Below are 61,439 nucleotides of genomic sequence, written 5' to 3'. Positions count from 1 at the left end.
TCAAAACTAGTTTTCATTTAAAGAAAATACATCGGTCATATTCCATGGCTGGAAGGGTCCACCGTGTACCCTCATCAACTTCATAATGATTTGATGTCCCATTATACCTCCATTTACGAATTAAGTCTTTATAAAAATCAGACAGAAGGTGATTTATGCATGTTAAAAACCCAACGAATTCAGACTTATTTCTAGTTTAGAAACAGGTACTGATCACAAAACTAGTCTTAGTTTTTCATTAGTTTGTTGCGCTTTTGAGATAAAAATCATATAGATTGTACATGAAATTTGCACTTTGGAAGAGTTATCGTTCTTGATCTGGCTTCATTTGGTTGATTTCTGTGGAAGATGAATATATAATTTTCTTAAAAGTGCAGATTTGAATGCAGAAAAGATTGTTGTTATGTGAAAGTATAGTATATGTAGAATAAAAAGCATCGTTTGTTTGTTGGGTTTTTCTGAACCATGAATCACTATACTATTGGCAGTGTCTGAATTTTATGTTGACTGGTACTTAATATGTCGCCACAGAATATTCTTGTATTCTTTTTCAGGATAAGCCTATATTTGCACCCCACTAGATAAAAAAGTCAAAATTTTTCTTATTCAATTGTCCGAGCATGGAAGTAATTCTTTCTATTTTATTTCTTTTTGAGTGTAGTCAGGCTTTTACAAGGACTCATACATCACCACCCAACTAAGGTGTAACTAAGTCTTTGCATGAAATCAAATTTATACAAAGAGACTACAAAATGTTATTTAAGGAATGACTGTTATATTTTTTCTGTCTATGAAGAAATAATCTCAATCACGTGGTGCACACTAAATAACTTGCGACTCGAACTGTCTAATACCTTTTAACATCAGAAGGTACGGAGTTAAAGAAAAATATTTAACAAAGTTCTGCAATGCAAAGATAACTAACAATGTTGTTCATCTTTTATTCATTTAATTGTTTCAACGAGCATATCAAGTTTATATACTTGGCAACATTAAAAAGCCAAACCCAAACACACCCCTCAAAAAATGGACACGGTTATGAATCCTTTATTAGTATTTTTTTATGAATACTTCTGACATTTATCAAGTCAAACTTTTTAATAGGAGATATTGAAATGTTGAACTGTGCTTGCATTTTTTTTTTCAAAAGATGATGATTAGCTGTATTATGGCCACCAAAATACCTTTCTGCAATACTGTTTATGAGCAACTCGGTGGGTGTTTCCAGAAAAGCAGAGGACGCTTACCCTACCGGTGCACCTGGTCCCTGCTCCCAGTTTTTAGTGGAGTCCGAGTTGCTCATTTACTTTCGTTACTTTGTATGTATGATTTTAGTTACCTTATGTTCTTTGTTGTGTATGTCTGTTTTCCATGTCTGGTCTTTGTCCCTGAATTGCGTTCTTTTGATACCGCTATAACCTTGGTTCCCTTGATTACTCATTGATTACCGCTATAACCTTGGTTCCCTTGATTACTCTTCCAAAACAAAACACGAAAGCCTCTGAATAGATTATGATTTAATCGATACAACTTGTTCATTTTTTTATTGAGTGATATAAGAAATTTTAAATAAAACCCTTAACATTATTATATTTAAGGTACCGTTCTAATTGTATCAAAACCTCCCTAAAAGTTTCTTTTTCGGAATTTGCTATGCTTGACTTAAGGCTAGAAACCACTAATTCCACTTCCCATAAGCTTCAATGCTAATTTTACAACATTCAATGGCTTCTCTGGACTTTACCTTAACTTAAACCTGCAAAGGAATATATATTATCAGCATGATTCTACATATGTCAGCTCACAATCCTCAGAATGGCATGTGGGTTAGCGGACTTGTAGTGCAGGACTTGTCAACGGAAGCGAACGGTCTATAAATAGCACAAGAAGAAAAAAATACACTCATGAAATGTACAGAGATGTTTTCCTTTCAGAATCAGTTTTAATTTTTGAAATAAATGAGAACTTTTTATCACAGCGCTATGGGGAACTGGAGAGAATTTCTGCGTAGGACTTTTTTGGCGTTCAAATGCTCATTGCTTGAATTGTTGGTGTATAACCTTAATACAAAAATATCGATTTTACATGAAATTTGGTATATTGATCGTCGTGTTTTTTTGCAAAGAAAAGATACCCTTTACTGGCAAGTATGACGTCACTTATTTTCGCTTCGAAAAAGAAATTTCATACCCGTGGGAATTACGGGAATACAAAGCAATTATGGCTCCACTTATGCTATTTATTGTAGCTTTGATATTCGTAAGATAAGTATACAAGGCAAACCAGAATTAGAATCTTTGGAACATAACAATCATTAGTTACTTTTATTTAATTGTTCATACAGGACGGAGCTTCAGCAACTGGATGCTACGAGGGGCATGATGGGTTATTTTCGTTCTTCGTGATCGGCGCATTTTCATTATCGTGATCCGTTTTTCTACAGACTTATTTTTCGTGATTCGTGATGAAAGCATTGTTCGTGAATCGTTTTCATTGGAGTTTTATGTTCATTCGTGATTGAGACATATATTTCGTTTTCGTGATTTTTTTTCCATTACGAAAATGAAGAGTTCCATTGAGTTGTCTTTCTTGGCTAAAAAGTTGAAGTGGCGCAATAGTTTTAAAAGTACAATTAGAGCCTGGGAGAATTCAACACGTAAACGAGTAATGAGCCAGTAATGTATTTGATTGTAGCATAATTGAACCAATCTTCAACACAAACAACCAGCTTGTGAATCTCATTGTGATACTCATTTTATATTTTCGTGATCTGTGATCATGGAAATTTATTTTCTGTGAATCGTGATTGACAAAAAATAAATCAACTCGTGAATCCTGATGAGACCCCCACACCCCATCAGGCCTCTCTGCTATAAATCGTTCCTGTTGGAATTGACGTATTTTGAAAGTGACGTCAGCATGCAGTTAATAAGTGTATATTAATTTTTTTAACGCAGACGCACAACGTGTTATATGAAGTCAGGCTTATATCCGTTGGTTGAGATATCAGCGATAAAACAAAATAGCCAGTGCATTATCGACGAGATCATATTTGTTTAGAATAAATAGCTCCGTTACTTATAGTAAAAGCCTAAAATCATATTAGAAAGAAACACCCATAACTACAATAACCGCTAATTTAATTGCTTCCCTTGAGTTAGACACATATTTTACATTAAATTTTGTTGAATGGTCATGAGGGAAATAGTAAATTCATCACCTCGAGGTATAAGTCCGTATGAGTTTCATAAATCTTCGAAAAAAATTCGTGTAAAATCATTTTTCGAAATAATACCACTGTGCACACGGGCTCTGAAAAAATATTTTAAGAATTTTATCTTCACAGACCCGAAATTCCTGTTAGGTTTATTTTAATTTTAGATATATTTTTTTAATATTTGATGTAAATATACACACAAATCCATGTACTCAGGCTACATAAAAAAGCTAGGTCACTTCAAGTAATTTGAATATTTATAGGTGTCAATACAGGATTAGAGAGCATATTTTGTTATATCTCTTCAGATATTTAAACGAGTTGATGTCATTGGCGTTGTTTTTTACCTGAATATTCAAAAAGCTCTTGCCGTACTAAGGTATACAAAAATAATAGAAATTTATAAAATGGAAATTACATTAGGAAAGATTTTTGTTTATAGAGATATGAATCTGCAGAAATGCAGTAGAAAAGTTAAAATATTTTTAAAACATGATTTTTTTTTTAAAGATTTATATAACTCAAATGGACTAAACCGACTATTTACCGAGGTAACGTCATAGGTAATAGCTTGTATCGAGGTGTAATAAATTTTCTTTTCCAAGAATGAACAATATTGGAAACTCTTGATTGGATAACCAGAACAATAAAAGCCTTTTGGAGTAATTAGATAAAATGTTACACCTGACTTACCATAGATAATAAAGTTTAAAGTATATCTAAAACATTATCATCCTATTAACAATGCGTTTACTTGTCAGTCAGATGATACACTCGACCCTTCACACAAACTTTTGGTATTTTCAAAGTTTATTCTACGATTCAACTGAAGACAATATCTAGGACATTCCTTAATGATATGTTTTCATATGTAAACAACAAAAATGTAAACAACATATTGTAGAATAAATCTACAGTTGTCAAAAAACAAGATTTGAAGGTAAGTAACATGCAAATATGTAGAATATTGTATAAAGATGTAATGAACAAGGTTTTCAGGAATATAATGAATGCATTCTTAACTTCTTGTCCAAAAACGATTCGAACCGTTGAGTTTGTAAACCGCAACTTTTATGAGAGAAGTTAAAATATTTTATTTTTTTTTCTCTATTTTTATTAGGCTTGATTCAGCATTGACTGACACAGGTGTAAAAGCTTTAATACATTGTAAATATACTGTCTGTATAATAGATTGATTTGATTGATTATTTTTATTAACATATTTTAAACGGAAGAAGGAAACGTGCCGTAAATTCTTTAGAGAAGTTTTCCGTTTTTTTTTTGTTTTTTTTTTTTTTTCATATGCGTCACTTCGGTATATAATTATTCTATTGTCCGGGCTGTCGCTTTATTGTCTTTTAATAGATGATAATTATAAAGTAAGACTGTGTTTGACTATATCCATATTCCGTATTTATGGTCTCAATAAATAGCAGTCAAATCTTTTAACGGCTACAAAATGCTTTTTAATTCAAAACAATGTTCCATATTTTTTTATTTTCTAAACAATCGTATAAAAAACTTAAAAGAAATTGCCGAGGCCAGCGGGTAGTTTCTAATCTTCATTCATTCGATAAAATTAAGACAAGTGCGCATAAAAATAATGCATTATACAGCCCTTCCATAGGGTTAACTTTCCATACTCCCCATTCCCAATGCCCCGTACACCATTGCCCAATACCCCATTGCCGTAATCGCCGTGTCTCATTACTCAAACATATTCAACATTGCCCCATAAATAATTTACACGGATTTTGCATGTTATTGAAATCAATTTTAAGCAATATTTAAGTAGCAGTCCACCTAAGAATCATGCAATTTTCACTGAAAGTGATTTATTGATGTCAGATATTTTAATCAAATTGACTTTAAATCAGTTGGATATATAAGAAAAACAATGAATAAAATGAAAGAAATGAAAACTTTTTTTCACCGTTACCATAGCAACAACCACTCCTTAGCAACCACCAATTCAAGGCCTAATAATCATAAAAAATGTCAGAATTTGAATGTATCTAATGGTGGAAATTTACCAAACTAAATAATTATATTAATGAAGTGGGTCTTATGGAAAACAACTTACAATAAAGTACAAAGCAATCTGGTTGGTTTAGATCTGATTACCATAGCAACCAAAATTCTTAATTTTTTACAATTTGAAATATACAAAAATAGGCTATGTTCAGACCTGTTTTGCTAACAAGAGCAAGAAGATATTAATTAAATGTATGCATGGATGTGTAGTAGATTCTCTCCACTAAAACATATCAAAAATAAAAATATGTAGCATATCTTTGTTTTTTTGCTCATTTGGACCTTAAATCACCCCCATAAAGACTTTTCTTCTTCTTAATGCTTTTCATACAAACTTTGTCCAGACCATAACTTTTTTGTCTTTTGACCTAGACTTCTAATATTTGGTATGTTGGTATATCTTCTCGGGGCAGAGTGTCACGTACCAGAGTGGGTGATCTTTGACCTTGACCTTTAACTTCAAGGTCAAATAACATACACATTTTGGCAAAATATGACACACAATTTTGTCTGTGCCATTACTTTTTGTTTTTTTTTACTCAGATATCTGACCTGTTTGACATTTAATTAAATCACATCAAGGTAGAGTGTAATGTTCTAGATTGGATGACTTTTGACCTTGGCCATTGACTCCAAGGTCAAATGACATACAAAATTTTGTCCGGGCTATGATTTTCTTTTGTCTTTTTACTTAGACATCTGATATTTGTATGGGGTTATGTTTTCTCAAGGCGAGGCGCCTCGTACTAGATTGGTTGACATTTGAACTTGACCTTTGACGTCATGGTCAAATAACATATCAACTTTTGACTTGATGAGTGTTAATGAGGACAGATGTCATACGACTGGTAGTAAATTGTTTTTTTTTTTTTATTAATTTCTGTATTTTGAGAGAATTCAATAAGACCCAAGAAAAATATTTCTTGTTTTTGTTGATCAACTCTTGACATTATATCCCATTTCCATTTTTGAACTCCTGTTTTACTGAAATGCACATCTTCTAATCAAAATGTTCCAGGATTACATTATTTTGACTTCCGCTAGAATCTTGGTTCCCATGATTATTCTTGTAAGCATGAACATGTAGGTTCTTGATTACAGAATATTTCAAAATGTTTTATAATTTTGTTGTTTTAAGATAATGTCACAATACTGTGACTTACTCAACATGGAACTTTGTGCCAGAAATTTAGATAAGAACAATTGGAAAATCAACATTAAATTTTGTAATGTATTATAGAAACATTATAAATGGATAACTAGAGGCTTTAGAGAGCCTGAATCATTCACCTGGTTAACCAGTTTACCATTTCCTTATTAGAAAAAAATGGCAATGAGACAGGCTAAGTTAAAATTAACTGAATAGTCAAATGCAGGAAATGCTTTTAATAGCATTTTATGACCTGAACCAGAATTTTGATGAAGGCAACAGTTTTTGAATTATTTTTAAAGAAACTCTTCTGATCCCTATGTTCCATTTTTAGTATAGGCAGCCATATACATTTTTGATGGATTAAAAAACAAGTCATTTCGAGCACAATACACTAAAAAATTAATATGCTTTACTGATTTTCAAAATTGCACATGTACATGTGGAACAATTAAGAATTGTTTCAGGAGCCATAACTCCAACATTAGTAGACGAATCGTTTCGAAAATGTCGGTATTGGTCAATCTTACGACGCTAAACTATATAACCCTCCAAAAAGCGCAACAACTTTTGAGTTTGTTTGCAAAAAATTGTCTTCTGACCCCTATGTCCTATTTTTAGTAACAGGGGTTATGTTTTTATCATGGATCAAGAATCCCATCATTTATTGTTTTGTGGAATACCATACAGAACAATTGTTTTTGAGGAGAATATTTTTAAAGTTGCACATACGAGGAATGCCAAAAAAACTTTTATGGGGGTCATAACTCCTACATCAGTTGTAAATATCGTTTGCAGAATATCGGCATAGGTCTTCTCTAAATCCCGAACAATATTTTCCCCTGCCAGAATTACGCTAAAGGCAACAGTTTGTTGAGTTATTTTTTTTTAAAATGCCTTTAGACACCTATGTTCTATTTCTTGTAACGGCGGCTATGTTTTTCTCACGGGTCATAAATCCCAACAATCATTTTGAACAAAATTATGTAGAGGAGGAAAATTTCGAAAATTTGTCGATGAGGAGGGACGCCAAGTGATGGCATAAGCTTACTTGGCCTTTGGCAAGAAGAGCTAAAAATAACGAATGTTTGTTTACTGTCCTGTTACCCTACATTTATTACCTGTAGCTGTCTAGAAACTATATGAGAACCAAACCTTGGTAACCTAAAATTATACATTTCATCTTGTCGTGGCATTTAAGAATAAATTGCGTAATTGTAAAATGCGAACTACTTTAATTTATAGTCAACAAGTTTACATGATCTTTCTACTTTTTATTGTCCATACATGAGATCAGAAGTAAACTTTAATACAGTCAACGAAAATGTAAAATATAGGTTGCAGACTTCGTTTGGATGCTGATTCAATATCCTAATGTATCCGTATATGACTTCAGTTATATAATCCTGCCTTTTATATTTAATGAGGTATGATACCAAAAGTACTAAATCATGATGTTTTTACAAAACAATATGTTTCTTGTCTTCTTTGGCATATTCCTTTATATATTTTCCCCTATATTCAACTATGCTGGAACACAGACATAAACATGTAGGTAGATTTATAAGAGAAATACATTTACAAGGACCTAGACAAAAAAAGGAATTAGAGTGTTAAATCAGGTATAGAAAAGATTGCAACAAAAATGAAATTTAAAAAAAAAATTTGAAAATGATTTTTATAGGCATTAGAAAAAATTGCAACAAAATAAAATTTAAAAAAAGATTTTTGAAAAAGTCAACTATGACAACAGACAACTACAACGAACACAAAGTGATGACAATAGGTCACACTGACCTTTGTCCCAGATGAGCTTAAATATATGACGAGAAAACCAACCTCTTCTAACTAAATTCTGTTACTCAGAATGTTAGTTTAAAACGTCAGACTTTGATTAATTTAAGTTTTAATTAATCTAAATTAAATATCATCTATTGGAACAAAATGTCATCTTGACCTGTAACATATCATTGTGAACTTATTATGGCATTATCTGCAAGCGTTTAGGAAAAAAGTCCTTAAAACGATTATTTCTGTATATTTTGCAAAGTTCAAGGCCCGTAATTTCGGTAAAATCATCGGAGTGAAACCAAACACGAACTTGTATTGTAACTTATCACGGTTAATTTATAATAAAAATCATGTCAATAACTGCAAATATTCAGAAAACAATGTCAGGAAAACGGTTATTTCTGTGAATTTTGATAAGTACAAAGCCTGCAATTTCGGTAAAAATTATCGAAAAGTAAACTTGACCTTTAACTTATCATGGTGAACTTATTAACCAAAAAATATTTCAATACCTGCAAGTGTTTAAAAAAAAAGTCCGGAAAACTTAAGATTGACTGATGGACTGACGGTCAGACGGACGGGTCAAACACATTATACCCTGCGCAGCTGCATTGCGTGGGGTATAATTATTTAAGCTTAGAGTTCTTCTCCTTTGAAACTAAGAGAACACATATTCCATAACAGATGTAAAAGATTGGTACTGCTACTAGAGTTACGCAAAATCAGGTGACAAAGGGCAAGTGATTCTTTACATTTACGACATACTGTCAAATGAAATATTGCATGAAATCAGTCATTAACTTAAGCCAAAATTGTGTATGTCATTTGACCATAAGATCAAAGGTCATGTTCAAAAGTCATGCACACACCTTGGTTCATGACACTCAACCATACCGTGAAATACCAACATACCAAATGTCAGATATCTTAGTAAAAAAGCAAAAAAGTTAAGGCAAAACTTTGGGTGGTATTTTGCCAAAATGTGTATCTTATTTGACCATGAGGTTGACAGGTTAAATTCAGGTAAAATTTCATCTATTCTGGTACACAACACTCCACCTTGAGAGGATATACTAACATATACCAACTAAATATTAGAAGTCTAGGTCAAAAGACAAAAAGCATTATGGTATGAATAAATTTTGTATGAATGGCGTCAAACTTTGGTATGTTATTTGATCATGAGGTCTAAAGTCAAGTTCAAATGTCAACCACCCAAGTATGTGATGCCTGGCCTTCAGGTTTTATAATCCCAAACCAAATATCAGATGTCTAAGTGAAAAGAGAACACAATTTTAGCCCAGACAAAATTTTGTATGGCATTTGGCCAAAATTTTGTATGTCATTTGACCTTGGAGTCAAAGGTCAAGGTCAAAAGTTATCCTATCTTGAACATTACACTCTACATTAATGTGATTTACTTACATACCAAAAATCAGATATCTTGGTAAAAAGATAAAAACAATATGGCCAAGACAAAGTTTTTTTATGGTGTTTTGCCATAACTGTTATGTTATTTGTCCTCGGGGCCAAATGTCAAGGTCAAAGGTCAACTACCTAAATTATTACTCTCTGCCTTGGTGTGATATATTTAAATGCCAAAGATCATATATCTAAGTAAAAAGACCAAACATAAAGGCACAGACAAAATTATGTATCGTATTTTGCCAAATTTTGTATGTTATTTGACCTTGAGGTTAAAGGTCAAGGTCAAAAGTCTCCCACTCTGGTATGCAACAATCTACCCTGAGAGGATATACCAACATACCAAATATTAGGTTTAAAGACAAAAAAAGTTATGGTCTGGACAAAGTTTGTATGAAAAATGTTAAAAAGAAGAAAAGTTCTTACAGGGGGTGATTTGGGTCCAGATGAGCAAAAAACAAAGATATGCTTCATATTTTTATTTTTGATATGTTTCAGTGGAGAGCACCTACTACACATCCATGCATACTTTTAATTAATATCTTCTTGCTCTTGTTAGCAAAACGGGTCTGAACATAGCCTATTTTTGTACATTTCAAACTGTCAAAAATCAAGAATTTTGGTTGCTATGGTAACCAGATCTAAACCAATCAGATTGCTTTGTAAATTGTTTTTCTTAAGACATAATTCATCAATGTAATTATGTAGTTTGACAAATTTCCACCATTAGATATAAAAAAACACATTCAAATTGTGATGTTTTTGTGTTTTTTAAGCCCAAAATTGGTGGTTGCTAAGGAATGGTCGTTGCTATGGTTACGGTGAAAACACTTTAAATTTTTTTATATTAATTCTTGTTTTCCCATTAAATCTTACAGATTGCGATGTCTGACATCGATAAATCACCCACTGCATGATTCTTAGGTGGACTGCTACTTAATATTTATAATAAAAAACTTTTAAATATCAATACAGATCCTCCCTTGCCTCATGCCCTATTCTCTATTGCACTATTATCAATCAAATGATGGAGTTTACTTCAAGGCAGGCACTGTAATAAATGTTCTTTATTTTTATATTTGAAAACGGATTGCAATGCTAAAAGATGTATGTCGGCCATTAACGTACATATTGATTTCACTCCTTACATATAATCATGTCCGGCCGATGTAAATCTTGTAAATCAAAAAACACATAAAAGTACCATTCTGTGTAAGAATCAGGCAATAGGTGGCATATCATTTGTCCCCATTTTGTTATTTTTGCCTAAAATGTATTGAGTAAATCTATGCGGGAAAATTTTGCTGTCATTTTTCAACTGAATTTGACCAATTAATATCTTAAAAAGGTCAACTTTGCAATCACTTTGATGGTCATTTCTGAAGGTTATGACGTATAAATACTTGGATAATACAGTAAATCATCTGCGTGCCACACCTCTTACACATTTTGCCTGATTCGTAGACATAGAATTACTTAACTCTTTACAATTGCAATCAAGGGTAATTGACATTTAATTGATTATTAATTTCTTAATACTTTTTTGCTTGGAATGACATTTTCATCCTGTTGGGGTTATTGTCTCATTAACATATTCACCACAACTATTATCGTTATAATCAAACAAAATAGATTCTAACAACAAAGACTTATCAAGGGACCCATGATTCAAGCAGAAATCAAAAGAATACAGTCCAAAAATAAAGACCAGATAGGGAAAACAGACACAGAACAAATAACATGAAATAACCGAAATAGCATGTACAAAGAAAAAATCCCCAAATTATTCAACTCGGGCTCCACCTAAGACAGGGCATATGGACTAGGTGCAGAGGTAGGGAAGCACGTTCTGCTTTTTTAGACACACCCGCCGAGTTGCTCATAGATGAAAGAGGTAAGAACAACTATGACACGGTGGACAAATCGGTTCTCATGGTGAAGATGGATACGCTATAACGATCCTCGAGTTCGTGACGACGACCATAAAACTTCAGTGGTAGCAAGCTCTATACCAGAAGCCTTATTGTATAAAGTTGAGACCGGTACAAAAAGTCCGCGTACTGACGGCAAGCTCTTGCATAGCATATGAGTTGTGGTATGAAAAGTCCATGCGCAGGTGCCTAATGGATGTTACAACAGATGAAAGGAAGTTGACAATACGGAAGAAGTCATCGCGTTTGTCGTTATGACATGCGTTTTCCTTTACAATAAATCTGTAAGTGTAGGTCAAGATATCAGGATGACTTCTTACACTACTATACAAAATAATGACTGACGAGACTATCCACACTCGTTTTTTGACTGAATAAAAACCACAAAATGTCTCAACGCATGACGTCTTTGAGAAACACATTTTGTCTACTACAACGGTAAAACATTGCATCAGTCAGTTTTTGTCTATCTGAACAAGATAAAAAATGTTAAAAACGTTTTGGCTGTATCAACACTTTTTAAGTTGAGTTAGTAAAACAAATTCGCCGCGACGCATTTTTGGTTGTATTTGACAAAAAATGCCTACGTCAACACTTTTTGCATTGACAAAATGTGTCCACCTCAAGCAATTAGGCATTTTATGTCCTACTCAACACTTGATTTGCTTTGATGTTTCAAGACAACGTATTTTTGTGTTATGTTAAACAAATTGTGTTGTAATGAACATTTTAAGTGTGATATGATGGAAATATGACTGAGTGAAACAAAAAAACCAACATAGCCTGTTTTCCTCAGTTATATTTTGACTGTGCATGGTCTCTACAGTCATTATTTTAGCCAGCAGTGTTAGTATCTGTAGTGTCCTTTATCTCAAGTTCTTTGAGGTAGATGCGATGTATAAAATGGCTGAAACTAAGATTATTTAAAGAAAAAGTCATGATCTTGTTTTTGGATTTTGGATCAGATCCGTATGTATTTTGGTGTACCGTTTTTTCTGGGGTAACAACGTGTTCCATGATTAATGTTTTTGAGTCGGGATTTGAACTGAGTATTGGGGTAGTATAAAGAGTTTAATGTTATAGGTCTTGATTCTATTGTATTTTGTTAACATTCTAGCATTGATGTTTTCGGATGATCTTTCGAATTTTTAAGGATCCAAATTGAATTTGAATTGATACCATTACGGGAGTAACAAGAACGTCAAATGACCACATTAACATATACAAAGACATAAAAGTACTTGAGCAATCTGGAACATTAAAAACTGGGAGCATGGGCTAGATGGACCTGTCGGATAAGTGTCCTCCGCTTTTCTAGAAGTAATCAACAAGCTGTTCATGAAATGTCAGGAAATGGATTAAATGGATTCTCATAGTGCAGATGGAGACACCATCACGATCCACGAGTTAATTATGATTATGACCATACAACGTTTGCTAGGATGACTCTACCCGTGTAGTAACACAATCCTGTTCCAGGCACCTTACTGTAAGAGGTGCAAAAAGCCACTGTATTTTTGGCAACATATGATTTATGATAAAACTAAATATTAATCAATTACGATTATAATTTCTTGCTCAAAGGCCTTGTAGTACTTTAATTTTATACGTTTTTGTGGGGTAAACAAACATTTGGACAACATAAACATTCTTCAAGGTGTACAATATAACGATAATAGATATGGTGTATATATCAAAGAGACGACAACCCCACCGGGATAAAAATGTCAGCCCAATTCCACCCACTGGTTTTCAATGAACGACGTGGAAATCCTCATACCACAGGACAAGTGCAACTGAACCCAAAACATCATTATGCACAGGTACAGCAAAGGAGTTGTCCATATATATTCAAGTAACACAATGTAGTTCACTTCAGGATGTATTGGCCTCACATTTCATCTTGTTTCTTTTCCAAAATTTAGATTAAATAAAGAAATACTTTATTTAAGATGTATAATAAGAGATTTCATTACACATGATGAATTCTACTGCATAGATATGTTTTTACTGAAATACATCTATGGAAGAGTAATCAAGGAAACCACGATTATTGCGGTAATCAAAACAATGTAATCCAGGTACAAAGACCAGACATGGAAAACAAGCATACACAATAAAGAACATAAAGTAACTAAAATCATACATACAAACTAACAAAAGGACATGAGCAATTCGGACTCCACTAAAAACTGCGAACATGGACCAGGTGCACCGGTAGGTTAAGCGTTCTCTGCTGTTATGAGCAACCCGCCGAGTTGCTCATAAAAAGTCAAGTATGTGGTAGTCTAAAGAGGAAATGAAAAGTATGGAATTCGTGAAAATAGTTTTATTTGACGATTGCATATCAGATATTGTATGGCTGTTTAAGGCTTTTCACAAATAAACCAGTATAATGTATCGCAGTTATCCGATCCGCGCCACTGGTTAGTATTAATAAAATGTCCACATATGGCACTACTATTAGGAGTAGTTTCCCAATTAGTATAATCAGATAATGAAATGAATATACTTGTGGTCAACCACATCCATGAGCTAGTTTTATAAAGACCGATCCACCAATTTCCTTCTGTAAAGAAAACAAAACGAAAACGACGTATGAGGAATATTGAATTCGCCTGTGAGTTTTTAAATACTTATAAAAAGTAAAAGTTACAACTTTCTATGAAAAAATGTTTTAAAATTTTTTTTGCAAGGTCATAAATCATCATCCTCTCATGTACCATGAACATTTTAGTCACTTTTATCACAAAGCCTATCCTAAAACAAAATAGAGAGTATCATCAAATAGCAAGCCTGTGGATAAAATGGATTGTCTGTGATTTTTTGTTGCTTTCAGGAGGACAATTGTGGAGCACAGTTCAACTGTCACGTCGGTAAACGTATGTGAAACTATATGACATCTGAAAAAAATGTCTTTTACGTTTGTCGTATCTTTACCACCGTTTCATCAAGGCTGTTGTCTACAGACATTTGCAGCACGTCATGTTTGAATTAATTATAATTTTACACCAATTGTGTTTTATTATGTTTAGTTACAGTGCATTTCAATAATAACACAATGTTCATCATCGAAACTGTCAAATAAACATGCAACTTATTGCCTCCAAAATATAAAATCATATCAAAACCAGAGATTTATGTTAGTAATGCAACAAATTTTGATAAAAGAAGTAGTCAGAGTAAACTTGCAGTAATTCTTTAATGGAGGACGAAGGAGAGTCGTCAGATTTCAGTCTAACAGAATTTCGAGTAACGATCTTTACTAAATCTGTATCTTTAACGATACAAAATGATGGTCTGTCAATAGCTGACAAATTTTAAAGAAGTCTGTTAAATAAGGAAGAAAAATAAATGCCAGTTGATGTAAAACTGTTACAGGCATAACTATTTATAAAAAGTACTGTGAAAGTTCTTTAATTCGTGGATACCAATTTTCATGGATTTTTGAATTCGTGTTTTTGTGGTTTTCAGTATACACATCAATGGAGATCTCTTTTTCTTTGGGTGCTAAATTTCGTGGTTTGGCTAACCCACGAAAACAACGAAAATTGGTACCTCACGAACAATAGTACTTTCACAGTATCAATGGAAATATCAATACGTTCAAGTTCGTCCTCCTACAGGTTACACTAGCTTCAAACTTACGGGTTGGTATTACTGTAGCAATGTCATTCTGTTCTTGTTCTGAATTAATTTCAACAAGATTCATCCCCATCTTTTGACAGCAATTCTATAATTTTTACAAATTATGTTACTTAGTTGAATAGAGTGATATAGCCTAAGTGTTAATTGTTCTTAATGGATCTCGGGAAATTGCATTATTGTTGCTAGACTATAGCCGGATTACTCACTTGCGGTATGACGGTTGACGATGGCGGATCAGGACATGCTTATCTTTCCAGAGCACCTGATGTCACTCTCGATTTTTTGTTAGAGTTCATATTGCTACTACATTTTATTATAAAAGTTTTAGAATGACCAGCATATAAAATTGAAAGTATATTTCATTAGGATAAACAAACCATACCTGTGCGCCAAAGAAGCCTTTTGAAAAATTACTGAATGCATAATCTGTTCCATTTATAGTTTTCACCACCCTTTTTCCGGGATCAAGACCTACAGAAAAGAACATATATTAACATATTTCAAACAAAATTTATGGCAAATTGTATAAACAATGGTTTCCGATAGTACAAACTTTGAAGCGGAATATTTCTATATGCTAAAGTAAGTTGGAAAATAAAACATACAATACGTTTGTCTGATAACATGTGCTTAATTAGGGTGCATAACAATATATATAAATTGACTGTTTATTCTATCAAAAATTTTGGCGTTTTGTTTTCTTGATATAGGATTGAGACAGGCTTTGTGCAAGGTGCCGTAGCAAAATTAAGTATCACGAAAAATATAATTATTAGAGTCTTTTCGATTTTCAACATTTTAGAGCACTCTTCTTTTACTTTCTTTTTAAATTTTCAACACTCTTTCCCGCTATTTAAGACTGTTGAGGTTTTCAATAATTTATCCCAATTATAGTTTAGCATCTCATAAGACGATTTTTCGGTCATGACTTTAGATACAATTATTTAATATAGTCACTAAAAAAGCTTAAAGTAACTAAACTGTCTTAACAATAATTTTTGCAAAAATATTCTTATAAATAAAACAATGAAAGCTAATTTTCATAAAAAGATATGGAACATTTTTTTACTTTCGTCCGAATAAATAACATATTTTGAATATTGTATTGTGTTAGATGAACAAGTACTGTTTCTTGAAAAACCTTAGCCATATCACCAGTGCATTGTACGAATAACACTTACATGGATCGATCGCACTGGTAGTTGTCGTTGGAGTAGTAGTTGTTGTCGTTGGAGTAGTGGTTGTTGTCGTTGGAGTAGTGGTTGTTGTCGTTTGAGTAGTGGTTGTTGTCGGAGTAGTTGTTGTTGTTGTCGTTGGAGTAGTGGTTGTTGTCGTTTGAGTAGTGGTTGTTGTCGGAGTAGTTGTTGTTGTCGTTGGAGTAGAGGTTGTTGTTGTTAGAGTAGTAGTTGTTGTCGTTGGAGTAGTGGTTGTCATTGGAGTAGTGATAGTTGTTGTTGGAGTAATGGTTGTTGTCGTTTGAGTAGTGGAAGTTGGCGTTGGAGTAGTGGAAGTTGTTGTTGGAGTAGTGGACGTTGTCGTTGGAGTGGTGGTAGTAGTTTTCGTTGTAAGACACTTTCGATAGTTTTGGTGACCCCAATTCCCCCAAGACCACCGTCGGTAACCAATACTACTACCCCATCCCCATCTTCCCCATCCCAATCCCCAACCTCCCCAATGTCCTAAAACGATAAAAGTTTATTTCATTACTAGATTTGAGAATATAAGCTTTAATATAAAGTCAGTACTTTTATTTCTCGATTAAATCAAAATGAAACAGTTTATTTCTTTTTAATTATTTTGGGCTTTGCTAATGAGGAAAGAGCTATTCGATCTAAAATAATATTTTACTCTGTTGATTATGTTGTTATATTATTGATGTTTCGAATTCCTAAAATATACACTGTGAGACTGCGTTCATTATTCAAATCACCTACTCCTTGCATACATTATTTTCAAAAAATTCCGACGGAACTGTTTTGAACGGTTTTACGCGATTCATGGTTCAGAGCATTTACACGGAACGACTTCGCTGACACTCCGTCCCTATGTTAAAAACGGAAGACATATCAGATGAAATGAACGGTTAGTTTATATCCGTTAAGTAGACAATGTATCTAAATTTCAATACATTAATACACCATATCGCCAAAAACAACGGCGCCAATTTACAAAGAATACGTTTAGACTGATTGTATAGCGAAATTGAAATCGGTAATATATCAGGATTCTTTGAAAGATCTGCCATGATAGAACAATTGTAAGAAATAAATGTAGATAGGTCGTAGTGCCCGTCTTTGAGATATAAGCATCTGAAATTTTGGCCGTAAGAGGATTTCTCTAGATTTTTCAAAAATGTTGTCATTGTAGGTTTTACTTTATTAAAACCACTTGAGAAATAAAAAAGGATTTCATAAAAAACTTCCGCATTTACATTTTAGCAGAGTTTATAAAATTATGAAAAGAAAAGTGGGGGGGGGGAGTCATTGGGCAAAAACAAATAATGTATGAAATGGATAAAAACCGAGGAGTCTGAAAAGCTGACAAAATGGCTGAACATGGCCGTCGAACATACTTTAGAACGACAACCCACTAAACTCACATTACCGGAAGAGGATATTTGACTTAAGAATGACAAACAATTTGCAACCACATAAATTACATGTACGAACACTCGTTAAAATTCATGTTTTTTTTCTCACAGAAAATGATTTTAAAATGAAGAACAATCCTTTCAAATTATACTACGATTAATGAATTAATTAATTAATGTTAAGATATTTGTTTTTGCATTTATTTATTTCTATTATTCTACACTATTGACTTTAAAATATAACAGAATATCATTTGTTTAAGTAATCGCATAGGCAATTATATAACCAACCCTTACCTGTTGCATTCTGAATAAGCAAAACACTTAGCAGAACTAGAAGTAGTCGTTTTATCATCCTCAGAGGCTTGGATGAGTGGTGAGATGAGTCGAGCAATTTATACAATATTGTTAAGGTAGGTCTGTTACATGTGTTACAGGTGATATATTTTTTTTATTATTTGCACAAATAAATCAACAGCCTAAGCTATTTTTGAATTTCCTCTTTCTTCCTGTGACATATTATGTATTATTGGTTTTTCACATTTTCATACGGTACTATTAAAAAACCTTAGGATTATGCGATCGAAATATCTATATTCAAGCAACATTTATTTTGTTAAAATAAAAGAGATTAAATAATTTGATTGCTTGATTTTTTTTCGAATTTTTACATACATTTTGGTTCACATGGTCACACTGAATATTAAGAAGGTATTATGACATACTAGAAAAGATTATTTGTCTTGTAAAAAGTATGTACACTGTCAGTGAATGTGCAGATAGAACAGAAATTTCAGAATGGTTCACCTTGAGAAATTGAGTGAAACAAATCAGTTATATTTCTGGTTTTCTGTACCTTTTATTGACTAGATTATGAGAAAACAGTTTCCAGTAACGATCCTGGTATAAGATGAAACATCACCTCAAAGCTAGATGATTTAGATTACGCAGACGACCCAGGCCTCTTATCCAGCACAAAAGATCATATGCGTAGAAAAAAAACGACACCTTGAACACCTATTCAAGAACAACTGGGCTGACGATAAACGCTTTAAGTAGGAGTCTTTGTAAGAATCATGCAAAATCTGAAAAATGTGATACACTCCAAAAAAGGCTACATATTTTTATTCTTGATATTAGGTTGATTTATGGGTCTATATTATGAAATGAGTAATTATTCATTTACGTCTACCTGCTCCTAGGAGATAATCAACATTGAAAATTCAATAGATTTCATTGTATTTGAGTGTCATTCGCAGAGTTATGTCCCTTAATTTTGAATTATACAGTGCATTCTATACATTTTGTATCTCCTATGAGCACAGGTTATATGCAAAACCAAATATTAATTTTTGCTTACTAAAGCATTTTAAACAAAATATCAAAAATAAAAATATATAGGCTTTCCAACCATGTATCACATTTTGCATGATTCTTAGCTGGAGTACCACTTAAAACATGAGGATAGGACATGCAAGAACAGCCTGCCATCAATTAAGATAATTATGAAATGTAGCCAAGTTGGAAACAGCCTACGATGAAGCTTTTCAGATCTATTGTAATATCTGTTTTGTTATATGGAAGTGAAACCTGGAAGATAACAAAAGGAGATAAACAGATCTTAGACACCTTCTTCTATAAGTGTATCAGAAACATCTTGATATTTTACTGGCAAGATAAGATTTCAAATAATGAAGCAAGACAAATAGCAAGCAAAGATTAGTACTTTGGCAAAAACAAGGTGGCAGTGGGCAGGACTTGTCTTAATACTAGGAATGTCAAAATTGCACTCAGCTGGGCCCCTAAAGGAAAGAGGAAGACCAAAGGAATGGTAGAGGAGATTAGTAAAAAAAGGAATTGAACGTGCTAGCATTTCAGTTTTGGACAGATGCATCATGAACTGCACATGATAGATCGGAATGTAGAGAACTTGTTCATGGCCCCATTCTCCACAGGGAGACAAGAAATGAAGTCAAGCTAAGTCACTCAATGCTGATAACACATGTTAAATTTCATAATAGTTTTACAGCACTAAAGCCATATTTTGTGTACAAGACAAAGTACAGACAGAATCCGTATAATATTATAACAATCATAAGTTATATTTATTTGAGAGATTGTCCATTTAGAAACTATGCAATTCCTATGATATAGTTGGCATATGGTTAAGTTTGTCCGACGGAATGTTTTGTTCCAATGTAATGTATATGTCATATGTAGGTTCAAAAGTACTGAGATTTTCTTAAATCAACAAAGGATGGCTCAGAAATTGATTTTAAAGTTTCTTAAAAAAAGGCGACCAAATTTTGCACAAAATGAAAGAGTTATCTACCCTTTTCAATGAATGTCAATGCTTTCTATGTAATAAGTCTATCTTTATCTTTAACTGTTGCAGTTAATCAAAAAACAACTTCAATTTTGAGAAAGGGTGCATTTGTGATATGAAATAAATTAAATTTTTGAAAACAAAATTTGCCATGTGCCACCAACTGCCTGGTATTTGCATGGACGCCCTCCCTCTTAAATGTTTATTAAATGAAAACAAACATTCTAATCTACAATACCCGTTAATTTAATTCTCTTGTTAGAGATACCTCTACTGAGTCAAACAAATATAAAGATTATAATTATCTGGGGACTAATGATATACCCGATATGATACACTTGACCTCTTCACATAAAAACCTTGTTAAAAAATTCTGTTATAAGAGCGATACATATTTTTTTTTATAATTTGGAGAAACGTTCCACATGAGTAATGCTAAGAATCAATGAAGTGGGTTTTGTTAATTGCTGTTTTAAGTCAATTGCAATTTTCGTAATTAAAGAACCATGGGGAATAATATGTGAATATCTAAATAATTCTAAAATGTATTTCTATTTTTGACCATAATTATTTATTTCTATAGGAAGGATGTTTTCCTTACATGTACCTACTACTAGCATAGATGACTGATACTGGTTTGTCGCGTTCCTGGTTGAATATTATGGTGGTCAAACCATGCTTTGACAGAATGCCTGTTACTGTAAATCGGAAAGTTTTCTTACCGTGTCATTTTCGCGGTCTACATTCGCGCAGTTTTGAAATCGTTTTCGTTTTGCTAATCAATTTTGAATATTCTACGAAGAAAAGGTTAACGATTGTTACATTTTCATGTCTCATGTCTAACTAAAAAAAGCAAACATTTCACGGTTTATAGTATATTGAAATATATGTTATTGTATTAAGGAGGTAGACCTAGGGTAAGGCACACAACTTTTATAAATCATTGGAACGATTGTATTCACCACTTTACATCAATCTTATCTTAGCATCAAATAACTCGGAATGATTGAATTCTGTTTTGGGTGAAAACCTTGAACGTGAAATTGAATATGATACAAACATATCACTGTTTTAAAAAATTAATTCCCTTACCCTAAATTCATAACTGTTTCACTGATTTTATATAAGAGTTTTTAAATAAAATGTCCCAAAAGTCATAACTGTTTACTAAGTTACCTGTTTTGCAGATTCAAACCGTGAAGTTTTGTACAAACCACTGTTAAATGAGAGAGGTTGAAATCTATACATATGTTCCCCCTATTTTCATTAGGCTGGTAGTAAGTGTGACACAGGTGTCAAAACTGTGAAATGGTAAATATACCGTCTGTACAATAGATTGATTTGATTGATTATATTTTATTAACATATTCTAGAAGGAAGAAGGAAAATGTGATGTAAATTTTTTAGAGAAGTTTTCAGTTTTTTTTTTAATATGCGTCATTTCAATATGTAATTGATTATTCCATTGTCCGGGCTGTCGTTCTATTGTCTTTTGATATTTGATAATACATATAGCGTGTTCGTGGTTGAATAGCCTCATACAACATTGGTGTATTCGCCATGTCTCATTGATTTTGTGATAGGCGGGTTGATATTGGTTTAGTGATGTTATGGCAGAAGAAATTCTGATAGTAAAATTACAGAATTTATTTCACCGTTTGAACTATCAATTTTGGTCACCATAAAAACGTGTTGACATTTTAATTTGTTCCATGGACATACATATATCTTTTAGTTGTTCGCACTTGAAACGATTTGTAAGAAGCAATACTGAAATAAAGGTAAATCTTGACAAATTATTTTTGTTTACGTTTATATTTTCTATATGCTACGCCAAGAATAATATCCACATACCATCTATATATCCCACAAATAAGTAGACAATTGTTTTCATTACAGCTAAATGCATTTCAAACCAAAATATATTATCTCGTCGGCAAAAATGATAGCAAATGAATAATTCCATGGCCAGTGGGTGGTTCTGACCTAAATTCATTTCCTCTCCATTTCTGATTCTTGATTTTCATTTATCAGTCAAGTGCACATAAAAACTAATGTAAAACAGCTCATCCCGGAGGTTAACTTCCAAAACTCCCAATTCCCAAATGCCCCGTACAAGATTGTCATATTCGCCATGTCTCTTTACTCATTTATATTTAACACCCATAAATAATTCACACGGATTATGCATTTTACAACATCTATTTATTATTAAAATTAATTTAAACAATATTGAAAATAAATGATTAAAGAAGAACAAATTCTCACCAATGTGTGTCTTCTTATTACCGAATCAACCTTGTCCATACTCCATTCTTTATTGATCTATGCCCAACCATATTACGGGAGTTTACTCCCATGTAGGTTCTCTAAATTATGGTCCTATTTTTATTTTTTTAAATGAATTTTAGTGTTATAAGCTGCAATTATACCATTCATGTTTAGCTTTGTTTTCACTTCTTTACATACCGACAGGTCCAACCGATATGCACCTTATTTATAGTATACCAATGTGGTTGTTAATTGAAATGAGTTGTGCGCACAAATTAAATCTTCCAGTGTTCTTGGCAAGAGTAATTATATTTTGGTAGCTCACGATCACCATTTGTTTATCCTATTAAGTATTTGTCCATTTAAAATTCAGACAGTTCTTAAGGTAAAGTGATTCATGGTGTAGAAAAACCCTTGGATAAGATGGTGCTTTTTTGTGGTCTACATACGCTATATATTTTTTGTGACCCTAGTCCTTTTTGTATATCTGAGAAAACTACACTTTAACCTCCCACTAAAATCAATCAAATCAAACCAAATCAAGAATGGTAACTCTTGCAAAGTGATAATTTCATGTACAATTGATATAAATTTTATCTCAAACGCGCAACCTCCGAATGAAAAATTAAAGACCGATTATGTGATTTATAACGGTTTCTGAACAAGAAACAAAACTGAATTCGGTGGGTTTTTGATATGCATGAATCGCCTCCTGTCAGACTTTTGTAAAGACTGCTACTTAATTAGATAATTTTCTCAGTAATTCATTGCTATTTTTGACATGTTTGATTTTGTGATAAGCGGATTGATATTGGTTTAGTGATGTTATGCAGAAGAAATTCAGATAGAAAAATTACAGAATTTATTTCACCGTTTGAACTATCGATTTGTATATACGGGGAAAGAGTTATCAAGGGAACCAATATTCTAGCGGAAGTAAACATAACGCAATCCAAGGACAAAGATCATTCGAAAAATCACCGATATTATTAATTTGGATAGTATGCCTTATGCAGTGTGATATCTACTCGGGCCGATTTTTCATAACAGCTAAATGCATTTCAAACCAAAATATATTATCTTGTCGGCAAAAATGATAGCAAATGAAAAATTCCATGGCCAGTGGGTGGTTCTGACCTAAATTCATTCGGTAAACATTATCAGTCAAGTGTGCATTAAAATAATACACGATACAGCTCTATCATGGGGTACACTTCTAGCTTTCCCTACTACCCTATTGTTGCATCTCCCTTTACCGAATTCGTCATGTTTTATTTCATATTCATTCAACATTGCCTCATACTTTAATAACAAATATCGTGCATACACTATAACAAAATTTAAAATTAATATTATTTTTTAATAATATTTTACATCCATGAATTAAAGAGTAATCAAGGGAACCAAGGTTATAGCGGTAATCAAAAGAATTTAATCCAGGGACAAAGACCAGACATGGAAAACAGACATACACAACAAAGAACATAAAGTAAAAAGTAAATGAGCAACTTGGACTCCACTAAACACTGGGAGCATGGACCAGGTGCACCGGTAGGGTGTAAAATAAAGAGTAAAATATTTAAATCAAATTGGGGGATTTAGCCAATGCATGTATTGTAAATAACGGTCAACTACTTTATATCTAAAAAGTATTGCAAATTGAAATTTAATTATTTATTTGCTACTGCTATATTAGCACAGTCTTGAAGAATGAGGAAAACATATCTTGTAAAGTCATTGTGAATTTTTACATGCGACACTTTAATACATAACTGATTGTTTTATTGATAGTCTATGAAGGTTTATTTTGGCAAGTAATGAAAATAGTGCCTTAGATATTTTCTAAATGCTACGCTTAGAAATGAGACTTTAAGGTTGTACTTTATGTTCATTTCCCTATGTCCTGAAGGGTCAAGGTTACAGTAAATAAATTGATAAATTATAAGTATGCATTCATTCTTTCATTTCTTTATATCCTCTTTATCAGAGATATTTATGCATGAATTAGTAAATACAATGTAATTATACGAAAAATGAACCATGACATTAATATAGAAAAAAAGATGAAGAAATTATTTACAAAGAGTATATAAAGTATGTCCACGGTTTAGGAAGGAAAAGTGATTCAGTCACCTGTTATCAAAAACAAGTAAATAACTTGGTAAATAAGTAAAAAAAAATGGCACTGATAAACTGGTGATATCGCCAGACATTTATTTACTATAGGTACGCAGTTCTGTAGAGAAGCGGGCAGCAGATTTTGTAATGTGGATATATCAAATCATGTTTATGAGAATTACCGCAAGTCATCAAGTTCTACTATTTAGATTTATAAAACTTTGTTTTGAGAGTCAATCCTCCTGGTGAGCATCAATTTATTGATTTACTTAAACTGACTGCAACTGTTTTTTGTTATCTGAAAACAAATGCTTTACAATTATGTATATTTGTTCAACGTATTGTTATATCTGTGACTATGTACATAGTTCATGAGAATAAATTAATTAATTCATGTCTATCGCCAAAGTGAAACATTGCGAAATATTTTACATACATCATTCCTTACTAAAGTGGACGGTAGTCATTTATTTTAGGCATATACATGTTTTATAGGTTTCAAAAGGCACTGACAATTTCAATTTCAAGGTGGAATCATTACATTAAAAATATTCATTTGTTATGGTGGCATCTGAAAGTAGAACAATCCTAAAATATCGACATTTAGCATATACATCGTACAGTTTGAGGATGAATAAGAAAAACGTTCCTACTCAAACTGCATTCTAACTAAGAAGGTTGTAAAAAAACAAATGTTATATGGAATGTTACTTGAATATTTGAAGCAGTGAATTAATTTTAGTACATGCATTCGATCCGTTTTTCTTTTAGATAATTTAAATTAAAATAAATAATTTATATATGAACTTTTATTCATCAACAGAATGTGACGCCGCTATCACTACTAAGTTATACGAGTCTGAATAGGATACATTGTGTTCTAACTTGTGCTAACTCTGTCTTACCTTTTCTAAATATGTGTGAAAAATACTTGGATTATCTTGACCGAGTCTCACCTTGTCCGAACTAGTCTTAACTAGTCTCACCCATGTCTCGACTTGTCTTGACAAAGTCTTAACATGTCTCGACACAGTCTTAACATGTCTCGACTAAGTTTTCACAAGTCTTAACTTGCCTCGACCAGTCTCAAACAGTCTTACCAGTCTCGAATAGTCTCGACTTAATCTCAACCAGTCTCAACTAAGTCTTAACTGTCTCAACAATTTAATTCAAAACTCGCAACAACCTTATTAGTCTCGACATGAGTTATTCATCCATTATAGCATTAGAATGTTTGGAAATTGTCTTCATTTATTTAAAAGTGGGAATGTTTATTGTATTTGAAGTATATTTTTTCTGAATAAAGATACTTTTTATTCTATTATCTAAATATTAGATATACTTTTACTTTAACATTTCACGACATATTGTCATTTTGTCAATTTTGTACCTTTAATTTATATTTTTTAATATAGTTACTTTTTACCTGTTAAAAGTGGCTATTATTCACTTATTCGTTATTGTAATTAATGTTTTATTCGAGCCACTTTAAACGTATATTGTTCTTATGTATATCTAAATAGTTGTGTGCCTTGAAATATTGCGTTTTACTTGGGCCTGTAACTTATGAAATAGTGAAAATAAAAATATACTTCATTTTCAAAAATTACTTAAAATATTCACACTTTAAAACAAATTGCATGCATGTATTTAGATAACTTTAAAGTTTTACAATGGACTTAAAAACTGTCATATGAAGGGTAGCACCCCAACACATGAGGGGGTTCCCACACTTGAGGTGTTGTAACCTCTGACAGTCGATATAGGGAAGATTTCCCTGATTTCAACTCTTTTATGTGAGAGATTTTGCGTGACAAATTTTTTCCTCCCCAAAACATATTAAAGCAAATCTTGTAAAACGTTTATTGTTCTTGTTATGCAACATTTACATTAAACCATTGTGGTAGATCAAAACTTATTGTTTTCCTGATTTAAAAACTCTGCAACTTGTTTCATAATTAAATAATCATGTTGCACCATATGAAGTCCTACGTGTATACTTGTCTGTTAATTACATGCCCACACCTGTGTCAACAGATCCTCGAACCGTGAAAGATAAAAGAAGCTGCCCACGCTATATTTAATTGAGGAAAAATCTACAAATGAAGTCCGATACATAATGTATTTGCAAATCAGTCCAAACGAAAAATTAAGTTCTAAGTATATATATATCATCGTGGATTTCTTCCAGGGAATCCGATTAACTAAAATAAATAGCCGACAACAGGTTTGTGGCACAATTAACATAAATCGTCATTTTTTTTTAAAGAATTAATTTTTAATATAGGAATACTAGTTTTAAACTCCTAGTCTAATATTACATGGAAACATATTTTTTATTAATGATCTCAAATTTGGTTGCTCCGTTGAGGTGAGTTTATCACTAAAATACATGAAGTTCTATTTTTATATTTATTTCAATGAGGCATCTCGAAAAATTGCATAGTTGTTTTCCGACTAATTCCGCTTTATTCTCCACTCGATATAAACACAAATCATTTATACACATGTATACGTAGCCAATGTAACTTATCGAAAACATATATTACTTCGATTATAAATGGTATTACTCAGTGCGTGATATATCTGCTGCATATTTCAAACCCCAGCGCGCCGGTCCGTCTAAACACCGCAAAGACCGGCCTTAGTGCACGAAGACTATAAAAGTTGCACTAAGACCAATAAGGTGTTATATTTTTGGAGTAAAAGAACTACCATTAGAATGGTAATTTAAAATTACATGAAATACACTAAATTTTGTGTAAAACAGTCATAGAATCGTTAGATTTGTGGTCTTTTGTGCTAAAATTTCCGACACGTGCCGACAATCCTGTGTATAACAGACCATGACTGAATAGATACCAATTGAATAAACATTGTTGTGGTTAACATTTCAGAATTGTATATATGTGTGATTAGCATTTTGGAAATATAGTGTTAATTGAATAAAGGACTTAAATGAAAGTAACGATATTAGATAGATTAATCAATGTTTATCTAATTGAGCTTAAATAATTTTTGGGAGGGATTTTTATTGTAGCAATTTTTATTCTTGTATTTATGAAAAAGCTTTTAAAGAAATGAATAAATAAATAGTATTAAGTCACACAGTTTTAAATAGTGGGACAATAATTATTATATTAATTAAAGGATTGTTAAGACAACTTGAAATCTTTTCTGTGTTCTACTTGCACGAGGTCTTTTTTTTATGTCTCTTGTATGTTAGCACTATGTTTTCCACACTTTGAACGAACAGCATTAGCATAATTCTTTTTTATCTAATAAAAGTCTCTGATACAGAATTTCTTTCCCCTTCGCAAGATGTTGAAGACCAGCTCTGATACGTGACGGCACATCTTTTTAAAGAACCAAGTAGTTCATAGTTTCCTGTTCCAACCAGGATTCTTTTTATGTCTGGCAAAGGGACTCTTGCAATATCATGTAGTGCAGATTGCACACGTTATAGAATCGATCATTGGAGGAACTGGGAACCGATGAAATAGAACATCTGATAATCAAAAGGCAACGAAAGTGGACTATTCTGCTTGCTAAGATTATGGAATCATGCATTACGAACAATTTACGAATCCAGAACTAAGATTCATTCGTAGCATTTAATGGGGGGAAAAAATAAAAAGGAAAATATTGAGAAAAAAAATCTGGTCCGTAATTATGGATAATTAGGTGAAAACTTAAAGGTAAATGACCAAAAGGCTAATCTCGACAAACAGCTTTCGTAACTGAACGAACGAAAACCAATGTCTCCACCTTGCGATTTTCGAAGCAGAACTAACAGAACCATGATGCGTGTATATCAAAATTTGTAAATAAATAAAGATATCGTTGCCATTTTTGTTGGGCACTTTTTATGCATGTACTTTTATTGCTGAAACTGAGTAAATTTTGAAAGGCTTTACTTAACTATGTTTGTAAAACATTTTCTGTGCATTTTATTTTTAACTTCAAATAATAACAAAACCATCAAGGAGTTAAATAAATTTATTTGTATTATATCATTATGCATATATTCCTGAAACCATGTACAAAAATTGAACATAATTATTGTTTTAAATAAGATTATCACTATAAACAAAATCACCAGAGTCAAGCTTGATTGGTTATTACTATACGCATCATTGACTTCAATTAACGATAAATGGATATCCAAGAGACGCGGTAACCGTCGGTCACTCGCGTGATTGCCGGTACGTGCCGGGGGAAATTGCACAAAAGACTAAATAGTGAATGATTCAATGACTATTATTATTTTAAATTCAGTACATGTACAATAGATGCATTTTTAAATTACATGTACCTTTCCAATGGTAGTACTTTTACTTCGGTAAGATATCATCTTATTGGGTTTAGTGCTTCTTTTGTGGTCTTATTGCACTAAGACCGGTCTTTGCTGTGTTTAGACGTACCCCCAGCGCGTAAATTAATTGTGCATGTGAATTATACATGTACGATACATGTGATGTAAAGGAAATGAGCCTCCGTTCCAAACTTCACACACTGAACATAATTAATCGTTAAGGTAATTTGTATGTTTATAGTTGAGCTGTCTAATCTTTAAATAGAAATATTCACGTAAATTGTATACATGTAAAAGTAGAGTAATGGAAGAGCCTGAAATCTCCACTCAGATCGGAATTTTATCATTTTTTTTTAAATCTGTGTTACATTTGTAACTACATGTGTATAAGGTTTAAATTTTATTCATATTTCTCGTCTTTGGTTCACTTAGTCAGTACTAGATTTTATAACATAACTTGATACCAAAAATGAACTATATATATATGTACAAGTGTACTACTAGTATATTACATATTAAGTAATTCCACTTAGTATCTGTGTAATGTCACTAAAGACGCAATATACACGCATGTCACTTATCAACTGTCAGCTAACTACCATGTGTCTAAATACATGTATTTTATGTTAAATTCTGAAATCTTAATTAATTAGCCCCTGATTAAGGTTTTTGATAATATTGGGACTAACCTAAGAAAGGTTCGCCATAGAACATACGTGTATAGACGGGTTTATCAAGTTCTTATCTCTCTCTGCATTTGTGCTGCCATTAATTAGTCACATGGTGCGGCAACCATGGCATTCATGAATTTACTGCACGTGCTGCTGATAATAAATAACAAATACACGTGAATCTGTATTAGAATTAGAACGTTTAGTTTATATTTTTCTTGTTTAAAATGGCATGTAAAAGCAATTATAAGAAGGGAGGTGGTAACTCTTGCGCTGTAAATAGTTGTACAAATAACCGTCGCAGGTTAAATAAGTGGAAATTTTCTGTATGTGAAATACACGTACAAAAACATGAAGACTGTGCTTGTTTGATTCCATATAAACTCCACATCATGCCTTCAAATGAAGAAATCAGGCTTCAATGGATGAAAGCATTAAATAGAAACACTTTCTAGACGGAGCTCCGTCGGCTAGAAATCCCGTGCCTAAACTAAAACTAGGATATGAAAGTGACACTACTCCTGGTAGACGTAAGCTTCTCAGACAAGATGCAGGGCCAAGCAAACGACGACGCTTAAACGAAGAAATAATTTCAGAGGAAACAGTGACGTCAGATAGAGAAGAAATCTTACCAGAAGCCATATGTGAATTTAATGTGGTGAAATCACAAATGGTGGATATTGCTATATAATATAATGAAAACGACTTTTGCCCAAAGATCATATTACGCAAAGGCACCGCTTGAAAAAAAGAACATGTCAACCCAAACCAATATAACACTAACTGCGGAAAAGGGAGTTCAAGTCAAAACAGGCAGGGACTATGTCGGCAGTGGGAAATATACAAACTGACAGTGGTGTTACAAAAGAAGTCTTTTTCAGGCTGATCGATGCTATGGAGCAAGAAAATACATTTAGCTTTCAATTAGATGTCGCCGACCAAATTCTTCTGGTTTTAATGAGATTACGACTGAACTTATTGTCTGATGATTTAGCTCGAAGATTTGGTGTATCTAAAAGTTTAGCAAGTAAAATCTTCCGTTCTTGGATACCTTGCTCAAAAACTTGCAGATTTAGTATTGTGGTTGCCAGAGAAACAATGCGAGCTTGCTGTCCGGAATCGTTCAGAGAAAACTATCCAAGGACTACAGTTATAATAGATTGTGCCGAGACTTTTATTCAAAGACCTTCAAATTTAAAAACTAGAGGTGAAACGTTTAGTAACTATAAGTCTCATAATACAGCTAAATATCTTGTTGAAATTGCACCCCACGGACATATTATGTTCATTTCAAAGGCTTTTGGTGATCGTGCTAGCGATAAGTTTATTGTTGAAAAAATTGAATTTTTGACTATTTGCTACCCGGTGACGAAGTCATGGCAGACAAGGGCTTTACTATAGACGATTGCCTTTTCCCCCGTAGAGTGAAATTAAACATTCCTGCATTTACTAAATGTAAACCACAACTTTCCAATGAAGATGTTACATCAACGCGACGAATCGCCCATGTTAGGATACATGTGGAACGTGCTATAAGAAGACTAAAAGTTTTTTTTTAAATATTAAGCGGGACAGTACCTGTTTCGTCTTTAACACATTTCGACGACATTTTAATTATTTGTTCTGCACTCGTAAACCTACTTGGTGATTTGATTAAAGATGAAGATGATGATTAAATTTTATGTGTGTGTTTTACTCTGCGTTTTTTTAATACTGTAAATTCCTTAAGAATATGATTTACAATTTAGTGGACACCAGAACCCCTTTACTAAACAAGGGTGGGGGTCGCACTGCATGTTGATGTATAACACAGTTTATTACTTGTATTTAGTCATCCTATGAGGTTCTACTAAGACGATTAGATAGTTAGTATATACATGTACATGTTGTTTCATTTAATTAGCAGGAATGTCAACATGAACAACAACCCTGCGGTGAACAGTTAAACCCAGTTTGTACTGATTAATCATTACCAGAGATCATGCTGTCTCTATCCATTACATGTAGCATATTCTGGATGTTACCTAAATGTTTGTAAGGATGAACTTTCATACTAGAAAATATGTAAACAGAAGCAAAATACCAACACAGTATGGGGCGAAGGGAAAAATGCTTATGAGAAAACTATATGTATCCTCACATTAAACAAACAATAATACATGTACATGTTGAAATAGGGTCAATTCAATTTTTTGTATCTGGTTTTACACATATACATGTACATTCAATGAGAAATAAAAATAAGAACTGATATGAATAAATAATACATTTTTTTAATTGAAAGGAGCAGATAAGGTTTAAACAAGTACTATACATGTGCAAATGTACAATAACTGTATATTTATTTTAAAAAAAATCATAAATAACTTGCTGAAAGTAAGGCGATCACTATCTATCTTATCAACAATTATGTTCATCATCTTTTTATAATAAAAGTCCCTAAGTCTATTGATATGAAAGGTCACAAAATCTTGATCATACAAGACATCTACTACAATAAAGTCATCGGGACACCTCCAAACACAAAGCTTAGCCTCGTGTTACCCAGTGCAATACATTGTCAACTGAATCTGCAAGTAGTAACCTCTGCTCCCTTTTACTTTAAGTTAATATTGTCAATGACTTTTAATGACATCATATTTCCCTCCTGATATAAGTTCATCAAGTCTAGTCCACTTCTTTGGCATTGGTAATTCTCATTTTACTTCTAAAATGGTGTCTTCATTTAAAATAATGTCTGAAAGCCAGGGATCAGAAAACGAAACACACATTCCAGAATCTAAGATAGAATTTCCCAGAGTTTTTAAATGACTTTTAGCAATAGGTTCCTGCTCCAAGCCATGTCTAGTGAACTTATTTCCAGTAAAAAATGGATGTAAATGTTCATGGATAAAACTTGTTGCATCAGTGGTATCCTTAATTGGAATTTTAGGAGCACTGTTGGCTGTGACTCTCAATTTTCTAGAATTTTTCCATAAAACACTGGCACTTTGATTTATAGTAACATTTTGTAAACGTTTAATTTTCTCAGCAGAAAGTTCAACAAATTTCTTGTAGAAAGATTGGCATTTTCTGCAAGAATCTATAGAAATGTGTTCCCCATGGTCTTCTTGAATTATTGACTTAACAATAGGGGTGCAAGAATAACTTTTCTTGGTTGTTGTCCCCTTAATTGTAAATAATTTCGAAAGACTGGAGTTGGCAACATTGTTTCTATACTCCTCGTGTGATGCATACCTGGGAGTATTTCTCACACTAAGCACATATTCATTACTTTAAGTGACATTATCACCAACCTTTGGCTTCTTGAATGTTATGTTTACTAGTGCCTTGGGTTCAACATTTCTCGTCGTGCCTTTGTTCCATTGAGAAATTTCGTCTGTACACGCTATCCCTGTAAGATTATTTCTCACTGCATGTTCTAGTTTCCATAAAACGGCACCGACATGGCTACACAAATGGCATTGTCCTGCCATGCACGAACACCAACCGTTGACGACTGTCCCGTCAACTTCACAATTAATGTATACAACATTCATTCTAGATACGATCTGGGACGAGCGCACTTCTGCCTTCATCAAAAATGATTCGTCTTCATAAATATGATGCTTTATTGCTCCAACATTCCCACTTTGAAAATAGTTGTAGTTCTAGTTCTGGAGACTTTTGTAGTTCTTTATTTCTTTGCTATCGACAGCGCTTGACGAAATTAAAAAGTTATAAACGTCTCCATACATCACGTTTGGCCATATTCTCATATCATCAATCCATGTTGTAACTTTTTCAACAAACGGAGGTTTGTTTTCACTCATTTTGAACTATACAAATTACGATTACTAGATTTAAATCAATCGACACCAATGGTTGATACAATTTCTTTCATGAATGTAATGGCTGCCGCGATTACGACGACCTCAGGTGGCGGCATCTTAAACTAAGGGAGATAATCGAAAAAACCCGTTTATATTATAAAAATTTCTATATAGAAGAACAGTAATACAAATGTACACATTGACATTCATGTACATACACAAAGTCTCTTTTAATTTGATGCAGGTCAATAACTATACAAATGTTAAAAAAGACATTTTTCACCTCTACACTCCCGCGTTACTGGCTCCTCTCTAATACCAATAGACACATGTTCGTTTAAAATAAAATTGATTATACCGAAACTACCGTCTAAAAAGAATAGCTTATAAACCACAGAAACAACCTGCTTACATCTCAGATGATTATGATGATTGTGGTTTGTTGTTAACAAATTCAAACATTCGATTCATAATGCATAGCCAAATTAAAAGGAGTCAATAATTTCATGATTTTATAACATGTATATTGTTAAACATGAAACTGATACAAACTTGATGCATGCCACTTGTCTGCTTTTTATTAGAAATAAAGTGAGATAGTTCATAAATATTTCGTATATTATGTCAAACATGTACATGTAACCACAGAGGCTTATTAGCGTCAACTAAACTGTTTATTATTATATTTTGCGTTATCATGCGAAATTATGCATCTATAACATTAACGCGGAACATCAGCTACAGATTTTAAATACATATATCGCAATACTTATACAAGTTACCTCTTAACAAAAAAGATAGCCAGACACATTGTTTTCGGTGCAAACGAGAGTGTGAACTTTTATTTGACTGTACGACTAGCTTAAAGGATAATCTGTTCGATTGGTAGAATCGTTCTCGTCCTATCTGCCAAACGACGTTAAAATTAAATGGTCAGACATTAGGATATCGTTATACCTAAACTTGCAAAGTGAGGATATGTAAAGATATAGGGTGTCCGTACTTTAGTCAGTCCATACTGTCTTCTTTCCTTAAGCTATATATGGGATGCATCTCGCATGTCTCATATCTTCAATTATTTTTAAAATGCTTAAAACATATTTTGATTTCTCTTCCGACTATACATAGATGTACTGAAGATATAGAAAATTAATTGCAAATTAATTCAAAAAGATAATACTATTATTGACAGGCATGATTTTAACCCATTTTCTTCTCTATATATATTCTTTTATAAACTATAATTTTTATTTCATAAAGAAAACTACACACACAACATAAAAAACAAATAAAAGAAGAGAAAATAATTCTATAATTTTGTTTGTAATTAATCTATCACACAAACATTATATATCAATATAGATCTGTATAATAATGACACAAGATTATGATTTTATACGGTACCATGTTTATCGCTTATGTGATTCAAGTAGTTCATGTACATGTAGGTATTGTGATTTCGAGGATCGTAATAAATGCCACATGCCGGGTCGGTTGTACGGTATATTGTATATTGTCTGAATAGCGTAATTATTCGTATACAATTTTCTCTGGTATAATGATGAACGTCCTATACAGGTATCTAGTGTTTTCATCTGGTGCTGTGTGTACGCAGGACTCATGAGAGGTATTAAGATGCACCGAATAGCGGTTCAGATACTTTTTAAAATAACTTCGGGGCTGAACAGGAGTGTTTAAAAAAGACTGGCTTCAGAGGTTACTACGAACGGGTTTTCAAGCTATAGGAGAGTTCGCCAATCTCATTAGTGATGTCATATTCACTAATTTGCATATCATTAAGTGCCAAATTGGTTGGCAAATAAACAACTAAATAAAAATTGACAATTTCATAATTAGAATCCCAATTTCCAAAACTTCATAACTTTGTTATTTAATATTCAATTTTGGTTCTGTAAAATGTTTCATTTAGATAAAGTAATTCATATTATGTATGTGAAATTTTGCTCTTTTACTTAAATTTGTAGTGATATTTATATATCAACCTCTATTTTTGTATAACATTTTAATTAAGATCTTATGTACATATTGTCTAATTACTGAATATTTATTTAAAAATTCCATGGGTAAAAAGAATTTTATTTGCAATGTTGGGAACCAAAAGAATTTTTCAATTATCTTTAAAATAACAGTCTCCATAAAAATTATGCAAAAGGCAATTCATGCATAAAAGAGATACAGTGGTTTTATCTTTGAATTCTTACATTAGGACTGTTTTTCAGTATAACAAATATATGTTATCGAGACAGTTTGAGATTCATATGAGACTGGTCGAGACTTCTTTAAGACTACTCAGGACTGGTAAGACTGTTCAAGACAGTTGGAGACAGGTAGAGACTGGTCAAGACAAGATCAGACAAGTCGAGACACAGTCAAGACTTTTTAAGACTTGATTGGACATGGTGAGACTTAATCCAGACAATCCAAGTATTTTTCAGACATATTTAGAAAAGTTAAGACAGAGTTAGCACAAGTTAGAACACAATGTACCCTATTCAGACTTATATATCTTAGTAGTGATATAGTATGTAACTATACGTAGCCTGTGAAAAAAACTGTTTCAGACAGATATGATTAGCAGTTTAGTTGAGGGGAAAATATGTGAACCACGAATCGATCAACACGAACAAAATAACACGCTCATATAAAATGTAAATCAGCAATCCGGGATTCACTGAAAACTGGGACATCAACCAAGTGCATCGGTTGAAAGCGTCATATGCTGTTCTAAAACACCAATCGAATTGTACATAAAATATCACATGCAGTGTAGATGGAAGGGGAAAGGAAAATTTTGACACGGTGTATAAATCAGTTGTAATGCTGCAGATTGATACATCATAGCGATCGACGATCGAGTTCGTGATGACGACTATACAATTTTTATAGTGATGACTTTAACCCTATCCAGAACTTTATTGTAAAAAGTCGAGTAGAGTAAAAACAGCCTGCGTATTTGCGGCAAGTTATGGTATATCAGTTCAGTTGTGATAAGAAAAAAGATTAAAAGGAATTACCAAATAAGTTTCTGATTAAGAATGAGATAAGATGATGATTTCTTCTTCCTAGGTTTTTAATATTTTATATTCAATGTGCTTTTGTGTGGTAAACGAACATGAGAACGACAGTCGTCAAATCGTACTATATTTTACTTCAAAATGTAAGGTAGATAAAGAATTGTCTTATTTAAGATACTGTAAGCTTATTAATTTTCGCGGTGGACGGAAAACCGCGATAAATAGTACCAGCGCAAATGATTTTTAACACTATGTAACGTTTATCAATTTTTGAAACCGCAAAAATTGAAATCCGCGAATATATTCACCTGTCAGAAACCTGGAAAATTTAGCAACCGCTATTTGTTTAATTAAAATGCATTGATATCTTTTTAACGATACATGTATGCACTAAGGAAACAAACAAAGGAAGCCTTTCAAATGTTTTTATTTGACAATTATACATCAGAATGTGTATGGCTGTTTATTTCTTTTCGCAAATAAATCTGTGCTGGGTAGCGCAGTTGGCCACACCAATCCATTCCGCATTAGTCATTAAATGTGCACAGTTAGCAATAGTACTGGGAGAAGCTATCCAATTTGAATATAAAAGGGCTGCCGGAAAACCAATACCAATAACTAATATTCAATAGACCAATCCACCAGTGGATAGCTGTTGGTAATGTAAAATAAAACTTCTAGTAAGGAATTTGAAATGTTTGAAGCACTAATGAAGGCAAAAATTACAACTATCCATAAATATTTTAAATTTTTTGTTGCAATGTCATAAAGTATCATGTTATACGAGCATTTTTCAACTTTATGATAAATCTGTCCCTTTAAAAAACAAAATAGTGAGTATAATCAAAATTTGTCCATTGTAAATTAATGATAACATGGTATGTTTGCAAATTGTATAGATTCAAATAGGAGTGCTTTCAGATTTATGGAAAGACTCAGCCTATGTGATTCACGAAATGCCAACCACTGTAAAGCAATTTTTACTGTGACGTCGTTAAAATAGGATACAACTTACATATGAGGTCAGAAATAAAACTGTCATATGTCTTTGATGTGGTTATATGCATTGTATTTACAACCGTTTTATGACGGCTGTGGTCTACAAGCATTTGATGTACGTCATATAAGAAATAATTTTACGCAACTTGTGTTTTCTAATGTTAAGTTCAATATGAAACTGTCGAAATTGTCAAATAAATATGCAACTTATTGATTACAAAACATGAAATCATATAATTACCATGAATTCGTGTTGATCATGAATCGAAATTGAATGAAAATTTGTTTAACCAAAATCATAGAAATTTCTAAACATAAACTTACGGTTTCAATCGAAGTAAGGATCATTCCTATCTCTTCACAACAATCCTAAATTTGTTTTATTAATTATTTACTAATATAATGAGAGTTTCTTACATAATGGGTGTTGTATGAATATATATATGAATATATATATATATATTCATACAACACCCATGACCATTTTACTCCCGTCTGCACGGTCAATGAGGGATGTTAGGATTATTCTGTTTTTACAATCTATAAATTCAAATTATGATAAGTAGATAAGTAAGTACACATCCTTTGTATATATTTAATTAAACTATTGAATTTTTCGTTGCTGTATTCAAAAGTTAAGTATACAGACGCACTTAAAAATGCATGTCCGAATTTGTTGTATTTTTATTCATCGATGAGTACACACAAAATCGTATGCAAGCATATCGAGGGCATTAATTTGTGTGTCTAAACAACAACAACAACAAAAACAGCAACAAAAAACAAAACAAAAAACAAAAACAAAAAGAAACAAACAAACAAATCAACCCTGGAATATTAATTATTCACATTAACTAAATTTGAAGATCTTTGAGACGGGACCAGGTGGAAGAGTGAGTTCCCATTACTTAATATGGTTTGTTATTTCTGCTTAAATTTCAGTCGTGTCAGTTATATCGTAAACCGTGATGAAAATCTTGTTTCCCCTGCGAAAACAAATTTCAACACATTTATGTTCTCGAAAAACGAATCATCAAAGACGTGTCATCAAATATCTATCAGTTAGCCTTTAGTTCGTAGAAATTGACAAATCATAAGGCAGTTAAAAAAAAACTATCTCTTAAATGTCCTTTTTCATAATACAAATTACAAATGAAACGCGAATTCAATTTCGATACAGTTTTTCGAACGCCAATATTTGGCCAATAAAAAAAGAATTACGATTGGGTGGCTTCCGTTACCATAAAAGAGCGTTTTTATGTCAAAGGGTAAAAACAAAACTATGCCGACTATCATTAATATGAATCATACATCTACGATCCTATATGTCATGAAACAAACCGTCATAAAGATGTTTCGCTATAAGAAAGAATAATCAAGGTAACCAAGGTTATAGCGGTAATCAAAAGAATTCCAAATCATCTTCGAAATATACAGAAACAAATGTTTACAAAATACTGGACTTTTTAATCGACAACATACTTGTCCAGTGTGGTGGACGCGTTTTTCAACAAACGGTCGGCATTATGCTCCTCTACCTGCTGGCCTATTCCTTCACTCTTATGAGGCTGACGTTATAGCTGATCTGATCCGAAAGAAAGAATACCGTTTAGCTAGATCTTTTAATCTCAGTTTCCGCTATATAGATGACTTATTATCTTTAAACAATCCTAATCTTGGGGATTTGATACATCGCATCTACCCCAAAGAACTTGAGATAAAGGATACTACAGACACTATAAGGTCCGCCTCATATCTTGACCTACACTTAGACATCGATGGTAAAGTAAAACTATTGTCCAAACTTTACGACAAACGTGATGACTTTTCATTTAAAATTGTTAACTTTCCTTTCATCTGTGGCAGCCTACCTTCAGCACCTGCGTATGGAGTGTCCATATCACGACTCATACCTTATGCCAGAGCTTGCCGTAACTACGCAAACTTTTTGCATCGCGCTAGACATCTTACAATTAGTTTCTGTAACAGGATCATGATGATGCAAGATTGAAGTCATCACTACAGACGTTTTATGGCCGTCATCATGAACTCGTGGATCGTTACGGTGTATCCATCTGCGCCGTGAAAACTGATTTGTTCAGCGTGTCTTAGTTTTCCTTTCCTCTTTCGTCTACACCGGACTTGACTTTTATGAGCAACTCGGCGGGTGTTTCTAGAAACGCAAAGGACACTTACCCTACCGATGCACCTTGTCCATACTCCCAGTTTTTAGTGGAGTTGCTCATTTGCTTTTGTTACTATGTATATATGATTTTAGTTACTCTATGTTCTTTGTTGTGTATGTCTGTTTCCATGTCTGGTCTTTGTCCCTGGATTACATTTTTTTGATTGCCATTATAAACTTGGTTCAGTAGATTACTCTTTCGGAATCTAAAAGAGTGACGTTTTTTATAAGGTCGGCACTGTGTCCGTTCAAAAGATGGCGAAAAGGTTGGTCGGGTTCGCCAAAATATTGGAGGTCACAGATGGGATATCGAAGCAAACATCACATTTGCACCGTACTTGTGGATATTGAAAACTGGTGCATCTGTTTGCACAATTTGACCTTTTGACACTGACTACGCAGGAGCAACTCTCGCCTGGAGTCAAGTTGGGCTTAGATATTTCTGTCTGTAATAACATATTTAGCAAACTGTCTGGCTTTGAAAGCAGTCATATGTGGTTTGAGGAAAGGTTTTAGATATTATAAATTTTACTATATACATATATAGCCTTAATAAGGTATACATTTCATTAACGAAACACATCATTTTACTGTAATATCTAAATTGTTGATTTAAGAATGATTACTATATAAAATTGTAAGTATTTTTTATCAAACTTATTTTCCATTTATATTTTTTCTTCAATCTTCCTGGATCATGACCTACAAACAAGAACATGTGTTAAATACATTATAAACAGAGTGTATGACAAAATGTGTAATAAATGAACGTTTTCGACAGTATAAAAATAGAGACATAAATCTTTGCACGCTACATACATATATACTTAAGTAAATTGAACATAAAAAGAAGCATATGTGAGTAAGTCTGGGTAACATGAATTTCTATGCGCTTTAATATGCTGTATCAAAATATTAAGAATAAGTGTGAATGAGGAACAAGCCTTGAGATACATCAGATATGCTGACGATGGGTGTCATTTTATTGAAAAAATCAATATTTAGCTACCTGATCAACGAACAAGGAATCGATCGGAAAAACAATCCTCTGACTGAATGATAAATTTAAGCTTTTTCCATTACAAATTTTGGTGTTTTGATTTCTAGATATAACATTTAAAAGAGGACGTTCTGAAGAAATGATGTTGTCCGTTTGAGTTTTATTAACCTTTCAACAAAAAATTTGATAAAATCATTCGTAGAAATTATTGCATTTTTAAGTACATTTGCTTTTTTTTTAAGTTACATGTATTATGAACTCTGAGTAATATTTTCAAAATGTTATGTCTATAGACCTTCGAAATTCGAATTAAGCTTAATGCAAGTTTAACTCTGATTATGTTAATTTTTTTTTCATTTTACAGTTTGAATGCTGGAACAACTATTTGAACATTTGATGTAAAAACAAAAAAAAAGCTAAATGGTCAGGTACATAATAAAAGCTAGGACTTCAAGAACTTTTAATTTACTTTTTTCGGTTTTTTAATAATTAATTACATTGTTTTTTTAAATATTACATTGTTTTAGGTGGACTGCTATGTGTACTTAGATAAACCTTACAGCGCCCCCATTGCGAAATATTGAATCATTACTTACATGGACCGGGTGTTGTGGTTGTTGTGGTTGGAGTAGTTGTTGGAGTAGTGGTTGTTCTTGTACGGTAGTTCTGAAAATTATTGTGACCCCAATTCTCCCAAGACACGGGTGTTGTGATTGTTGTGGTTGGAGTAGTTGTTATAGTCGTTGCAGTAGTGGTTGTTGTTGTTGATGTTGTTGTACGGTAGTAGTAATAATTATTGTGATCCCAATGCCCTCAAGACCAACGTCGGTGACCATACTTTCCACCCCATCTTCGCCATCTCGATCCCAAACATCCCCAGAGTCCTAAAGCAACAAAAATTAACGTTGTGAAAATTTTGAAGTGTCTGGATATGAGACAAGTATGTTTTTATATAAATTCAACACATCAGTATCAAATTATGTCATGATTAAATAAAAACAAAAAAAACAATGTATATTCTTTAATTATGTAGAAGTAAATGAAATGGTTACTAAAAATTACCAAACTGATAGATCTAGGCAATAGTCAAAAGGAAAGTCTGTATTAAAAATGGCAATACCAGGGTTATAACCAGAAAGTTGGAAACCACTGCAATGGTCCTTCCTTGGTACCGCATTCCCGATATGAATTGTGGGTTATTATTAATAACCAGGTTTTACTGCGCGCTAAGCCTCCAGCTTTAATTACGGTTTACTATTTTCGGTATATTTCAACACAAATGATAAGTATTAAACGATTTGTCAACATAGGTAAAATCAGAAGTCAAAGGATAACAGAAGATATAAACAATAAAGAACATTTAAGGAGCTACACATAATTAAAATTAAGTAAATGCAAGTGAAGGTCAAATAATCAGTTTGTATACATAAACAGACAGGGGTTTATGCATATAAAATTTGTACACACCAATGAACATATCTTCGCATGCACGCATCATTTATTCTTTAAAAATTATTAATTAGTAATAATTGTAGTCTTTCTCGTAACTATAACACCTATTAAAAATTATATGCAGTTTTATTCACTTCGCCCTGTTATCAGCCACCCTAGAAGCCCATTAACAGTCAATCTAAGGGTCCTCTTACAATCACTTAATAATGAGAGCACATTCAAAATTTGCTACACTATGTACGAACATATCCAATCAAATCTAAGCAGTCTTTAAGGTAAAGTTTCTTATATGACAGTTGATATATATATTAAGTTGGGAAACTTTATATTGCTAAATCTTTTTTTTTCTCTAAAAATCGTCCTTTTCGAATATTTCGAAAATATTTCAGTCTGAAAAACAGTACAATATCTCCTGGTCAGCGGTCAAAGATATGAAATAACTCCAATTGAAATGTTCAGTTAATAAACATAAGTCGCAAAGAATTGAATACACAAGTATTTTAAAAGAAATTGCCGTGGATGCAAGCAAATAGTTTATTATGAATTTGAAATCGAATACATCGGAACAACGATATGTAATTTTTACAAAATTTGAATAGTGATGACTGACTGACGAATTTTCCAATTGATCAGCTGAACTGAGGAGGGGAAACTAATATTTCTATTAACACGAAATTAATCATTCAAACTGAATTTCAGGGGAACATCTATATTGCCGATATGAACAACGGCCTTGAAAATTTCGTTTTTAATCTGTTTATTATCAGAGGTACGCGTAGAAGATAATAGCAGTAATAAGACATACACTGCCACCGCACTCTCTAAAGAAGAGATAGCGGAAAACCTGTGCTATCCTACATAAACATACCGTTTATATACTGGATTCCTGAACTCCACATGTATCCATACAAACAATGCTACATAGCTAAATATGGAAAATGTACCACCAAAAGTTTTAACATCTGTACTCATAGCTGTCGAAGAGGGTCTCCAGTCCTACCACGACACTTGTTAGTATCGTGGTGGAATTAGTTCAATGTTGATCCTGAAAAATTCGGAAGATCTTCTGGATACCCTTATTCAAGATTACTATCAGAATACACTAGCATTAAAGCATATTATTTAAAAGCATCTTACATCGTAGTTACTCAAAAACAAGACGGTACACCTAGATACAGTTATGTAGTTCTTGGTAGAGATTCCTCATACCTTGTAAAAAAATACATATGATCTTCCAAATATACCGAAGAAGATGTTTTCAAAATCCTTGAAATTTGATTGACGACATATTTGACCAGTGTGATCGACACGTTTTTCAACAAACTGTCGGCATTCCAGTGGGAACAAATTGTGCTCCTCTACTTGCTGACCTATTCCGTCACTCTTAAGCTTATGAGGCTGAGTTTATATTTGATCTGATCCAAAAGAAGAAACATCGTTTAGCTAGATCTTTTAATCTCAGTTTCTTCTATATATATGACGCATTTTCGTGATACAATCCTAGTTTCGGGGATTTGATACATCGCATCTACCCCAAAGGATACTACAGACACTCTGGAGTCAGCTTCATACCTTGACCTACACTTAGAGATCAAAAGTAATAAATTACTATTGAACTTTTCATTCCATACTGTCAACTTTCCTTTCATCTGAAGCAGCATACCTTCAGCACCTGCGTATGGAGTTTTCATATCACGACTCATACCTTATGCCAGAGCTTGCCGTAACTACACAGACTTTTTGTATCGCGCTAGACATCTTACAATTAGTTTCTGTAACAGAATTATGATTATGCAAGATTGAAGTTATCACTACAGAAGTTTTATGGTTGCCATCATGAATTCGTAGATCGTTACGGTGTATCCATCTGCATGATGAAAAACTAATTTGTTCAATGTGTCATAGTTTTCCCTTCCTTGACTTTCTGTGAGCAACTCTTCGGATGTTTCTAGAAAAGCAGTGTACGCTTACCCTTCCTGTGCACCTGGTCCATGCTCCGAGTTTTTAGTGTAGTCCAAGTTGCTCATTTACTTTTGTTACTTTGTATATATTATTGTGCTTATCTTATGTTCTTTGTTGTGTGTCTGTTTTCCGTGTCTGGTCTTTGTCCCTGGATTACATTCTTTTGATTTCTGCTATAATCCTAGTTTCCTTAATTATTTTGTCCTTACCATCTATTTATACTTACACTAGTAGCAGAATTTTTTTACTAATTTACTAAATCTGCCATTTCCTACTTAACATCTACTGAAAACTCTTAATAAATTTAACTTCAGTACTTTTAAGAGTTTCAGTGTCTGTTCAGTGGCAATTCAGTACAAATTCAGTACATGTCTTTAAGAGTTGTCAAGAGCAATTTCAGTAAATTCAGTAGCTTCACTCAACATCAATTCAGTAGTGTTACGGGTGTTCAGTATTTTGTGTCTAGGGGAAACAAATATATGTCTAGTATTGTTAAGTGTACACAATTTCAACAGACTAACATAATATTTATACTAGAAATGCTTAAATGCCAATGCAGCTTTGAGTATGATGCTTAGTATAATGACAGTAGAGTATGGAAAAGATGGAAATCGGCATTGATCAAAAGTTTGAATACATGAGACAGGGATTTTTAGATGTATCAGCAAGGGTACGGACACTAGAAAGTGCTATTGCGGACTTTCGTGTGAAAAGTTCTGATTGCGAATCAAGCTGTCAGGGGTTTAGCAGTCTTTTTGAAAAAAAACTGAGAAGAAAATAAAGAATGGTGACTTACAGATTAAAACGAAAACTCATACTTTGATCCATCAAGATACTAGAATTAACGAGTTTCAGAAGAAACCTGTCTTACAGCCAGTTACACAACCTGCTGCTGAGTCGGAAGAAATTAAGAAACTGAAAGCTGATGTTCTTGATCTGAAATGTCGATCAATGAAGTACAACTTAATATTTATACAGTTCTGTACCGCGAGAGAGATGAGTACACCGAGTTTTTAATAAGTAGTTTTCTCTATAACGAGCTAGGTTTTATACACCACCTTGAATTTGGGAACGTGCATCGATTCAGAGCTCCACATGGTGATAGAAGAAGACCTTCCATTGTGGCTAGATTACTCTATCGGAAAGATCTGGAATATGTTTTAAGTTGCGCATACAAAATTAGAGGTGAACTATATGCTATAAAAGAACCATTCCCGCAAGAAATTGAACAGAGACGAAAAGATCTGTACCCGGTCATATCCGGTCATGAAACGGGCAAAAATAGGCAATAGGCAAGATTCCATGGTTCGTGACAAGCTCTTTATAGACAATGTATTGTATGCACCAGATAAAGCAGTTAACGATCCAACTGCTGATAGACTAAACAATAGACATGTAAACCACCAGACCTCTCCATAGGCTCCGTCCGTTAGTGATACACCACCAAGCAAACGACAAAGACATTGACCATCTCCTCAGCATTCAGGGGGCAGAGCTGGACACACTTAGGGACTCAGTGCAAGGGATAAACCATATAAAAATGTTCCAAAAAATAATATTGTAAATAATTATAGTATTAATGACCTGAAATGCTTGTTTTGAATTGTTTTCTGCATAAAGAATAGATTATTATCACCAGATTTTAATGACTCAATTTGTGAATATGACATTTGCGATTTTGTAGAAACAGAATTGACAGATCTAGATATTTTAAACGTACCAGATGGTTACGAGTACGTCAAAGAAAAAAAAACGAAAAGAAATTCAAAAGATCATCGGGAGGAATAATCGTAATTTAAAAAAAAATTCTTGAATCTAAAATTTAAAAAAAAAACAGAAAGTAATTGTTTTCTTTGGTTTCAAATATCGGAAAACTTTTTTTCGCTTAAATAAGACCTGATTTATGGTTGTGTTTATATACCGACAAAGAATTCGAAATATTCAGATGTCGAGGCTTTATTTGAACTCAAAAACGAGTTGATTACTTCGTCAAATTCTCAAAAATCTTATATAACGTTAGTGGGTGATTTCAATGCGAAAACTGGGTCATTATCATATATCAGATTTTGTAATACCTGATGGAACTGTTGTTAATATTTCAAATCTGAATGATGATGAAGATATACTAGAAGACTTGTATGACTTTGAAAAATTATCAGAATATAATGTTCCATTAGAAAGGGTGTCAAAATGCAAATGTGCTCAAAGTACTTACGAAAATTGACACTTAGAAATTTGTAAAAAAAAAAATAATTTATATATTGCTAATTCTAGAGTCGACTCGGACGGGGGCGTCGGTAATAAGACATGCAGAGATTCTAGTGTTGGTGATTATTTAATTCTATCTTCTACTTTATTCCCACTTTTATAAATTTGATATTGAGGAGTTCATACCTTTGTATTCAGATTGTCATTCTTTGATATCTTTCAGTTTTGAATTCGAATCTCTTGGCAGGATTTCCGAAAATAGTGTAGATAAAAATATTGATTCTGGATATCGACAATGGACGAATGAATACAAAATCCGTGTTCGGGAAGATCCGGAAGGATTATTATTAATTACTTTATTTAAACTTGAGGAGCTGTCTATAAATAGCCATACAATTCAAATAGAATTGGACAACATTGTGTCGGATATTGGTAAAAACTTTATAAACGCAGCGGTCGAAAATTTTGGTAAAGTTGTTAAACGTAAACCATTTAATAAACATGAGAATTCTAAACCGTGGTATAATAGAAAATGTGCAAAATCCAGAAATTTCATAAAGCACGGAAAGACTCCGAATGAGAAAGGCGAGTAAAGAACATAAAGCAACATCAAACAAGCTCCTGCTGACTTTCAACAAAAAGCAGCTGATGATCTACGCAATATGTCCAAGAAAGATCCAAAAGAGTTATGGAAAATCTTAAATGGTATAAATAAAAATGAAAAGGGATGAAAACTCTAATATATCACTTGAAATATTATATGAGCACTTCAAAAATTTGAATCAAACTGAAGACTTAGAAAACGATGTTGACCTACAAAATGATATCGTTAATGAAAACATAAGTGAAGAACCTGCTTGAGATCCATCTAAATAGCCCGATATCAGAATCGGAAATTAGAAAAGTAGTTTCAAGTCTGAAAAATATGAAGGCTTTTGGCAATGATAAAATATTGAATGAATATATAAAGTATACTCTAGAGGAAATGATGCCAATATATGCTTAATTTTTTAATATTATTTTAGATACAGGAGTAATACGAGAAAGTTGGTTGTCTGGTATTATGATAGCTATTTATAAAAATAAAGGTTCCAAAGATGACCCAAACATGTACAGAGGAAGAACATTGCATTCATGTTTCAGTAAAACTTTCTCTGCGGTACTGAATAATAGACTGAATAAATTTTCTGAAGAAATTGACCTGATATCCAATGCAAAAGCTGGTTTTCGCAAATAGGTTTCTACTATTAATAACATTTTTGTCCTATATTCTTTAATAACTATTTATTTTTCTTTTGGTGAAAAATTGTTTTGTACCTTTGTTTATTTCAACGGTGCTTTTGACACTTAATGGAGGGCTGGATTGTGGCAAAAATTATTGAAATCGAACATTAAATGGCAAATATTTAATTATAATATGTATCAGAATATCAAAACTTGTGTCAAATTAGGAAACGAATATTCTATTTTTTTATGTCATACGCCGGAGTTATACAGGGTGAACATTTGTCACCTTTTCTATTTTAAATGACCTGGAGGCTTTTTTTGCTGAAAATAACGTGGAACCACTGAAGGATTTATCTGTTTTATGTCATGAAAAAGTGCAAATATTTGTAAAGCTGTTTATTATATTGTATGCAGACGATACTGCGCTTTTGTTCGAAACGGCAGAGGGGTTTTAAATGACCTGGAGGCTTTTTTTTGCTGAAAATAACGTGGAACCACTGAAGGATTTATCTGTTTTGTGTCATGAAAAAGTGCAAATATTTGTATAGCTGTTTATTATATTGTATGCAGACGATACTGCGCTTTTGTCCGAAACGGCAGAGGGGTTTTAAAACATACTTTATGTTTTTGAGATATACTGTGAAACTTGGCGAAAATTGTGAAAAACACCTTCAGTTTTGCAAAAACATTTTAAAAGTTAGGAATAGCACCCCAAATTACATAATATATGGTGAACTAGGCAAATTTCCTATGGAAATAATAGTTAAATAGTTAAACTTATTTTATATTGGAATAATTTACTGACTGACAATAATAAATTATCATCTATCATGTATAAGGTAATGTTTGCTCAGCATCCAAGAAATCCGAATAACTTTAAGTGGATATCATTCGCTAAGTCCGTCCTAAACAATATAGGACTTACTTTTCTTTGGAATGATCAAAAACCTATGGAGAAAAATGTACTATAAACCATTGTTGAACGACAGTTAAAAGATCAATTCATTCAAGAATGGTTCTCAAATGCTAAGAACTCTTCAAGTGGTGAATTATATTTTTTATATTTATTATTTTTTATCAAAAAAGAATTTAAGTTAGAATCATACTTGTTAAAACTTAAAGTAGGTGAAATGCACCAAATCGCCAAACTGAGATGCTCCAATTTAAATAATACCATTTGAAACAGGAAGATGGTCTAAGATACCAAAAGGTCAAAGAATATGTCATCTTTGTGGGTAGGGAATCGGTGTAAGCATGGAAGAATCAAAGAAATTCGAGATAAATATTTACCAAAATATTATACTATAAATCAACAGGTGTATAAAGTAAAAGGGCTTCTTGAATTTTGTCATAAAGAACTGTACATTAATTTGGCATCATTTATTATAAATCTTGTTACATTGTTGTGAAAACCAACCTTTCCTCCGTTGTATACTTTATATCTTGATACTGTGATTGCCTTGTTTTTATGTTTTGTAATTATTGTATGTATTGTTGTGTATATATGTGATATGATAGTGTTCTCTATTGTGTCTAAGGTTATCAATAAAGTTGTCTTGTCTTGTCTTAGCAAGATAAATAAATAAATAAATGAAATAAATAAATAAATGAAATAACTAATTAATTAATTGATAAATGAAGAAAAACTAAGTATTATTTATTAGTAATAAAATACTTGAAATTGTAATTTAGGGATAAATATAGAATATTTATGAGAAAAAAAAACAATCGAGATAAATGAAAAATTTGAAAATGCCAACAGATCCAAAGGCGGACGAAACCTATGATAATAACATTTTTTCTCAAGACAGTGATATTCTAGAAAAAAAACATAACAAATCGAATTTTTTTTTTTGAACTCAGTCATTTAAAAACGTAACACAAAACGTTTATTATTTTAAATGAAAGGGGCATAAGTCAATATATATGAAATGGATTATTATGATAAAAATCATGAGAATAATAAGGTTACATTTATATGGTTGTGATCGACCTCCTTGCATAAATATAGAATTAATGCAAAAAAAATGTCGAATAGTTCTAAAAAAAATCTGCTGGTCTCAATTGAATGTTAAAAAAATGTGTGAGAAACTCACCCAAAATTAGACAATTACCTTTGTCATATATAGTAATGTCAGGGAAAATGTGTTATTTTGATAATCCTTTTTTTTTTCAAAACGCGATTCACTACCTATATTAATCATTTCGGTGAACACGCCCTGGGAATACATTTGCGTGTATAGGGGGACAGGCGGTATAATACACAAACGCTTCAACTCGCCTTAAATTAAGTCACAACTCTGTTAATTAACCTGAAGATGATATTAAATATATCGAAACACCTTCCTTTATTTAAATGAAAAAGAAAAAAAAACATTGAAAAGGCCTAGACATATTGTTTTCTTCATGTTTTCGTCTATTTGCCTTACATCCTGATTAGTTTTTCATGTACAATGTAGTAATACAACGCTGGGTTACTTGCAAATGTTTAGTCTACTTCAAAATTGCTTTAAAATGAAGGAGTGAAGGCATCCATTTAGTTAACCTAATACATTTCCCCAGTCAGGTCTGAGGGTGAGAACTAAATCAATCATTATCTCATTATTATTGGAGTTTTAATTATGTTATGGGGCGCTGTCTTGGACTTCAGGGTAGTGAGTTAGACAAAGGTTCTTAAAATAAGGGTAGCAACAAAATTACACTAATCCCATCCATAATCAAGTCAAGTCCAAGGAAGACGTGACTAGACTAAGTATATTTGTAAGACTTGGAAGTGCGATGGTCGCGTTGACCTGCGAAGGATATCTAACGTAAATGCGCGAAAGTGCATTAATATATCCCATTCAACGTCGCCACGAAATTGTACGTGCATAAGCGCACACATTGTTATAGAGAAAACTAACAAACTGACAGGAAAGTAGCTAGTATATTGTTGCCTGTATAAACAAACGTAGCATGCATCACATCATAATTAATTTCGAGTGTTAACTGTACATGTATTTAATGCAGTATCAAAATTTAAGAGATACTTTATGATACCCGAGGTAATTCAAGTAACATAAACTGTACCTACGGGTTACAAAAGATAGCAGATATCGAAAGCCGTATTGCACGCATCATGAAAACTATAATATATATATAATTAAAAGATTTAACGGGACAACTTTGCTATCGTTGTATCAAAAATCGGAAATAATGTTGTTTTTTTTTTTAAATAAATTTGATATTATGAATATTTACCTTTTGAAAAAGTAAGGCATGCTTTCAAAACGAATCATGGACGTATTCTATAGTTGAAAGGCGATATTGAAACTGCAGTATACTAGTTAGGAGCGTAATAGAATGTCGAAGACACATAATTAAGTTCCGGCGGACCTTTCTTTTCTCTTTATATTATTTATAGCATGTTAATCCATCAAATCTAGACCTCTGTAGCATCAATCATTCTTTGATAACCTTAGCAGCAGTGTATAAGATGATACACATGCAGAAAAAAAGCGCCGTCTTAAACTACATTACATTTGTATTTGCTAATTCTATAGGTACTATAGATCAGCTTGTTATGTAGTACATGTAGTTAATACGCTAATACAGAAGTCTTAAAGCTATCCACAACCATTCTATAGCTAAGGTAGTCAAGAAATATTTTCATATTAAAAAGTACTCGTCCTTCTAAGGGACTGACAGTTTTATTCAATTTTCAATTGGGTATAGGAAAAAAAAATGAAAAATGAAAAAGAAAAATTTTGTTTTTTTATAATTTCCTCAAAAATCTACATGATAGTCAAAACATTTCAGCGAAGTACAAAAAAACACAACCTCCTCGTAGTGGCCAACGCATTTCTGCGTTGCTATTGGACTCAACAATCATGTCTAACCATCGCAGTTCATTATGATCATAAATGCACTTTATCGTACGACTAAAGGTAAGGGGGAGGGGCGGGGGGTCCAAAAATATTTCTGCCAGGATCATGTGTGAGGATCACGAAGTGAGTGTATTTTTTATAATTTATAAACAATTCTTCAACAATTTTTTTTCTAAGGGTGTTGGCCCTGGATCTGCCACTGTATACCGTGGCAGAGTCATTACGATTCGCGAAATCACAGTATACCTTATATTACTTTAATCTCATAAGAGATTAGCATGCAATGCTCCATTTTACGAAATATTCAGGTTTGATGATGGTTTACACCTATATGAATATACATACATATATATAATGTAAATTTAATCTTAAATCATTTCAAAATTAAGCATTAAAAATATCTCCTTAAGAATTAAATCTGATTAAAACAATTACATACAATACACATGAAATTTTTAAGGTTTTTTTGCTAAAACTTTAATTGTACACCACCCCTATTTATATATAAGGCTATTAGTTGGACCATATTTGCCCAGAGTTTCGCTTTGTAATTTTTGAAAATGTGTTTCAAGTTTAAAAAAAAAACATATGTGGACGTTTATCTTTAAAAGCATTGACATTTGAATGATTATTCATTTCTAACTGCTCTATTCACATAGTCTTCTTACATTTTCATGTGATGGGTATTTTGTATTTAGCAGGAAGAAGGAAAACCTGTGTTGTAAAATCCTTAGAAAATTCAAAGCGTTAAATATATTGTTATACTCAGTCAGTTATTTTTTTATATTATGATTTGATAAAGCTAATATAGCAGTAGATTTACCGCAGGAGCAAAGTTTGGAGAAATCCCTCTATAAGACACAAGAAAAAGGTAGCACACATAGAGCAAAAACAAACCCAGATAGATACACACAAAAACCCCACATATAACCGGAAATGAGGTCAGTTGCTGCAGAAGGGTGAGCAGCTGTTGCTTCTTGCAAGATATCATCAATTTTGCTGATTTATAAAGGTCAAGTCCAGGGAAAAGAAGAATATTTATGTCAGCTTAGGGTCTCTTATCATATTTAAACCTGGTCGACATTGCATGCAGTAAAAACAGATGAAGTAACGAGTATAGATTATTTAAAGTGAGGACAAATTTATGATCAACATGTTATTATCCTGACCTCTATCCATGTAATCGTCATATTGATTGCAATGTCAAACAAAAACGAACATTATGATCATAATACATTTCTCCTTCTTAAAATGGTAAACAAGTTGTGACTTTATTATTCTGGCGTTAGTAATGGATCTATTTTACTATGTCATAAAGGGTCAAAAGATTGTCCAGGTAACGAATAGGAAAGTTTAAAACCTATGTCAATTCAAAAACAATTGAATTAATAATTGCCTCATGTCACTTTTCGTGACATAACAATTCTGCATACCGAATAGCGGTTGATGATCTATTTACGACATCGTTTAAGGGATATATCATATTGTTTAATTTTTGTATTAATAGGTTAATTCATTCTGCTAACAATATTTTTTTTTAATTTAGAAATTTCAATAGAAGAATGAAAATCCGTCGACAGTATTAATGAATAAATGATAATTGAGGTCTTTGAAAATGTCTTGTATTGTGAAATGATATACAATGTATTAGGATTTCGAACTGAGATTTGAGAGTTTTAAAGGGGATAATTGAATTTATCTCAATAAAATTTACAGTGGGAGAAAACAAAAAAAAATGTTCAATCAGAAATGACACTTATACAAATAGTGTTTAAAAAGATAGCAATTTCTGTAACTCTTTTCCTGAATGACTCCTTTTGCCCGTTCCGACACAAACTTTCTACAAAAAATGTTGTTTTAATGTGTTATCACTTATGTTCACGCACAAAACATTGACTTGAACAAGTTATCTCTAAAGATAACCCACTGATATTTTTGCACAGTTTGCACATTAGCCAGTCAAACTGATTACCTTTAGCACAAAACAATCTGTCCTTTATGCTCATGCACACATTTTGACACATTAGTACTTTCGCACAAATAAACTACTTTGGTTTTGTTGCTGTCATTGGAATTTGTTGTCATGTGACTACGTCAGTTAATAAAATAGATTCACGTGACCCTATGTGTGCGTGGGTAAACGCAATGCATGTTTCTAAAATTTGAGCTTTATAATCAAACCAAATAAAGGAAAGGGACGCCACTGGGAACGATAGTAACATACTGAGCCACTGACGAAACAGAAATCCCTTTAGACTAAAATTGACACATATTCAGCAGGTATTTTAACTGAGATGGTGTCACATTCATTTTGAGAAAGTTTGCAAATCTTAGCTGTTTATAGATTATTACTATATTATCATGGGATGTTGCATGTATACCAAACAATGCAGTCAATTCAGTTATGATCTCTCACGTAGTTTGTTTTTAAACTGTTGCATTTAAAATTTAAAATGCCAGCTGAATATAGCTTAATGGTAGAATGCTACAAATTTAAACCGAAAGACAATGTGACACAAAAAAATAAGTATATTCTATGAAAAATGGATGAAAAACGGTTTATCTCCTGATCCCTGAATTTGGAACTCATAAACGGATATAGGCACTCAAATCCTGATATATATATACACTGCGTGTAGTAACATTGATACTACTATCCCACAATTTATTAACTGCACAATTTAATTCCACAGAATCGCAAGTTTGGCGGGAAAGTATATGGATTTGGTGATACATTCGGACACAGACGTCAGAAACAATCCATCTGAAATCGAGAGAGTGCATCAACTATATTGTTATCTTTACCATAAACAAACTCAGCATGCAAAACAAATTAAATTTTGCAGGACATCACGTAAGGCGTCTCATTAATTTCATAATTTCTAAAGATTTCGACCTAGATTTGTGAATAATAAACACAGTGGTTTTGTTATCGCATTGAAAAATGATTCGTTTTTTGTCCACTCGTGTCCCCATATCACAGCGACAATAAGAATTAGATATAATTTGAACGATCGATTATGAAAGTATGCCCCAAAACCTCATTGTGAACTGGCATCAGTATATAAATCATAATCCGCGGATGAAATTATATCATCGTTTATGAAGAAAGAAACACCATTCCATTGATCGAGAAACCTAAAAAAAATTAACCGTTTGAAAGTTATCCCACAGGGGAAGTACATTTGCAATACCATACTTATTTTGCAAAATCCAACAAATTAATGACGAAAAATAATTGAAGATTTTTGGACTAGACCGTGAACAAAAAGCAAATTTTGTATGAAATATTAATAGCCATTATATTTCAAAACATACAGATGCCATAGACTAGGATGAACCGGTACAAGTTTAAATGCTTTTGATATATTTATTATGCAACATTTAGCGCCCTTTCTGCACTGTTTAATAATCTTCATGGCATCACCAATTCGAATGAAAGAAGGAGAAATGTCCTCCTTGTTTCTGAGATAGATCAGTAAGACTTTTATACAAGGAATTATTATCTTAAGAATAAGTCGCTTTTTCTTTGAGAACCTTTCTACCATTCCAATACCAACTCCATGCACTCTAAACAGTGATTCTTTAAATGTAGCAATGGTTAAATTATATTGCAGTTCCGATTCCATTAGCCGCGATATGTCATCAGTAAATTTCTTAGTTGATAATAAATTTTCAAACGTAGATGAGGGCAATTTTGACGAGCCTGTTGAAAAAAAACGTTGGTAAAACCATAAATTACAAACTGAACTAGATTTGTTTGGGATGGTTTCGTTATTTAAAACCAATTCTTGAGACGTCAACTGGTGAACTTACTTTTAAAGCGACGTTACTAGCAATAAGTCATTTAGATATAGGTAGCTTGCTTGATTTTGACAGGGGTATATATGGCTGTATCTGTTGATTAGCAGACTTGTTGTTCAATTGATAAATTTCAACATGAGAATAACGAAACAGATTACCTCTGGCACAATAGCCGGCGAAAAATGGTAACAGGCCTCTTTGCCTTTGAAAAAAAAATTTGGACGACCGAATCTGTCGGTGTCATTTTCCTCAGAGGAGATCGATAATGCCCTTGTCTGCTCATTAGACCTTAACGGATTTGCAGTACTGAACTGTGAAGACATAGCTTGATACGTCTGTGATATATGCAAAGATCTACCACAGTGAGAGCATGTGTTTATCGGTTTTTCTATACAAATGGTATTGTAAAGTTTTCCGTCGCGAACCTATCAGTCTACTGTCAAAGCTCTAGTGTTTTTGATTGATACTGCGTTCATAGCAAATGCATAATGGTATTCATGGTAAGTTTTGCCCTTGAAATTAACTACAATGTCAATGAAATCATGCATGTAGTTATCAATCTCTACACGTTAATTTCTTTCTCACATACGATATTCTTGTAGATATTGAAACCTTCAATAAATTCTTGAAGTGACAGATCTCTTTGTACGCGTCTGTATGTTGTCTTAAATGCCATGACTGTTCCATTTGCTTCTATCTGTATAATATCATTGGTTAGATTAGGTGTCACAAACAGAAGCTATAATATTGTACTTGCCTTCCTTGATATGATTTCTATGATTTGTTGACATTGGATGCAAGTGCGAGAACGAACACTTCAGCCGTTGAACAGTTCACATGCATCTGTGTAATTGCCAGGCATACAGGAGGAACAAATAAAGACATGAGGCTAGAGCATCCATAAATTAAGATCATTATGAAACAGTAGCCAAGTTGGAAATAATCTACGATGAAGCTTTTCAGATCTATTATAATATCTGTTTTGTTATATGGAAGTGGAACCTGGAAGATAACAAAAGAGATAAACAGATCTTAGACACCTTCTTCCATAAATGTATAAGACACATCTTAATATTTTACTGGCAAGATAAGATTTCAAATAATGAAGCAAGACAAATAGCAAGAAAAGATTAGTACTTTGGCAAAAAAGAAGTGGCATTGAGTAAGACTTGTCTTAACACCAGGAATGTCAAAAATCGTTCTCAGCCGGGTACCTGAAGTAAAGAGGAAGACCAAAGGACTCGTAGAGGAACTGAAAGCGCTAAAATTCCAGTCTTGGACAGATGCATCTTGAACTGCACATGATAGATCGGAATGGAGAGGACTTGTTCACGGCCCCATTCTCCACAGGGAAACAAAGAATGAAGTCAAGTTAAGTCACTCAGTGCTGATAACACATGTTAAATTTGATATAACTTTTTATGTTTTGCAACACTAAAACCATATTTTGTTTTTCATCTAGATTCCATAACTTCACGTCAATGTAAAGCTTGTTTTACCCCGAAAGAGACGATTGGTCGCTGTTATGACAAAGGCTACCTGGAAGGTCAGGGTTACAGCCTTTCCAATTTACAAATTGTAAGTATTTAAGTAGTACTCCAACTAAGAATCATGCAAAATATAATGGGTGAAAAGCCTACATATTTTTATATTTATAATTTGCTTGAATTGATATAGTAAACAGATTTAAACATTCAGGTATTCATATAACCCATGTTCTTACGAGATAGAAATTTTATAGAATTTAAGGGATATAACTCTGTAAATGACACTCAAATACAGTAGAATCTATAAGATCTTCAATATTGATTATCTCCTAAGAGCAGGCAGATTTGAATGAATAATTACACATTCCAAAATATAATTACCAGCACCCTACAACACAAATCAACCTTTTTATAGGAGATGATGAATTGTTGACCAGTGCTTACATTTCTCAAAAAAATAAATTGAAAAAAATGACTATTTGCTCAACTAAAATACGTGTCTGCAAAACTACATGTAATCACCACATTCTCTATTAAGGTGAATTTATCGATGCAATTGTTTATCAAGGGATTTAAGAAAAAAAATCACGAAAATCTTAAAAGTTATCAGTTTATATTGTTTCTAAGCAATTTGTTTCAGAAACTACCAAAACATTTTCTTTTCGGAATTTACAAAAAAATACTTTTAACTGGCAAGTTTACTTTGGCGTTATTTCTTTACTTTTCGAAAATGAGGTTTCATGGTTGTCGGGAATAAACATTTCCCCACTTCGGCGATTTATTTTCGGAAGCTTTGTGTACAAGACAAAATACAGACGGAATCCGTGTAACATTATAACAATTATAAGTTACATTTATTTAAGAGATTGTCCATTTAGAAACCAGACAATTCCTATGATATTGGTGGCATATGGTAAAGTTTGTCCCACGGGATATTCTGTTCCAATATAATGTATATGTCATATGTACGTTCAAAAATACTAAGATTTTCTTGAATCAACAAAGGATGGCTCAGAAATTGATTTTAAAGTTCCTTAACAACGCGACCAAATTTTGCACAAAATAAAAGAGTTATCTCCTCTTTTCAATGAATGTCAATGCTTTCTTTTTTTTCTTTTTTATTTGTTTTTTAATAGTCAGGCTTTTACAGAGACCCTTACAGCACCACCTGACTAGGGTGTACAGGGGTATTAAATTGAAATATATAAAGAATGTTTGTTTGTTTGTTGGGGTTTAACGTCCGAGCAGCAATATTTCAGCTATATTCAGACGATGAATATGAAATGGATGATAAAATGAACATGAAATGAAAATAAAAATGGATGGGACACAAGGACAATAGGGTCGACAAATTTTGATTGCCACTGGAAAAAGGGGGGGATGGGTAAGGTCGGGCAATTTAGCCTCCTGTGGCGGAGCGCAAAGGTTCCTACTCCTATCGAATACCACAGCAGGGTTCTTTAACGTGCGAGGAACGTGGCATCTTTCCCAACACGGTGCACCACTATGGTTTGCGGTCAGGTTTTCCGTATTATAGCCTGACAACCCCAGCATGTAACACGCCAGGGGTACCCCATTCCACCACCTGGGGCACACATCCCAGTTGCTCTGTGGGCAGAGCGCCTAGCTCCCGGCTAGGTTACTGAGCACTATTTAGTCGCCTCATACGACAAGCTTAGCGCTGCTGTAGGCCTATTCTTTTAACACCCGGACCTGCACGGGGCTAAATAAAAAACACTGGCTATTTTTTACAAGAAATATAAGTTATATTTTTGAAATAAATCCTTATATATATCAATTTAAAAAAAAATGTCCATTCACTCTCTTTTCTTTGCTTCAACTATATACAATATCATTAATCCTTTTATTTTAATATTCATTCGTTACTCCTTTCTACTCTCTTTGTAACTCTCATTGCACACTCTCGCACAGTTGCACCCAGATAGTATATATAAAAAAGTTTGCTCCTTTTTCTATTATGTTTTTTATATTATTTGAAAATTATTGAAAAATCTGATCATATGGGGCCCAGAATAGCTGTGTTTTATGTATAACATTATTTTGTGTTCCATTATACATATCTAGACTTTTATAATGTAAAATTTTTTGCTTTACACCACTTATATTTGGAAGTTGTTTTTCATCCAATTTACACTTATAAATATAATTCTTAACAATAATAACAAGCAAATTTAACAATGATGAATATTCTGGATAACCAAGCAGTATGTTTTTCTTATCTATATTAATGTCGTGAAAAACTCTTTTCAGTCGAACGAAAAATTCGTGAAAAAAAGCCTGAATATGGCAACACTCATAGAAAACATGCTCAATAGTTTCATCATGATTTTTACAAAAAGTGCAAACCTTAGAGTTGACAAAACCTATTTTAAACAAAAAAGTATTTGTAGGAAGTATTCTGTGTAATAATTTGTATTGGAAAGTTTTAAAGTAGGAATTCTTACAACATTTTTGTAAAGTTAGAAAAAAATTCCTCTATTCAAATCTTTCCATATTTACCTTTTCTTGCCATGCCTCAATTTTAGGATTAGGCAAAACAAAAATACTTTTAACCAAATCCTTATAAACAAATTTAATACTTTTACATGTCTGTAAATTTGTAATAAATTTGTTATACACAGTAAAATTTAAAAATCATACATAGTCATTCCCTGCAACCATTCTTTCAACTGAATTTTTCAATCAGGTGGAATACAAGAGAGAAGACTATAATATTTAATACAATTTTTAGTATTACAAAGCTGACCTATCCTATCAAAAGCATAAAATGTTTTTATATGCTTGTCTATCAAATCTTTTAAATTTGTCACCCCTTTTGATATCTAAACTTAAAATATCCTGCACGTTTGTACAGTTTGATGATTTTATATCATGTAAATCCTTAACCACATCTCGCCAAAAAGGTTTGGTAATTTTATTACCAACTTCTCGAAGTTTTCCTTCTGCAAATTAAATAGTCGAACACCCCCAACCTTTTGATGTTGGTTGTCGGCATTTTTTTGCCAAATACCAAGCTCATCTGTAAAAAGTCTTTTAATCCAACTCATTTTTAGATATGTACTAAAAGACTCAAGGTGTATCATTTTCAGACCACCGTCACAGAAATTTCCAATTAATGTGTTTCTTTTAATTTTCTCAGTCTTTCCATCCAAAATGAAATTATAAAACAATTTATTTATTTCATTCAACATGGTGACTTTAAGGTTTGGCAATGATGTAAGTAGATGTATAATCTTTGGAAGTGCCAAAGATTTAATAACAGTAATCTTTCCTAGAAGGGTCAACTTCCTGTGTTGCCAACCTTTCAAAAGTTTGCTGATATCAATAATTTTTTGTTTGAAATTAATATCAATCATAGTTTCCATACATAAAGAAAAATTAATTCCCAAAAAGTTAAACTTTGAGTGTGTCCAATTCAATTGTTCCTCTGCACAAATAATACGATCGGAATATCTTTTACTACCTATCCATATTGCACTGGTTTTGGACTTGTTCATTTTTAATCCTGATACATAATAAAAAATTTCAAATGTTTTTAAAGATTCTCTGAGTGATATTTCAGTACTACTAGAGTTAAAAATGCATCGTCAGCATATTGACTTATAAGTGTTTTAAGTTATTAACAACAATACCTTTCACTCTGATTTGATTTTAATTTCAGTGATAGAAGTTCAACACCTATTATAAATAAGTAAGGTGACAGCGGATCACCCTGACGACAGCCTCTTTGCAGATTAAAGAAAGATGACAGATATCCATTATTAATAACACAACTTTTGGCATTTTTATAAAAAGTTTGAAACCATTGACATATAGATGGACCAAAATTAAAACTTTGTAATGCATTAATAATAAAATCGAATTCAACAGAGTCAAAAGCCTTTTCAAAATCAATAATTAACAACATACCTTCTAAATCATTTTCTTCTAAATAATGCATAAGATCGTAAAGCAATCTTGTATTTTCTCCAATGAATCGACCCTTAATAAACTCTTTCTGTGTATCACTTATTACATCTGGAAGTACCACTTTCAACCTATTGGCAATTACTGCAGAAGCTATTTTCGTATCAACGTTCATAAGACTTATTGGACGCCAATTCGATAAATACCTTCTGTCTTTCCCCTCTTTTGGAATACAAGTTATTACACTTTGATATTGAAATTCTGAAAATTCACCTTTTTCATACCTATACTTTAATGAACGAAATATAAAAGGTCCCAAATCTACCCAGAAAAACTTGTAGAACTCTGTAGTGAAACCGTCAGAACCCGACTCTTACCATTTGACATATTCTTTAGAGCTTCTCCGCATTCTTTGAAAGTCCAGTTTCCTTCACAGAATTGTTTCATTTCTTCTGTGAGTTTAACATCATGATCAAAGAATGTGTTTCTATGTAAATCATCTCTATACTGTTGATTTTTAGATGTATACAGATTTTCATAAAACAATTTTTGTTCATTCAATATGTCTGCAGAGTTTGACAATTGATGACCTCTACTATCTATAACTTCACACAATGTTTTGGATAAAAAATTACGTTTCTCTAAACCGCAAAAAACATTGGAGCATTTTTCTCCATGTTCATGCCAGTTAGCTTTTGACCTGAGTAAAATACCATCCACTATTTTTTCACGGTTTTTTAACTGTTCATTCTTCTTTTCATTCAACTTATTTTTTGTATCATCACTAGGATTTAAGTGAAATTCGTCTTCTAAGGAATTAATTTCATCTTCAATCATTTTGATTTCTATCTTCTCATGTTTGGATTTATTTATACAATATGAAATAGCAGAGCTACGTATTTTCATTTTTAAAATCTCAAAAAATAATTGATCACTACATGAAAACCCAACATTCATCAGATCATGTCAATGCTTTCTATGTAATAAG

At 32.7% G+C, this 61,439-nt stretch overlaps 1 protein-coding gene and 2 pseudogenes across 1 annotated transcript; 1 reads left to right on the top strand and 2 right to left on the bottom strand.

Annotated features, from left to right (window-relative positions):
* Positions 1-13,862: 13,862 nt before the first annotated feature.
* Positions 13,863-18,153, bottom strand: LOC148601157 (uncharacterized). Its single transcript, XM_088556147.1, has 5 exons — positions 18,084-18,153; positions 16,378-16,875; positions 15,579-15,667; positions 15,197-15,281; positions 13,863-14,117 (listed from the first exon to the last, which is right to left on the bottom strand). The coding sequence occupies exons 1-5, from the start codon at positions 18,139-18,141 to the stop codon at positions 13,915-13,917; spliced, it is 933 nt and encodes a 310-aa protein (XP_088412273.1). The 5' UTR covers positions 18,142-18,153; the 3' UTR covers positions 13,863-13,914.
* A 12,156-nt stretch (positions 18,154-30,309) lies between these two features.
* LOC148601156 (uncharacterized) lies at positions 30,310-31,163 on the top strand (annotated as a pseudogene).
* A 750-nt stretch (positions 31,164-31,913) lies between these two features.
* Positions 31,914-33,468, bottom strand: LOC148601155 (uncharacterized; annotated as a pseudogene).
* Positions 33,469-61,439: the final 27,971 nt, after the last annotated feature.

Source organism: Perna viridis, chromosome 12, assembly GCF_037379345.1.
Source record: "Perna viridis isolate PV_CMFRI_1.1 ecotype Kerala chromosome 12, ASM3737934v1, whole genome shotgun sequence".
In the NCBI taxonomy this organism is placed as follows: Eukaryota; Metazoa; Mollusca; class Bivalvia; order Mytilida; family Mytilidae; genus Perna; species Perna viridis.
The sequence above is the reverse complement of the archived record's forward strand: the minus strand, read 5'-3'. Positions and strand labels throughout refer to the sequence as shown.

Coding starts and splice junctions, on each gene's coding strand:
- LOC148601157 (XM_088556147.1), bottom strand. CDS start 18,141: ATGATAAAACGACTACTTCTAGTTCTGCTAAGTGTTTTGCTTATTCAG. Junction 15,668..16,377: donor TACCAGTGCGATCGATCCAT/GTAAGTGTTATT, acceptor TCTTTTCTGTAG/GTCTTGATCCCGGAAAAAGG. Junction 14,118..15,196: donor TGCTACAGTAATACCAACCC/GTAAGTTTGAAG, acceptor TTTTCTTTACAG/AAGGAAATTGGTGGATCGGT.